This window comes from Cryptomeria japonica, chromosome 8 (genome assembly GCF_030272615.1).
Source record: "Cryptomeria japonica chromosome 8, Sugi_1.0, whole genome shotgun sequence".
Taxonomy (NCBI): Eukaryota; Viridiplantae; Streptophyta; class Pinopsida; order Cupressales; family Cupressaceae; genus Cryptomeria; species Cryptomeria japonica.
In genome coordinates, this window is record NC_081412.1 from 684232718 (window position 1) to 684304806 (window position 72089).

Sequence of the window (72089 nt, forward strand, 5' to 3'; positions counted from 1 at the left end):
CCCACGTAACACTTCCTTCAAAGCTTTCGCTCATCAGGTATTTGTTTATAGTGAGTTAGAATGCCAAGGAATTCTAGCTGTACTCACTTTGGGTCGTTCCCTTCTCACGATTATCACTCGCTTGCTAAAGCAAAGTGGTCGGGAAGGCAGGCCCTCTAAAGGAGACACTCAATCAACACAACACAAGCATGGTATCGAAGATCTGGATTTCTGATCACCCTATGAAGGATGAGAGCATACTCTCCTACTCCAATATCACACTTAACAATCAAAGCAAACAAAGGTTCATTCCAACCTATTTATAAATCACTAAGTGCCTAATTAAAAATCTCAAACACACAATTTGGTTGTTTCTCCAAGGCAACCTGCAAAACCCAAGTTAGAGGTTTGATTTGTTGTCTTTGACCATCGAATCTGCACAAAACATGTTAGTAGTTTGATTTGTAGTCTTTGCCATGCGTATGCCAAGATCCTGCACAAATAATTAGTACCAAAATCCAAAGCATAGAAAACAAAAAGCAAAAACACCAAAAATTATTTGCATGAATGCATGATTAATTTGCCAAGCTAAATTAATCTAGATGAAGGTTGCATGATTTTGTTTTTTTACAAATTTTGACCATTTACAGCAGCATAATTAAAAATGTCATAACTTTCTCAATATTTATCCAAATTACAAACCGTAAAATGATCTGGAAAGATAACAACGTGATCTAATAAACCCAGAAATCGTTTATTTTAATTCTGCACGCATTTTTTTACGTTTTCAATTGATTATGACTATTTTTTTCTTCGAAGAAAAATCTGCAATTTCTCCACAAAAAAAAATCTGCAACTTCACAAAACATTCAAAAAGATATTAGATCCAAGCATGTTCACGTCGGGTTCACCAGTTAATGTAGTGTAAAAATTAGGATTCATCAAAATATAAGATATATCAATCACTAGACATGAATAACTCAATCAAAAGAAGACTCATTGAAATGAACCTAATTCCAAAGCACATTCAATAGAGGCATAAAAACAAAGCATCTAAAAGAAAATATCATGCAAACCATATAACAATGCGGATGCTCCTTCCATGCGGCTCCATTGTTGTTCTTTCCTCTTCAAATAGATTTGTGGATCTCACCTACAAGTGCACATATAATTGAAAGCAAGATTGATGAAAATGCTCAAGAGTACTAGAAGCATAAGTTCATTAGTCTGATAGGAATTAAGGATTTGATTGTAGAAGATCATCCAATTTATAGAGAAATTGGAGAAATGGACAAATTAGCATGAAATTGATATTTTGGCAATTGAGTTCAAAAATGGCACAATTGAGTGGAAAAAGGAAGGTTATGACACCTTCTATGTCATGAATTATGGCATCTTTCCAATGCAATGGTTAGAGGACTAAAAGCTTATGACATCTTGCTATGTCAAGAGTATGACACATGAAGCACAAAAATAGGGAGAACTAGAGACAAGTTAATTAGGTGGAAATTAAAATTAGGAAATTAGAAAATAGGTGGAATTTAAGAATTAGAAATAATGAAAATAGGTGGAAATTAGGAATTAGGAAATAATGAAATTAGAAATTAGGTAAATTAATTAATAATTTGTCATTTATTAATTAATTCACAAAAAGAGGAATAATTAGCCAATTAAATGAATATTTTAATTGTAATGAGAAGACTTAGGATAAATAAATAAATTATTTAACCTAGAGGAAGAAATGACAAATTAGGTTAAATGAATAAATCATAAAACCTTAGAAGAAATGCAAGGATGACAATTAGGTCTTGACAAAGGATAGTTAATATCGATTCGATCATGATTTTGAATTGATAAATGAACAGTGTTGATAAATGATTTGATTGAGATTGGTTGACAAAAATCAATGACAAATTGACCAAATTGACATGATTGAAAAGGACAAGGATCGATGACGAATCGATCGCAATATGACAAGATTGACAAGGACAAAGATCGACCAAAATCATGATTGAAGATTGTTGTCGACAAGACCAAATTCGAAAGCGAGAGAGATGAAGAATGTAGAAGAATGACTCGATGCTCACAAATGATAAAAATCAAGTGCGAATCATAGGAGAAATGTTAATGCGACACAAAAACTTAAAATGAGGCAATGCGCAAATGTTAAAGTATGACTCCGCAAGCGTTGACCATTTTTAGGTGTCTACACATGTATAATTTATATTGTAGATGCAGGGGCAATGTTTGAGGATTTGCACATTGCCATCGGCCCTGTTCATCAAGAGACATAGGTATACATTATAACTTTAAATTAATTGTTTCTTAAATATTTAAGTTCTATATTTAATGGGTTATGTTCCAAGTTATAAATATATGTGTATGTATATCTAACAAAAGTTCAAAATTGCAAGATGCACCACTATCATCCAGGTTGAGCTCCTCGTTACATAGACGTCATAGAATCCTGCATGCACATGGTGGTGATGTTAGAGACTCTTCAGAGGTATGTTTGTCTAAATGACACAAATTAAATATAAAGATAGCATCTCCTAAATGACATAAATGTATGTTTATTGAACTTACTTAAAAAATTTAACGATTTTATATCTATATATTTAAATTTAATGAGCTTATATCCAAGACACAAATATGAACTTAAATCCCCTTAAGACCACGTAAAACACGTTAGGACAACATAATTAGATGAATCCAAATAACATAATTAAATGAAACCATATATGTGTAAATATAAATTAAATGAATACATAGATGAATAAAATGAATCCATGCATGTGTAAAAATATAAAAGAATCCATAACGCAAATATCTCCTTAAATCCCCTTAAGACAACTTAAAACACATTAAGACAACATAATTAGATTGAAATTTAATTAGTTGTTCATTTTAATAAAATCCCCTTAAGCATAAAAATTTAGTCGTTAAAATTTAATTTAGTTGTTCATTTTAGTTAAGTGTTTATGTATGTTTAATGAACTTACATAAAAAATTTAAGGAACTTGTATCTATATATTTAAATTTAATGAACTTATATCCATGACGTAAATATCCCCTTAAGACCACTTAAAACACCTTAGGACAACATAATTAAATGAATCCATACAACATAATTTGTTCGCCATTTGGTGGAATTGATTATGTGTTGCATTGATGTTTTGTCATTGATGTCAACACTAGCTATTTGGATGCTTTACCGGCACCCTTCTGGTCCCGGTAGGTTAGGTGGTTTATGGTTAACTTGAATTTGGTATGATTTTGTAGGCTCCGGAATAATATAGCGATGGAATTGGCCTGTTCATGATACTCATACTCATATTTAATCAGATGGTTTTAGTCTAGAGATTGGATGTTATCCTGCTTGCTTAGAAGATTGGTTTTTGGTTCCCACGAGGGTTTCACGAACAACGATTTTGATGGAGATCTTTGATGAATTGCATAAGTGGTGTTAGTGCATCTTCTTATAGAGTTTTAGGATGTTGTTGGTGATCATGTTCGAGACTTGGCATTTGGAGATTATTGCTGAAGTGTGTGGACCTATACTTGGTACCGGTTATGGACCAAGTTTAATGTAACGCGTGGATAGGAACTTTTGATGTATTTCTGGGATGTCTTATGTGTTAATATTACTTGTTTGGTCTAAGGCTGACATGGTTTGTAATTATGTAATTAGTTTATTGTCTGGTGGCTGACTTGATTGTTTATGGTCGAGGGTTTGTATATATAGATGTAAGATCTCATTGTAGATCATCATGGTTAATGTAAGAGGTCATGGTAAAGGAATGTAATGTGTGAATAATGCAATATCATTCAGGAAGAGGAGTTGGTTGATCATTGGATATCTAATTGGGCTTATGTGAGAGGATTTAGTCCTCTGGTATTGAGCTTAACCAGAACTGTACTTTGGCATAAGAGATGTTGTCTTTAGCAGTTCAACACTTCTTCGGATTGTAGTCTGCATTTGTATGTAATTAGTGAGGCTCATTTTGTGATTAACATTATGCTCTAGGTTGTTGGCCTTCCTGCAAGTGCAGGCCCCTTCATTGTATTTCTCATACTTACTACAAAAGTATTATCTGACTATGGGTAGGCTTCCCACCATGGTTTTTCCCTTTACCGGGTTTTCCATGTACAAATCTTGGTGTTGTGTGGATGACTTTTATTTTGTGATTATTGTCTATACTTAATTGGATTAACTGCTATTATGGTATTATTTTTTTTGGATTCTAGTATTAAAATTTAAATTTCTAATGCTTTCGATAATTTGTGACAACTAATTCACCCCCCCTCCTCTCAGTTGTCTTTCAGTTATCTGAATTGTCTAACAATTGGTATCAATTTTTTGGTCCTCTCTGCAAAAAGATTAACTGCTTGAGGAAGATCCTATGGCAACTAATAGGTCAAGTTCATCCAGTTCTTCTGGAGCTATCTTTCAAAGAGATATTCCCAGCCTTGATGGAACAAATTACACAGTATGGAAGATTCAGATGGAGACTCATTTGAGATGTCTTGGCAATGAGATTTGGGAGATCACATAGAATGGTGTCACACCCTATAATCAAGGATTTGGCAATCCTCCTCCAGCTAACCTAGATAAGGAGCTTGAGAATGATTGTAGAGAAAGAGAGGCCCTCTTGTGTGCACTTTATGATCAGCAAATAATGGGATTAACAAACAAATCATCTGGAAAGGTTATATGGGATAAGTTGGAGACTCTTCATGAAGGTGACCCTACAATGAAGATTACTAAACTGCATGGTTACTGAGTGAGATATGAAAACTTGAAGATGGGAGATGATGAAAGAATTACTACATTCATGGAAAGAGTAAATGATATTGTTGTGGGAATTCAATGTTGTGGTGGAACTCTGAGTGAAGATGAATTTGTTTCTAAAGTCCTGAGAGCCCTACCACCGGCTTACAAAATGAAGGCTAATGCTATTAATGAATTGAGAACACTGGCTAATACATCTATCAACAGAGATACTTTGGTTGGGAAACTATCTGCTTTTGAGCTTGAAGAATTTGGACCTTTTGGACCTATGAAAATTGAACCCGCTTTTCATGCATCTACATCTACAACCGGTAAGCAAGACTGGAAAGCCTTATATGAAAAATAATTAGAAGATATGAAGAGAGGAGATGATGATTTTGAGAAACTTGAAGCACTATTGGCTAGAAGAGTACTGAAAGGAATGGTAGGAAGTAAGTATGAAGGAAAAGCACCTTTTAAATGTTTTACATGTAATAAGATTGGTCATTTTACATCTAGATGTCTTGAAAGGAATTAAAGATTTGAAGAAAGAGTTAAAAGATCATTTAAGCCTAACCCTAGATATCAGAACAAATATAAATACAAGAAAATAAAGACAAATCATGCTACATAGCGGATGAGGAAGGCATTACTTATTTGGATCATTAATCGATAGAAGACTCTACTAGTGGATCCAGCAACAGAAAAGAATGGGTACTCTTAGCTATCAAGAAAGATGATCTGGCATTGGAAGAGAATGTACCTGAAGAGAAGGTACTTGCTACTAAAATTGAGGACAAGGATGAATGGGTAATTGAAAGTGCTTGTTCATATCATATGACTAGAGATAAAGGGAAGTTTCTATCTTTTCAAGGATTTGATGGTGGACTAGTTAGATCTGGAAATGACAAGGCATGCATGATCAAAGGAAAAGGAACTATATCATTGGATGGTAAGAACAATACTTACAATGTTTATTATGTTGAAGGTTTGAAGCACAATCTTTTGAGTGTAGGACAATTGGTAGATAAGGGATTTCAATTACAATTCAAGGATGGAAAATGCAAATTCATTAACAAATCTGGCTTGGAGATTGCAACTAGTACACAAACAAAAGGTAATATATTTAATTTGAAATCTGGTGAGAAGACATGTTTGATTATGCAGATTGATGAGAGTTGGCTATGGCATAAAGGTTGTGTCATGTGAATTTTGATTTCATTGTGAAGATCAGTTCAACTAAGGCAGTTAGGAATATACCTAAGATTATGACGCCCTATAATCTAGTATGTAAAGAATGTCAAATGGGTAAACAAGTCATAACCTCTTTTTGGAGTATACAAGATAAATCAAATGATGTTCTTGATCTTATTCATACTGATTTGTGTGGCCTTGCTGGAGTTAAAAGTTTTCATGGTGATAGATATTTCATGCTAATCATTGATGATTATTCTAGAATGGCGTGGGTTACCTTTTTGAGAGAAAAATATGAAGAATTTTAAAATTTTAAAATCTTTAAGGCTAAAGTGGAAACTAAGAGAGGATTGAAGATTAAATGTTTGAGATCAGATCATGGTGGAGAATTCACATCCGGTGAGTTTAATAACTTTTGTGACAAGCATGGTATAAGAAGACAATTTTTCAGCTCCTCAGCCACCTCAAAAAAATGAAGTTGTGCAAAGGACGAAGAGAACTATCTTGGATGTTGCTAGAACATTGATGATGGAAGCTAATCTACCTCATATCTATTGGAGAGAAGTAGTGAGTATAGTGGTTTATACATTCAACAAAGTACATATCAAAGGAGAAACCGGTAAGACACCTTATGAATTATGGTTTGGCAATACACCTACAGTTAAGTATTTTAGTTTTTTCAGTAATAAATGTTATACCAGGAGAGATGATACCATTGGGAAATTTGATCCTAGATGTGATGAAGCCATATTTCTTGGTTATTCTAATGAAGGAAAAGCATATAGATGTGATAAAAAGAGATTGCAAAGAATTGTGGAGAGTGCTAATGTCAAAGTAGATGATTTGAACAAAAGTCAAATCAGAGTTTATGAGAAGGAACCAGCAGTGGAAATGATTATATCTGAACCGGTAGCACCTTTACCAGAACAAAGAGTTGAACCAGTTACTCTGAAAACATCAGAGAATTATAGAGTAACTGAAGAACAAGGAAGAGGAACAGAGAGTCAGAAGACTCCTAGGTATGTGAGATTAAATCATTTTGAAGATTAGATCATTGGGGATAAGAGAAATGGAGTGATGACAAGAAGAAGAATAGCAACTAATGAGGTATGTTTAATTTCACAAGTTGAACCAATATCGATAATTGAGGCATGTAATGATGAACATTGGGTAAAAGCTATGGAAGAAGAATTAGATTCGATTGAGAAAAATAACACATGGACTTTGGTTCCCCGCCCTAAAAATAAAAATATAATTGGAAGTAAATGGGTTTTCAGGAATAAATTGAATGAGGATGGTCAAGTTATAAGAAATAAGGCTAGATTGGTTTGTAAAGGATATTATAAGAAGGAAGGAATTGATTATGGAGAGACTTTTGTACCTATATCTAGGATTGAAGCTATATGATTATTTGTTGCCTATGGTGCTTACAAAAACTACAAGGTTTATTAGATGGATGTTAAATGTGCATTCTTGAATGGGGATCTCAATGAGGAAGTTTATATTGAGAAACTTGATGGTTTTTCACTATCTGATGATACAGATATGGTTTGCAGATTAAGGAAAGCTTTATATGGATTGAAACAAGCGCCTAGAACTTTGTATGCAAGGTTGGATAAATACCTTTAGAAGCTTGGCTTTACTAAGGGTAGTGCCAACAATAATTTATATTATAAAATCATTGATGATGATATACGGATTGTTGAAATATTTTTTGATGACATTATTTTTGGAGGTGAAGATAAATTATGCATAGATTTTTCTAAGAATATGGAGAAAGAATTTGAGATGTCTATGATTGGTGACATGAAATTTTTCTTAGGTTTGTAGATTACTCAAACTGACAAAGGCATTTTTATCTATCAAAATAAATATGCTAAGGAATTGTTGAAGAAATTTGGTATGGGAGATTCTAAACTAGTAAGTACTCCTATGGTTACAAGTGAGAAATTGACAAAAAAAGATGTTTATGCACTGGTAAATCCTAGAAGATACAAATCTATGATTGGAGGTTTGACTTAGACTAGGCTTGACATTATGGATGTTTTTTATATTGTTTCAAGATTTCAAAGTGATCCTAGAGAAAATCATGAGATGGTAGAGAAAAGGATTTTTAGATACTTGCAAGGTACATCAAAATATGGATTGTGGTATCCTAAGGATGATAAATTCACTTTATGTGCATATACATATGCTTATTGGGCTGGAGATGTTGATGATCGAAAAATTACTTCTAGTGGAGCTTTCTTTCTTGGAAATAAGTTGGTTACATGTATCAACAAGAAATAATCATGTACTTCTCTATCTATTGTTGAAGCTAAGTATGTTGTTGCTGCTACTAACTGTACACAAGTTTTATGGATGAAGCAAACGTTGAAAGATATAAAGGTGGATTATGATGCACGGGTAGTTATTCACTATGATAACTCTGCTGCTATTGATATATCAAAGAATCTAGTATTTCATTCTAAGACAAAGCACATATCTATCAAGTATAACTTTTTGAAGGAGAAGGTGGAAGCAAATGAAGTTAGGCTAGTTTATGTGAACACTAAAGAATAGATTGCAGGTATTTTCACTAAACCTTTATCCAAGGAATCATTTGAGTACCTGAGAGACAAATTGGGAGTTTTTTCCCTTCCGATAGAGACTTGATTGATGTAGTTTGGCATTAGTCTAGCATGCATTGTCTGAGATACTATTCATTTCGACATTGATGTGGGATGCTACTGCCTAGGGGGAGTAGTCAGCTTTGAGATTCAAAGGTTTATATTTTTGCTTTGATATTTCTGACAGTTTTATGGCATTGATGTCAAAGGGGGAGAGATATTGATGTGAAAAAGTTAAAAATAGAAAGTGATAAATGTCAAAGGGGGAGAGATATGAAAAGTAAAAGAGAGATAAATTTAAAGCTATATTGGGTGATTGGTGTAGGAGTACCCTTCCAGACTCTTTCTCTTTCTTTTTCTAGTTGGTTTTATGCTTCTTTAGAAGCCATTGTACATAAAATATTGAGCCATGTGCTCATAGGTCCTAGGTAGGGTCCTAGAGGAGATCTTAGGGGTCATAAGTCAAAATTGTGATTTTCTTGAAAATGGAGGGTATGTGTGTCCTACAGGTGTTTAGGGGTCCTTCATATCATGGTGGTGTCCTTAGGTTGGCCCATTGTGGGTCTAGGAGTCATGAAGAGCAATATTGGGAAAGTTGCTCAAAAGTTGCAAAAGTTGCATGACAACTTTTAAAAGTTGTCGAGCAACTTTTCCACCATGATGTCAAAATCCTTAGGTTGGTGTGGACAACCCTAAATGTGGCACACTAACCAAGGTATGGGTAGTATAAGATGTTACAAACCCTAAGTTAAAGGGTTGGATGTCAGAGATTGTATGGCTCAAGCAAACTGAATTGACTATGACTGTTTTTGAGTTACCAGTTAGTTTGAATGAAGATACCAATCAAACAAATGGATTGATTTGTGAGAAAACCTATGTGAAATGTCTTTTTTGGTGTATATATCTTCATTGTGAGTGATTATATTATCTTTTTGTTTACCGATTGAGTGTGTTTGTAAATAGTTTGTAAATTGCAATCTTACTATCTAGTTTTGGACCGGTTTGAGTAAATGAAGTCTTAACTCCATTCCCCATTGTGGAACCACCATGAAACCATGGGGAATGGATGTGAAGACCCTGTTCTATAGTCCCAAGAAAGCAGGGCCCTTGAAAATGAAAGGAGGCCAAGCAAAGACCCATTCCTAGGCGAGACTGGACAGTGCCCGGTTAGGAATGGTTGTTGGTGTAGAGGTCTTGGAGAGCAAGGTTGATTAGTGGAGAGTGCATCCTTTGGAGGAAGTGTAGAGGAGTGAGTGAAGTATCATTGGTGTGAAGGAGGAGCCTCCAACAATCCAAACAAGGTGTCTAAAACTCAAAACACACTCACTGTGACCCAGGCAGACACTAAAAACCCTCATAAAAACCCTTAAAAACCTTAAAATCCACCAAGGACAGTGTACGGACACTTGGAGGCCTAAAATCTAGAAAATCCTTGAGTCCTTTCCAAATGAATGGTAGTCCTTTTTGGGAGAATAGGTTGTTTGTGAATCATTTGTGAGAGGGAGCCCTAGAAGACCGGTTAGGAGGCCTAATTGGTCCTAATCCTTGTAGCCCTTTTTGAAGGCAAAAACACAAAATTGTGAAATCGGTGAGGGGTTAGAGTCTTGAAACCTCTTGGGGGCTCATGAATGGGTGGATAGATCATGAAATAGACCTGAAACAACCTTGCTAAGACCTTGGAAGGTGTGGAACAAGATTAGCCCTTATTAGCCATAGGAAGGGGTTTGAGTCTCATGAGTAGGCGAGACCTTAGGAGCAGCAAAGCAACCCATTGGTGGGTGGATTGGGCAAGGTCAGGGGATTCCTCAAGCAAAGGAAGTCCTAGAGACCCTATGGTGTGGGGATAACACCAGGTGATCCAAGGAAAGGATCCAAGAGCATAGACTAGGTTAGTCTATCCCAAACCCCATCCCATCAGTGATTGTTGGTTGTCTTCCACAAGGGGAGACTTGCTTGCAATTTCTTGGTACCTAGATGTTTTTCACATCTAGTACTATCATGAATGCCAAAGGGGGAGATTGTTGGCCATTTGGTGGAATTGATTATGTGTTGCATTGATGTTTTGTCATTAATGTCAACACTAGCTGTTTGGATGTTTTACCGGCATCCTTCTGGTCTCGGTAGGTTAAGTTATTTCTAGTTAACTTGGATCTAGTATGATCTGGTAGGCTCTGGTATAATTTTGTGATAGAATTGGCTTGTTCATGATACTCATACTCATATTTGGTCAAATGGTTTTGTTCTGGTGATTGGATGCTATCCTGATTTCTTAGAAGATTGGTTTCTTGTTTAGGCAAGGGTTTCACCGACAAAGTGTTTGATGGAGATCTTTGATGAATTGCATTAATTGTCTTGGTGTAGCTTCTGATGGAGTTTCAGGATGTTGTTGGTGATCATGTTCAAGACTTGGCATTTGGAGATCATTTTTGAAGCGTGTGGACCTATACTTGGTCCCAGTTTATCTAGGTTATTGACCAACTTTAATGTAACGTGTGGATAGGACCTATTGATGTATTTTTGGGATATCTTATGTCTTGATATTACTTTTCTGGTCTAAGGCCAATATGGTTTGTAATTATGTAATTAGTTTATTGTGTGGTGGCCATCTTGATTGTTTATGGTCGAGGGTTTGTATATATAGATGTAAGATTTTATTGTAGATCATCATGGTTAATGTAAGAGGTCATCGTCAAGGAATGTAATGTGCGAATTATGTAATATCATTCAGGCAGAGGAGTTGGTTGATTATTGGAAATTGAATTGGGTTTATGTAAGGGGATTTGGTCCTCCTATATTTAGCTTAACTGGAACTTTACTCTGGCATAGGAGATGCTATCTTTTGAAGTTCAACACTTCTCCAGATTGTAGTCTCGATTTGTATGTAGTCAATGAGGCCCCTTTTGTGATGAGTAGTATTCTCTAGACTGTTGGCCTTCTTGCGAGTGCATACCCCTTCATTGTAATTCACATACTTACTATATAAGTATTATTTGACTGTGGGTAGTCTTCCCATTGTGGTTTTTCCCTATACCGCATTTTCCACGTACAAATCTTTGTGTTTTATGGATGGATTTTATTCTTTGATTATTGCTTATACTTAATTGGATTAACTGCTATTTGAGTATTATTGTTTTGGGTTCCAGTATTAAATTTCAAATTCTAAATGCTTCGGGTAATCTGTGACAACTGATTCAGCCCCCCTCCCTCTCATTTGTCTTCTAGTTATCTAGATTGTCTAACATAATTAAACAAAACCATACATGTGTAAATATAAATTAAATGAATACAGAGATGAATAAAATGAATCCATGCATGTGTTAAAATATAAATGAATCCATGACACAAATATCCCCTTAAGATCCCTTAAGACAACGTATATATATAGATGATCTCTTGGATCATGCATATCTATAAATGAATTGATACTTGTATACATACATTTAAAGATGATTTAATAGGTGATTCACACATTAAAAATTCAAGCTACTTGTGTAACTATAAATACAACATAATTAAGTGAAACTATACATGTGTAAATATAAATTAAATGAATACATAGATGAATAAAATGAATCCATGCATGTGTACAAATATAAATGAATCCATACATGTGTTTAAATGACCCCTTAAGACAACATGTAATAAAATGAATCCATACACATAAATAAAATTAAAAATTAAAATCAATACATACATGTTCAATGCATAGATACAAAATATTTAATTTAAGAATAAATTATGTAAAATCAATGTATAAAACGTAAAATAGATGCATCAGCAAAACTAAATTTCCACAAGTTATCCAAATGTAAACACGTGTCTAAATATGTAAATATATACATGAGTTTAACAAAATAAGACCTATCTAATATAATTTACTTGTTCAAACATGACAAGTGAACTTAAAGCTCCTAGTACATATAATCTGGATCCTCCCTATCTTTTATATCTCTAAAAAAAATTTCATGATATTCAATAGGCAACCTCCACTTTTCGTTTCCACATCCTCTTTTTGACAATGTCTCCAACTACAATCTTGTCCCAGTTACTAAGTGACTATAGTGTAGAACTTTTTGGCCAGGCGTATAATCAATGAATGCTACACCATTTGTATCTATCTTTATTTGTTGATAATAGGTGCCTTCAACAACAACTGAACCAGTGGAATATTGTTGTCCATCATCATCATTGACTAATTTCAATAACTTGCATTTTGGTTGTGTGCATCTTAGTAGATAATAGTCTACACTTTCAATATTGTCAAAATCAACAATCACTACAAAAATATCACCTATGAAAATAGACCATGTGTATATATATTTAAAGCAATATTAGTTCATTATACTTTTTTAAATTAATTTTGAACAATATTAAATTAAATAAGAATTAAAAAATTTATACACGTACATATATAATTTATAAAATATGATTGCACATATCCATTAGCAATATTCTGACAATGAGTATCTGTGTTGTTCACAATGCAATCAACAAAAAAGCATGATTTTCCTCTTGCAAGAATAACACAAGGCTTGCTAAATCCTATAGTCATGACTTGATGAAAACTTCTAATGCCATTAATTGATTGACAATTATAAGGATTTGATCGATCAATATCTGATAATACAAATTATTTAGTCCATTTTAGTTCATTTCACACATATGCATGTGCACACACACACAAACAAATTTTAAAAATAATTCAAGAACACTTGAATGTTTAAGAATATTTATATATACATACATTTAACTTCCCAAAAATAATGCTTGTTGTAAGTTGTATCACAACCAACAAAATGATTTTTGCACCACTCAATAATATCATTAGAATTACATTTAGTGTTACCTGCATAGAAGCTCTCGATTTATAAAAGTGGACAACTCATGTACATAAATATATATATATATATATTTAAATTAATCTATGAAGAGAATTAAAATTGTACACAAATATGAAGAGGATTTACTTGCAAGTTCATGTTGGCGAAGTGCATGCTTCACACATGCTCCTTCTCCATCATGCTCTCATTTTCCATGTCCACTCTCAAAGAAGTTCCACAAAAACATTATGCTACATCGATCATGCTATAGGGATAACCAATTAAAATCTTTTGCATACTTAAATTTCCCTGACATGAATAACATATATATATTTAAACTTTTGATCTGTTATATACAATCAAATCATATATAAGAAAAAACTCAACTTATAATCAATTTAAAATCTAATGTACTTATCGGCACATCCATCTAAGCAAATCCAATGTTATGTACGTTTTATCCCATGATCTTTAATATCTTCAAAAACATTCCAAAATGATGTGCTACATAGCTCCTATCATGACATGTATCAATCACTGATATATAAATGAACCTCCTTGGTGATAATGTGTTCATTTTCAATACCCTCTATGCCATCCACTTGGAATTGTGCATGTCTATTGCAAACTTGTACAAATATTGAAACTTGATCAAAATGATAATATTGACTTTGAATTTCTGTGTGAGGACTAAATTTATAGTTCTTGGAGAATTCTACAATTGAAAGAATACAACCTGGTGGAAAATAATTCTTTTAATCACAAAATTGTTTAGCCTTCCATCTTGCACCATGACAATGTTGGATATGTGGATATATCATATTATGAAATCTATCTATAAATTGAATGTAGGGAAATACACTCTCTTTCAACGTAATGTTTTTGGATTCAGTTCCTAACTTACTTTGGTATGTCTCATATTCAAATCTCTTCCATATAACTAGTGCATGAATATCAATATTCTCAGTTTGCAACACAAACTTACTCAAAAATCCACAATCATTGCATTCACCTTTTATACATTGTATTTTCAAATCATTTGAATCTTCTAATTTATCACATAAAATAGACTTCACAAATTGTGTTGTACTTGTAGGAATGACTAGATTTTGATTAATTGTTGATGCTCTGCAAAAAGGATTAGAAAATCTATTTGATGGCAACACACACAAGAGCACAAGAAACAAACGTTAGTGTTAGCAACAAAAGATTATCCTAAATAGGCATATCAAGAGAGATATTAAGCATGAAATAGAAAGCATATAAACATAGAATGAAATAGCTAATCAAGATGCTCATAGTTGCTCCTCCCTTGTTCCTCTCCTCTCCAAGTCCCAAATGAGTGTAGCTCTCAGCTTTTAGCACTAGCCATGGATGCCATATGGAGATTCAAGATGGTTGAATATGATAAGCAAATGCTATGCAAGAGTAGATAGTGATGCTATGAGAAAGCTCTATGCTAATGCCAGTATAACAACAATACTCTAAATGCTTCCTTTTTTGCTTGAGGAGAAGGGTTCTATTTATAGAAGAAATGGAGAAATGAAGGGTTAAGATTGAGCAATCTTAACAAGGGTTAGGATTGAAAGTTGGGGATCCATGTGCACAATTGGCACCAATAAAATGGTGACAAGTGTCAACATAGGATTGGGTTGAGAGAAGAGGTTGGAGGCATTAAAGGCCTGAGAAGACCTCATGGTTATCTAGAAGGTAAGGGTCAAGTCTAAATTAAGATCACCCATTGGATTAAGAGTTAATCCAAGGATAAACCTTTGTGCAAATGATTAAGAGATAATCATGGTCAAAGCATTAATGGCCTGATGAGACCTTTGGGTTGGGTAGAGGTTGAGTCAAAACAAATGTTTTAACCATGTGGGAGGGTTTGAGGTAACCATTAATGGTTATTGGAGACTTTGGGTATTAAGTGGTTGAAGGTTGAAAGCCTTCAATGGTTATCAAAGACTTTGAGCCATTTAGTGGTTGAAGGTTGAAAGCTTTTAAAGGTTATCCAAGACTTTGAGGGTTAATTTGTTGAACACACAAAGCATTAATTGCTTTTCAAAGACTTTGGAGTCTTTGAGAAGTGACTCCAATTTGCTTAGGAATGTGACAATATTTAGGGGATGGATTAGGCTAATTAGGAAGGGTTTAGAAGAATCTAGAAGGGGTTTAGGCATACAAGTGGATTTTGTAGGAAAATGCAAGTGGGAGAAATTTTGGTATTTTCAATTAAAATAAAATCATTTATTTCAATTAAATGGTGTAAGTTGCATTTGGATAAATATTTAAATAAATATTAATTTATTTAAATGAGAAAAAGAAGATAAAGCATTTAAAATGCTTGAAGACTTTGAGGGAAACCATTAAAGGCTTGAAGACTTTAAGGAAAACCATTAAAGTCTTAAGAAGACTATAGAAGGAAGCCATCAAGTTTGAAGACTTTAAAGCCATCAAGTTTGAATACTTTAAGGGAAACCATTAAAGGTTTCAAGTGGGTGAGGATAAATAGGATTTTAAATAAATAATTTATTTAAAATAGTTGTGCAACTTGCTTTTGTAGGAAAATACAAGTGGGTGGAGGATAAAGGTGATTTAAATAAATTATTTATTTAAAATAATTGTGCAACTTGCATTTGTAGGAAAATGCAAGTGGGTAGAGGATAAAGGTGATTTAAATAAATGTTAATTTATTTAAATGTGAGAGGTGGGATTTTGGGGGTTTTAAATAAATATTAATTTATTTAAATGTGAGAGAAGATTTAATTAAATAAATATGATTTATTTATTTAATTAATGGTCTGAATTTGGTTAAGTGAATTAAATCAAATAAATTGAATAATTTATTTAATTAATAGGAGAAGAGGGTTAAGATGAATTAATTAAATATTAATTTAATTAATTATTAATTGATGGTTAAATAATCAAATAAATACTAAGTATTCATTTAATTAAGTGGACAGATTTATGTGACTACAATTGTTACCATGAACTTCTTATATGATTGCAAGTGTAGATGAAATTCAGCCTAATTTTGACAACAAGAAGTTTCACGTACCTTATTTATGCATACAAAGAAAGAATGCAATATCTCAAACATCCTTTGGCAAATCTTTACATTTAAAATTCATGCTTGAATGCTTCAAACAATTCACTTTGTGTTGTATCTAAGAAATGTTTTGGATGTGTAATCTTTTTACCATCTTCATCTATCATATATATAGTGTCCCTTCTATTGGAATAAACACAAGATTGGTTTGTCCAATAATCAATGACCTGTCTTTTCACATCTTCAGAAATTATGTCTTTTCTAGAAACCCTACATATATTTACCCAATTTTTTTCAATTTTTTCATCCAACATATTTCTCTTCCTAATGTATCTTTGAATAGTTCTTCTAGATACATGCATTAATTGAGAAATTGCATTAACTTGATTTATACGAGTCAATTTCTTACTAGTAATCATAGTCATCAATGCTCTACATGCAACACTTAAATCAACACCTCGACTTGTGTTGTCAATACAATTCAATGTTTCTTGTAAATTTTCAATTATAGTTTCTTTTGCTAATGTATCAGGAGAACTTTTCTTATTATCAACACCCAACAACTCCAAAACAGGTTTCATTTCTCTTTTCCTAAATAACTTAGCAAATAATTGTGCTCTTCCAATAATAGACTTATTTTTAAAATAATCATCCCACAATTTCTTACAATGTAATTTTAATGTGCTTTCAGCTATCATATCTTCAGATGGAATTTTATTGAAAAGACTATCTTCATACATTTCCATCAAATTTTCCATACCAAAAAAAAAAGAATCTCGTACCTGAGTAGATGTTTCTTTAACATCATAATGTTGATCTTGAACATCAATGGGTTGTTGTTGACTACGTTTTGTATGACCTTTCATCTTATAATCCCTTTTACGATCATACAACCTTGATCTAGTCCTCTTATTCCCCATTGCAAAAAATATTCAGATCTTCAAAATTTCATGCTTTGAACCTAAAAACAAAAACATGCATATGTAGCATATATAAGAAAAAAACATATTTGTGCGCACCTTTCAAGTTATTTTAAATTCTAGAAGCTATCTATATACATATATATACTTATCAGAAAAATGTTAGAGTTAAATATATAAATCTAGACTTCAAATCTAAACTATGAAAGTGAAAAAAGTTATATAGTTACTTTTCCTTGTTCTTAACAAACAAAATATAATTAATGAAATGTAAATTTAATTTTGCATTTTTAAACTTTATGCATTGAATAAATGAAAAATGTGTAAATTTTCATCCATTTAGATCATTTGACTTGAATTACACTTTTAAAAATTTAGAAAATAAAAAAATAATGTTCAAGAAATAAGACCTAGTTTCTACCAAACATAAGATAAAGAGTAAGAAATGAAGTTAGTTGGATTCTACATTTGACTATGCTGATGAATACTGAGAGGGGGGGGGTTGTGAATTAGTATACCAAAAATTACATTACTTAAACTCTTAAACAATCTAGCAGTAAACCGTTAAAATAGTTTAACAAACAAACCAGTTAACACACATGCAAACCAAAGAGCAAATAAGGCATTCACCCATAGAAGCAAAATCACCATAACACAAGAGATTTTGACATGGAAACCCAAATGAGAAAAACCATGGTGAGATGAAACTCACAAGTAACTATCTGCTGAATAGTAACCAGACTGGTTAAGGTCATACAATGTTCTTTACCAGAACAGATCCTGTTAGGAATCTCAATCTCTGTTAGGAGATAAGTCTGATTAAAGACTACCTTATGAGAGGATTTCAGATCCATAGATGTGAATGACCTTGTTAGAGGATTTACAAAGGCTAATCTGGGCCTACCCAATTAAGGGTTTCTGACTTGTCAAAGATGTGAGTAATAAACAAGTGAATGATCTAGCAAATGGCACAGTTTTCTTGATTAGACCCATTGTAGCTCATAGCTAATGCTCTTCAACATTACTTCAATCTTTAGTAAATCCACACTCTGTTGCAGTACATAAACTTGATCTTCTCAGTTAAGATCACACATACAAGAGCTTTGACGACCACCAAAACCTAATAGCTACACTCATACATACACATACAAAACCCTAGACATGATGTCCTTAAAAGGAATCTAATTTCATGTCGGTCCAATGGCCAATGGGATTACATTGCAAGTTCCTAGGTTCAATGTATCTAGACACATTTGGTAACACCACACAAAATCACCATCAAAGTGTCAGTGGATGGTAAGTCATCACAAAAATATATCGGTTGGTAACTCATCACAGAGTATTACCAGTTTATACAACTTTTCTGGTTACCAGTTGGTAACTCAGAGTAATACCGGTTTAACAAATTACCGATTGATAAAAATTGAAGACTAGGAAAAAGATAACCGTCTCTTTTGGGTCCTTTGCTCCACTCTGCTTGAGATCCTTAAACAACTTGATCTCTCTATGTCGCTTGGGTCTTTATACCACTCGAGATCGATAAACACTTTCTACATAACATTAATAGTCTAAAGACTACAACATGATACCGGTTTGGAACAATTACTGGTTGAGCATAATTCATACATTCACAAAGTGATCTCATAGAAAGTGTGTGTCCATCAATGAAAATCACAACATAATCATCAAAATGCCAACAATCTCCCCCTTTGGCATTGATGGCAACACTTAGGAAAATTTTTGACATCTAAGTGTTTTACAACAAAATTATGCCATAATCAAAATTAACTCCCCCTAAGCATACACACTATCCCTTTTACAGAAAATACAATGTATACTACTTCCTTACAGAGATAAACATGAAAGTATACATAGCATGCATCAAAATTTAAATACAGAATACTACTCCCCATCAAAATTTTAAAAACAAAATACTACTCCCCCTTTGCCAATAATGACAATGTATAGCTGAATAACCCCTGTTCTATTAGTATTAAAAACTGATTTAAAGAGTTTATGACAATAAAGAGTGAAACTTGTCAAAAACTGATTTAAAGTCCTACATAAATGTCTTCATGGATAAAGACCATGATTTAAGAAATGAGGTAGCAACCTCATTCTCTATTTGCATCTGATAGACCCGCTCTTCCATGGTACCCAAGGTACTCATCTCTTGAGTGACCATTAGGACATCTAGATTTAGATAGCATTTCTGAAGAATTTATAGTCTTGGAAGTAGGACTAGTTGAAGTTCCTGCAAATTACGTGTCTGGTTGCTTATCTCTGCCTCTATTCTTGTAGACTAGAGTTGAAACTGGTGAGTGGTTTGTCCATATGTGGAGAAGGAATCATATGGTGTCTTGAAAGTGCTTATAAATGACTGCATATCCGATTGCAATTTGGCTTTCTGAGCAAGCACATCATCATAGAATAAATGAGGTTGACATATCCTACTTAGCAATAATTTTCCTCTCATCCATTGCATCTCTAATGTCCTTCTATGCCTTCTATAGATCAGACCGGAGCTTTGTTAACTTTTTAACCAAGGAAGTGTCTAGAGCCTTTTGATGCTCCTTCTTGGCATTTGCTTTTGCAATCTCTTCCAGGCTTTGCACCTAGCCTTCTACAACTTTGCATAGGAGCTTCAATTGTGCAAGAGAGGAATCAGTACTGGGGAGGTTCGTACCGGGTATCAAACTAGTAAGAGTGTCCATCGTAGCTTGGATCACATCTTGCTCTTTCTTCCTCCTTATTACTTCCAGGCGTTCTTGGGCAACCTTAATTCTCTACAGCAACTCTAATTCATTTGCAGACTGGAGGTCAATGGGACTGGTAATGTCAACTAGTTTGGCTTGACTACCGGTTGCCTTTAGGGTCTCCATCTAAGTGCTCTATGTCACTCCTTCTTTCTCTATAGCTCTTTTCTTGTCCTCTTCTGCCTTCTTTTTCTCCTCTTCTTTCCGCTTCTCTTCATCTTCATCCTTCTTCTTCTTCTCCTCTTCCTGCTTCCTCTTCTCTTGCTCCCTTCTCTTCTCCTCTTCCTTTTTATTCTCCTCTTCCTTTCTCTTCTCCTCTTCCTTTTTCTTCTCCTCTTCCTTTTTCTTCTCCTTTTCCTGTTCCGCTTCCTTCTTCTTCTTCTCTTCTTCTTGTTTCTTATTCTCTTCTTCTTTTCTCTTTTCTTCCTCTTTTCTCTCCTCTTCCACTTTTTTCTTCTCTTCTTCCTTTTTCTTCTTTTCCATTTCTGCCTATTTTCTATTATCTTCCTCTTGTTTCTCCTTCTCTTTCTCTGCCTATTTTCTCTTGTCTTCCTCCTGTTTCTCCTTCTCTTTCTCTGCCTATTTTCTCTTGTCTTCCTCCTGTTTCTCCTGACCTTCTATTTCTATTGGTGCATTCGGAGTAACATTTTCACCATTCAAGGCATCAACATCAGTCGGGTCCAATTGAGTAGTGACTAGTTCTCCTTGACTATCATATACTTCATCTGGTTGAGTGATTTCCAGTTCTTGCTCAGCCTTTTTATTGGCTTTAGCCACTTGATGCAATCTTAAAGTTTATTGAGCAAGGGAGTGGGTATCTTTGACCACTTCCAAAACTTTTCCTTCCAACAATAGGAGTATTCTTCTTCTCATGAAGAAGAGACCCTTATATCTCTCCACTACTTCAAACAGTTCTATTTTAGGAACATCAATGAAGTATTGTGTGAATACTTCCTCTCTTATTTCATGTTCTTTCTCTATGGCAATGCGCCATTTGTTATCTAAATAATTATATAAAGAATCAGGTGTCTTAGACTTAATTTCTGAAGGCCACCAGTCATTAATACATAAATAATTAATGACTTCCTATTCAACTTCTTCCTTTTCATCATCATTAAAATCATCAAAGCACTCTTTCAAATCACCAAACACTTTTCTTCTAATATTCTTAATTGTTCTCTGACAATGTGTCAAAGGTTTATAAAAGGAAATATCAATATTTATCGGTGCCGATGTTGCCGGTTCATTCTTTGTCTTTTACCTCACTTGCCTAGTCTTCTTAGGTTGTTCTTTAGAGACCATGTCCTCTAAGTCTGGTGTATTTCTTTTTGTCTTCTGCTTCCTCTCAAAGACTTTGGCGGGTGCCACTTCTAGTTTCTTCTTTGCTAGTAACCGCTTGGTCACTTTGGGACTTGTTGTGGTAACCGGTGCCGATGATGAAGGCACTACCTTTCCCTTCTTTACTAAGGGTTCTTCAACCGGTGTAACCCTTTCCAAATAGGTGTCGGTTCTCTTTTCCTTTGGATCAAGGGGTGAAGCAATTAGGGTAGAGGCATACCCATCTAGCATGTCATACATTACCTCATATCCCATCAGTTCCACTTCTTCCTATCTAAGCTCAACCACCTCCATTATGCACTCATCAACTTTGATGGTGAAGCAGATGTCATCTTCATATTTATTGACAATATCACCTGATATTCTCACCCTTTGGTTCATTTTGCATCTAAACTCATCAAAGTATTTGTTCAGCACTTCCGGATAACCGGTTCCTACCGCTTGTAGGCTTTCCTTGATTTGCTTTGTCACTGGTTGGTCAACAGACCATTGAATATCACCTACTCCTAGAAAATAGCCTTGGAAGTAGAAGAACAACCCAACCAATAGTTGTCCAACTTAAATTTCAGGGCATTGTCCTGTTTGATCGACTTGAGGTTCAACAGAAGTTGTCTTTGCATACCAATGCATAGATCAAATGATGCATCTTCCTTGATCATCCTATAGGTGGCATTTACCGCTACAGTAGAGACAGAGTTGATTCTACTAGCATGGAACGTCTGGTATCCTATCACCATACAGGCATATTTGACCAGATCATCCTTGATGGAATTGATAGTCATTCCCCGTGAATCACTCACAAAACTAGTGAGCTTGGTCATTTCCATCTTGTTGATCTTCCTTAGGGTTGGCACTTCACCGATGTTGTAGAAATCGGTGATGGCATGAATTGCTTCTGGTGTAATATGATGCGTCTGCTCTAAGTACATTTTATCACTGTGTACTCTGCTTAGAATAATGTGGATGTGATCATCTAAAAATTCTTCAAGGAAGTAGGTAGCATTGTGAAGTTTCTTCTTTTCCAGAATGCTGAATTCTAGTTTAATCTTTTTGTCCTTCCCATAGAACAAACTCAACTAAGAATGGATCATTTGAGATCCTAAATCTTCAATCTTATAGTCAATGTAATAAAAAATACCTTCCTCCACTATAACACCAATGGGTATTTGAGATAAGGCATTGTATTTTGCCTTCTGCTAAATGAAGTCTATAGAATCAACAGGTGCACTAGAACTAGCATGTGATGTAGAAGCCATGATAAATAGAGAATTTTGAAAAATACCTTTGTAAGTCAAAATTTAGGGCTCGCAATTTAAACTTCGCTACACACTCCTTTGTTTGTTGAAATACCATTTTGTGTTCTACACTTCACCAACAGATGTTTGCTTCTGATTCTTCTTCAGGATTTTGATAAATTCTTTGAATCGCAATCCAAATCACTTTTCTTCACTTTGTGCTTGAAAACTTCTTCACTCGTGAATTGATAAGTGAAAAAAGAATTTAAAAATTCTTTTAAACAAGTTCTTCACCTACCACAATAAATGCTCCACTATTAGGGCATAAACCCTAATTTTCTTTTTACCATTTTTGGTCTTCTGCCAATTGATAGGTATCACTTACCGGTTAAGGTCTTTTACTAGTTTAAATCGAGGGTTCAAGATGTTTCACCGTTTTCTCCCCCTAAGCTATTTTTATGCTTAGTTTGCCAGTTCCACGGCTTCCACACAAGGTGCAAAAACTGGTTCTACTTGAATCACTTCTTCTGGCTTCTTCTTCCAGGTTTTCTTCATATCTACCTAAACAATTTCAACATTAATCTTTCCTTCTGGAGTGACCAGTATATCATCCAATATACTCTTTCTTGTTTTGCAGAATCTTGCTGTATGACCCGGTTTGTTGCAATGATAGCAAACCATTCCAGCTACTCTCCAAGGTCCATTATTCATGTTTCCATTCTTCCTTCTGCATGTTACAATAGTGTGACTATGACCATGACAAATCCAACAATTTTCTCTCCATCTGGTTGCCACTTGATAGCCATTGCTACCTGACTGATGATTATAGGTATTAAACCGGTTTGGATTTCAATTTCTAGAGGGTTCACGAAAAACTCCTTTTAGGATACCTTTTGGTATTGTGCATGATAGACCTGCATTCAAATGCTCTATGCCCAAACTTGTTGCATGCATAACAATTACCATTGAATCTATTGGTTCTAGGCTTATCATTTAGAAAATAAGGAAAATTATTGTAAGCCTTACTTCTACATACATTAGCAGTGTGTCCTTCCTTGAGACAATTAAAGCAAACAGGTTTGAACTTTTTCTTACCTTTATCCTTTGGTGCCGATTGTTTCTTTGATGCTCTACTTTTTGTTGCAGAGGTCTCACCTTCCTCATATTTAGAGAAACCAAGTCCATTGGTATTCTTTACCTGTTTAGCTGATTCAAGCTTTTGTTCTAGCTTGACAGTGCTCTTATTGAATTTGGCAAGTATTTCCTTTGACTCAGTGAGTTCTTTGGAAATAGCAGCATTGGATTCCTTAAAGGTTGCATTCTCAGAAATAGCCATGTTTAGTTCACCTTGGATTCCTTCCTTTTCCATTTTATTTTCAAGAAGATGAGCTGTAAGTGCACTGATTTCTTGCTTCAGCATGGAGATCTCATGATCTTTGTCTTTTACCAGATCTTCAGCTTTCCTTCGCTTCTCAAGCTCTTGACACATTTGGATAGTCAGTCCTTCCAACTCCTTTCTCAGGTTGGAATTGGATTCATTCAACATTTCTACTTCTTGAATTAGGGCTTCCATGTCCACTTCATCAAAAGAATTGATTTCAGTTAACTCCATTAGTTTTTCAACATGCTCTCTTCTTTTTGCCTAAGAGGCCTTATATTTGACCTTAAGTTCATCATAGGCTTGCTCAGTCTGAGTGAGAAGATGATTAAGTTCTCTCACAGTGTATTCCCCCATATCTCTTTCCAAGTGGTTAGACTTATAGAAAGGTTGGCTCTAATACCAATTGATGAATACTAAGAGGGGGTGTGAATTAGTATACCAAAAATTACTATACTTAAACTCTTAAACAGTCTAGTAGTAAATCGGTAAAACAATTTAACAAACAAATCAGTTAACACACATGCAAACCAAATAACAAATAAGGCATTCACCCATAGAAGAACAATCACCATAACACAAGAGATTTTGATGTGGAAACCCAAATGGGAAAAACCACGGTGAGATGAAACTCACAAGTAACTATCTACTGAATAGTAACCAGGCCGGTTAAGGTCAGGCCGGTTAAGGTCATACAATGTTCTTTACTAGAACAAATCTTGTTAGGAATCTCAATCTCTGTTAGGAGATAAGTCTGATTAAAGACTACCTTGTGAGAGGATTTCAGATCCACAGATGTGAACAACCTTGTTAGAGGATTTACAAAGGCTTTTTTGGGCCTACCCGATTAAGGGTTTCTGACTTGTCAAAGATGTGAGTAATCAACAAGTGAATGATCTAGCAAATGGCACAGTCTGCTTGATTAGATCCATTGTAGCTCATAGCTAATGCTCTTCAACATTACTTCAGTCTTCAGTAAATTGACACTCTGTTGCAGTACACAGACTTGATCTTCTCAGTTAAGACCACACATACAAGAGCTTCTACGACCACCAAAACCTAACAGCTACACTCATACATACACATACAAAACCCTAGACATGATGTCCTTAAAAGGAATCTAATTTCATGTCGGTCCAATAGGATAACATTGCAAGCTCCTAGGTTCATTGTATCTAGACACATTTGGTAACATGACACAAAATCACCGTCAAAGTGTTGGTGGATAGTAACTCATCACAAAAATATACTGGTTAGTAACTCATCACAGAGTATTACCAATTTATACAACTTTTCGGTCAACGGTTGGTAACTTGGAGTAATACCAATTTAACAGATTACCGGTTGACAAAAATTGAAGATTGGGAAAAAGATAACTGTCGCTTCTGGCTCCTTTGCTCCGGTATGCTTGAGATCCTTAAACCACTTGATCTCTCTATGCCGCTTGGGTCTTTATACCACTTGAGATTGGTAAACACTTTCTGCATGACATCAATAGTCTAAAGACTACAACATGATGCTGGTTTGGAACAATTACCGATTGAGCATAATTCATACATTCACAAAGTGATCTCATAGCAAGTGTGTGTCCATCAATGACAATCACAACATAATCATCAAAATGCCAACATATGCAACATCTACATATGAACATGATTTAATAACATTAATTGCTTGAAATATAGAGTAGCTAATATATAGATAATTTGAGTGAAGTATTAGATTCAAATTTTTTTTAATTAAGTAATAAATAATGTTGAATATACTCAATTTCCCAATTTCATTAGTGTTTATATATATATATATATATATTACAAATTCACTATTTATTTCTTTTAAGTATGTAAATAAGAATGAATCTACGCATATATATGAACACGTAAATACAAATGGATAAATGCATACATATGTAAATAAAAACATATGGAATCCATGTACATGTAAATTACAGATTCAAGATAAGATACACATGATTGAATCCACAATTAACGTTTCATATAAAAAAATTGAAAAAATAATGTGTAATATAATATACTTGAAAATAAATGATTGAATCCACAATTAATGATTAATAAAATAAAGTTTAATTAAATCTAACAAATATAAATAGTTTTCAAAAAACCTTCAAATATTTGTATATATTTGAACATAATTGAAAAAATAATTGAAAATAACATAATTGAAAATAAATGATTGAAGCATAATTAATGAAAAGTGTTGTAAATTAAGCATGATTGAAAAAAAAAATTTAAAATAACATACTTGGAAAGGGTAGAAGCCTTTGAAAAAAAAAATCAAAATCTTCGCCTCTTTATAATCTTCTTCCTCGATAAAAAATGCCACTTTATTTCAGAAAAAAAATCATTTTATTCAAAAATCACTTTTATTATTTTTGCACTTGATTGAAATTGATTTTTTTATTTGAAAAAATATTATTTTATATGGGATTGAAGCGACCGGTCACTTGTACGACTGGTCACGTCGGCCTCCATAGTTCCAACTGGAAGTGTTCCGACAGAAAATAGTTTTGGCAAGAACACTTTCAGCCGAAACACTTTTAGTCGGAACTATCTATGTGGAATGCCAAGTGGCAACCACATCAACAAAAATGTTGATTTTATGAAACTTATGACTTTTGCAAAAAAATTCAATAGGTAAATTAAATTTATTAAAAAAATAAATAAATACCCTTGTGTAGAGGCCGAATTTACATTTCTACTCATATAATTTTTATAATATTTTGATTATATTTAATATATAAAAAAATTAAAAATACTACAAGTAGGTATTCTTTTGTTCGGTAAGAGACTTCTTTGAAAAACAAGAAAAAAATATCGAATAACTTAAAAAAAATCTGAAAAAAATATGGTTCACTAGAGGAGAGAAAGTCTTCTCCAAAAGGGTATTTTTATATTTTGATTATTATAAATTGAATAGACAAATTATGGTGGAAGACAAAAACTATCAAATTCTGGTATATTTGACTTCCAAATGCTATAACAAAGAAAATACACATCAAAATTTATTTATATTTTTGATACACTGTATATATATGTCAACTATAATAGATATCAAAATCTAAAAAAAAAAAAAGTTGATTTACATTTTCTTTTGTGGTGGGAACTAAACCCCCTATTTTTCAACATTTTTCAGCAATAAAAAATGAACTTTAAAGCTAAAAAATATATATATATTATTGACAAAAAAAATTCAAAAACTATTAGACATAAACTTCACCAAATTTTACACATTTTATCAGTTTACATCATCTTCAAATTCAAAATAAAAATGCCACTTTTATGGCAACGAAATTGAACAGTTATTGTTGTGTTAACCTTTTCTTTTGTAAAAGTGTGACACAAGTTTGTACTTTTACCTAGGCTCAACCCTAAATAGTAAAACCTAATTGCTTATAATTGACAAAGTAAGTACTCTAAATCAATGATGCAAAGTGATCTAAAGCATGTATGTAATGAATCTTATGCAAAGACATGAAAATAACATGAAACCATACCCAACCCCTAAGGGAGGGGTACAAGCCAATCATCAGTAGGTGATCTCTAATTATTCTTAAATGTCATCAAGGCTCCTAATTGATGATGAATGCTTGATGAATATTGTTGAAGACTCCACATAGGCTTCTCTTTCAGTATATAGAAGGCTCCTTGTACTCACTCCAATAGCTTTTTCCTAGATTCGATTAGATAGATTGATCTTAGTTGCCTTGGAATGAAGAAAGAGAGCTCTTTTGTATGAAACCCTATATCTTAATTTTGACTTTAGGTTGACTTAGACATTGAATTTCCTATCAATTTCTTGGGGTTAAGTACTAAAATATCATAGTGTTGGCATTGAGTTGTCATTGATATCAACCAATATTGCAGGCTACCGGTAAAGGTATGTCAACCAATATGAAGAAGGTTAAACCAACATAAGGAAGATTAATACGAAACCGGTATGGTGGAAGACAAGTAAGTTTTGTGACTGTTAGTAACATCACTGGTAAAAGGTGATATGAAGTTGTGTGTTGGCATGATAAGTTGTAACCAGTTTAAAGGTTGGCTGTCTGTTTATGATGAAGAGGTAGAATGCTAAAATGATCACAAACCATCGGAGGTGAAGATGTGCTACTGGTGCAGTGTGAACTACAAGTTAGCAAAAGGAGAAGGTCTTACAGGTAAGGGCTTGTGCTGATATGAGTTTGTTTAATATTCAAGATTAGACCGACCTTTTCTCGGTGAGCTAAGTGTATGATCGATGTGATGCCATGTGGAGCTGAGGTAGCAAGCATGCGGAGGTTGGTAAAGTTTCCATTGACATAGTTGTTGGAACAGTTAATCAACATTAATGAAACAACCACAAATCACAAGACAATAACAAACTGATGCAGCTCGAGGAAGAATGAATGATAGAGAAAGATCAGGGAGTTTTTGGTGCCTTGACCGAAGCAAAGAAATCAGGTTGCAAGAGGACCTTGAGAAGGAAACAGTTGGGGTATAAATGAGTCGACAAATTTCAAGGTCGAAAATCATGGTAGAGATTGCTATCTTTAGCAAATATACATTGGATGATGGAAAACGTGTACAAATGTATCCTCCAATGCAGGTGATTGATCCAAGATGAATCAAATCAGATCGGATGCATATTTGGTCGGGAGAAGGAAACCCTAACTGCCCTTAGTTTGAATTAATTTTTGGTGGGAAAGCTCAAGATTAAATATGATGACTTGAGACTACAATCAATACTACTGAAGAGAAGGTAAGTGTGAAATTGCTAAATTGCTAAGAGCCAGAGAGATAAACACTTGAAGTTTTTATGAGAGAGAATTGTACTAGTAAGGAGAAGCAGGGTAAACTGGTGTAAGGAACAAACTAACAAAGTTAGCATAGGAGGCAGAGGTGAAAATCTGGAGGAAGCAACATCTAAAAAATAGTGATCGCTGTGAGTCTAATTGTGAAGATATTGTGAGAGGATACTTAGCAAAGTTAGAATAAGAAGCAAAGGAAAATTGCAGAGTGTGTGGAAGAAACACAGATCGGTAAGGTTGAAATCGACAGAGCAAAATATTGTAGGGTTGCAAAACATCTTTTGCAATAGGGGTCTAATTTGTATAACTAAGTTTTATATTGTTTTCACTGAGTTGGTGCTTAGTGCAGAGGTTGTAGCTCCTTTAGTTTGTAGCCTATAAATTGTGCAGGGGTTGGTACTCCTTTGAGTCGGTCCTCATGAATCAGGGCTTGGTGTTCCTTGGGTTGGTGCCCTAAAATTGTAATCAGATATTTTACATTGTGAGGCTAGATTGGAACAGAAGATCCCCAACAGCTATTCTCACCAAGGTTTTTCTCACATTGGGTTTTCCTCATAAATCTGGTGTTGTGTGATACATTCTTGTGTATGGGTTATGTTTTATGTTGTAGAAAATCCTTTCACACACTTAGTTTGCACTATTTAAGCTAATGGTTATTACTCAATATGTTTTATATATTACCGATGTATCCCTATTGAAGGAAAAGTGTTTAAATCACTTATTCACCCCCCTCTCAGTGATCCATTGTGTCAAACAATTGGTATCAAATCATAGGTACCTTATTTTGTCAAAGCATTCTCTAGCTTGGGTAGATCCTATCAAGTGTTAACAATGGCAAGAAATGAATACGCCTCCTCAAAAGCCCCTATTTTTCATGGTGTTAACTATGCATTTTGGAGTAGAAGAATGGAAACCTATTTGTCCTCACTAGGTTTTGATGTTTGGATGTCAGTCAAGAATGGGTATACAATTCCAAATGTTCTACCTACTTATCCAAATGCAAAAAGGGAATATGAGAATAATGCCAAAGAAAAAATTCCATTCTTAGTGGTTTGTTTGACAATGAGTTCATCAAAGTCATGCACTGCTCATCAGCCAAAGAAACATGGGATAAGTTGCAGAAAATATTTGAAGGTGATTCTAAAGTCAAGGAGGCCAAGTTACAGACATTGAGAGATCAGTTTTAGATATTGAAGATGAGAGATGAAGAAAATATTGGTGACTATCTCCAAAGGATTGATGAGACTGCAAACACCATTAGAGGGCTTGGAGAAGAAGTGAAAGATGAGGTAGTAGTGAAGAAAGTACTTAGATCTCTTACATCTAAGTATGATACAAAAGTATCTGCCATAGAAGAAACCAAAGATCTGAAAAACCTTCACTATGGATGAGTTATTTAGTTCCTTAACTGCATATGAGATGAGAACTGCAAATACAGAGGTTGTGAAGAAAGAAGTTGCATTCAATTCTTCAAGGAAAGGAAAAGAAGAGTCTATCCCTGATGCAACCAGAGAAGACTAATGAAATTATGGCCAACTTTGAGAGGAGACTGAAAAGAAGTTTTGGGAAGTACAAGGGGAAACTACCTTTGAAATGCTTCAATTATGGAAAGATTGGACATTTTTTTGCCAAATGTCCTTATGGTGCAAATGATCAATCAAGTGGTAGTAGATCTACTAGTACATACAAGAAGATGAGTGCTCACCGATATGGTAAAAGAGGAAATTGGAAATAGAGCAGTCTCTACACTCATGAAAATGATACCTCAGATGATGATAGTGCCTTTGATGATTGCTACAGTGAGGATGAAATCAAAGCAAACCTTTTCATGGTCCAAGATATCTTGATACAAGAAGAAGAAAAAGAAGAGGAAGGAGAAGTAGATCTAGAAGATGAACTCATTAGTTCCTTGGATGAGCTAAAGAAAACAAGAAGAGATTTGAAGAAGGTAAAAAGGGCTACAGTTGAAGAATAAGAGTTGTTGGAGAAATCTCTTTAAGAGTCCAAGAAAGCCATTGTAGATCTAAAACTCCAACTAGAAGAAGCCAAAAGGATCTATGAAGCCACTAGTACCAGTCTGAGTGAAAAGGAAAAGGAGCGTTAGAATCTGGAAGCAGACATATTGAACCTCCAAAAGGAGTTAGAGAAAAGTCAGGAAGAAATAAAAGTGAGAAGCAAATATGAAGGCAACACTAAAGCACTGAACAAGATGTTGAGCAAACATAAGAAATGTAAAGATACCGGTGGCTTAGGTTTTCAAGAAGGTAAAAATTCAAACAAGAAAGACACATCCGGTAAGGAGATACATTTGAAGAAGACATTCATGGTAAGAAACAATATTGACAAGAAGACATATGCAGATACTACCTAAAACTGCCACACAATATGGTGTACTCAATCAATGAACTAGAGACCATACTTATTGTACAGATATGCAGATCCAAGGAGAAATGCAAGTGTTGATCATGAAGGATTTACCAGAGTTAGCAGCATGAAAGGAAGACCCCCAATGAGGCAGTCGTTTGCAGGTTCAAGACAACCTAGCCAATATGTTCCAAATTTCCATGGTTATTGTTACCGGTGTAATAAATTTGGTCATAAAATGGCAGATTGTAGGATGATGAATTTAAATCCTAGTTTTGAGAGTAGAAACTCATTTCCTGCATTACAAAGTACAAATGTCACATGTTATAATTTCAATGAGTTTGGTCACAAGAGTTATGAATGTAGGAGTAATATGAAAATGTCCTACAAGACTGCCTTGAATACATCTTATAGTGCCAATGTGAAATGTTATAAGTATCAAAATTTTGGTCACATAGAAAGGTATTGTAAGATGAGAAGTTAGAAACAAAACTAGAACACAAAGTGACAGAAGAAAGAAAGAAAGAAGAGAAACAGGCTTGAGTAGAAAAGGAGAAAAACAAGACAAAGTCCTGCCTGATTGTGCAGAGTTCTCTACATGTTGAAAGGAGGAATCTATGGGTAGTTGATAGTGGATACTCAAATCACATGACCAGAGTCAAGAAAAAGTTCATCAAGCTTGATGATTGGAATGGTGATTCAATCCGGTTTGGTGACAACTCCTCCATCAAGATCAAAGGTATTGGTACACTAAATATTGATGGCAAGATCAAGGCTCATGATGTGTACTATGTGGAAGGACTAAAGCATAACCTGTTGAGTGTAAGTCAGATGTGGGATAAATGGTACAATTTTACATTTGACTCTATCGCTTGTCAGATAAGAAAGCAGAGTACCGACCAGGTTGTGGCAAAAGGAAAGAGGACAGATGGTAATGTTTACAATCTAAAGGAATGCTATGAGTCCTAATGCATGATGGGACTGGTTGATGAAAGCTAGTTGTGGCACCGGAGATTAGAACATGTGAACTGATGTGTGAAAACAATACCTCAAATCATAAAACTAGCAAGCACATTTTGTGATGAATGTGTCAGAGGAAAGAAATCAAAGGTCAACTTTAAAACAAAGGAATATAATACCTCAAGACCTTTGGAGTTGATACATACAAACTTATGTGGGCCAATAAGGACAAGAGCATTGGTCGGTGAAAGGTATTTCATGTTGCTCATAGATGATTATTCATGAATGACCTAGGTAACCTTCCTGCATGATAAGTCACAAGCATTTGAGAGATTCAAGACCTTTAGGAAGATGGTACAAAATGAAAGTGGGCACTAGTTAAAATATTTAAGATCAAACCAGGGTGGAGAATTTTCTTCCAATGAGTTTTTTGACTACTGTGAAAGACACAGAATTTGAAGATAGTATTTATCTACAAGGAAACCTCATCAAAATGAAGTGGTAGAGAGAAAAAATAGGACAATGAAGGAAATGGCTAGGACAATGTTTAACGAGGCCAACATAACGAATATATACTAGAAGGAAGCAGTTCATACTACAGTCTACACATTAAACCAAATATAGTTAAGAGTGAACAATAGAATGACTCCTTGTGAGTTATGTCATGAAAGGAAACCATCACTCAAGCACTTCGAAGTGTTTGGAAGTGTTTCATCAAAAGAGATGTTGATGGATTAGGAAGTTTTGATTCCTAGTGTGATGAAGGAATCCTCTTGGGATACTCAACTAACAGTAAAGCCTACAAATGCAACAACAAGAGATTGAGAAAGGTGGTTGAGAGTGTAAATGTGAGTATAGATGAAGACTCACTGTAGTCACATAAATCTGTCCAATTTAATTAAATGAATATTTCCTATTTATTTGATTAAAATCCACTAGCCATCAGTTAATTAAATTAATATTTAATTAATTCACTTTCAAACATTCTCCTATTAATTAAATAAATTATTTAATTTATTTTAATTAATTCATTAAACCAAATTCATAGTCAATTAAATGAATAAATCATATTTATTTCATTTAATCCACTTTTTCTCTTTTAAATAAATTAAATAAAACATTCATTTAAATCATAAAACCCCCCCACTTGCATTTTCCTACAAATGCAACTTGCACACATTTATTGAAATAACTTAATTTATTTTAAATAAAAATCCTATTTTCCCTCACCCACCAAATCCACTTGCATTCCTAAAACCCCTTCTAGATTCTTCTAACCCCTTCCTAATTAGCCTAATCCATCCCCTAATTATTGTCACATTCCTAAGCAACTTGAAGTCACTTCTCAAAGACTTCAAAGTCTTTGAAAAGCATTAAATGCTTTGTGTGTTCAACAATTTCACCTCCAAAGTCTTCCAAAACCACTAATGGCTCTTACATGACCATTTATGGCTCTTACATAACCATTTATGGTTATTTCAACTTGCACTCATCTGTCTCCTCAAGCATTTATTGCTTTGACCATGGTTATCCCTTTTGCCTTTGCACAAGAGTTTATCCATTGGATAAAAGTTTTATTCTTTGAATAAAGAATTTATTCATTCAACTAACCTTGACCTTAACTCCCAAGTTAACTCTTAGGTCATGTCAAGCATTTAATGCTTATTCCCTCTCCTCTCAACCTATCTCATATTGACACTTGTCAACCAAGGATTGGGTTGAAAGCCCTCACATGGATCTCAAATCATTCAATCCTGACCCTTGTTGAGATTACTCAATCTCAACCATCCATTGCTCCATTTTACCTATAAATAGAGCTCACATTCCTCATTTTCAAATCCTCAAGCATTTAGCATTCAGAGTCATAATTTTGAAAACTTGTATGCATTTAAGCTATAGTGAATTCTAGAGAGCTTTTAGCATAATAAACTCATATAATTGTTATTTTGGCCTAAAATAAATCATTTTAGCATTATAGCATCTAATATTAGCTTTTATCTACATTTGCATAGTATTTAGAGTAATCATCTACAATCTTGAACCTCCATAAGCATCCATAGTGCAAAAAGCTTCTGAGAGCTACACTAATTTGGAACTTGGAGAGGATAGGAACAAGGGAGAAGGAGCTAAGAATATGTTAAGAGGCATTTGGAGATGCCTTCTTATATTTGTTTCAATTGTTAAATATGTTAGCATGATCTTAGTATCTCTTTTGATATGTCTGCTTAGGTTAATCTTTGGTTGAATAACACTAACAGTAATCCTGTTTCTTGTTGTTTTTGTGTATTACAATACCACAGGTTTTAATCTAACTTGTCAATTTTGTAGAGCATCACTCACATAGAGGAAAATCTGCACCAACACCTTACATTGATGATTCAGATGTTGAATATGAAGAACAATTTGACAATGCACTAGTAGAAGATGCACCAAACAAGATCCCCAACCGGTATGTGGAGAAGAATCATCCAAAAGAACAGATCATAGGAGATAGGAATGAAGGTGTGCAGACCAGAAGGATATTAGCACGGGAAAGTGAGCAGGTAAATTTCTTCCTCATGACTGAAGTAGAGCACAAAACTTTTGATGAAGCTAATAAAAGTGAGAAGTGGGTAGTGTCGTGTGTTTGTGAAGTGTAGACTGTGAACCTACAGCTGCAAAACAAAGACAATCAATAAATCATTACAAGCATGGTTAGTGAATTTAAACAATGAAAGATAAAACCATAGCTAATCAATCTATTGCTTCCTAGTAAATGCGAGTGTGAATTTTGCTCTCTGATCTGGTCATGCAAATTCCAATGACCTGACTACACTTCAATGGAGCATTTAAATGATAATGATGATGCATAAAGATGAGATTAAGCTAGATAATAAGAAAATTAAGCTAGAAATGAGCTAGACTTAAGCTAAAATTGAACATGATAACAATGCTAAGATGATAAACTAAAAGCTATATGCCTATAGTAACAATGCTTGAATGCAAATGAGATGGATGTGGATGCTTTGAACTCCAAAATGGGGTATATTTATAGGATTTTACAAGGCTAGGGGTGATGTGGCATGAATCAATGGTTAAATTGGAGGTGAGTTCAGAAGAGGTTGGACGAAAGGGGACAATTGGTGGTAAGTAGGAAAAGGGGTTGGTTGTAAGGGAACACTTGGTGACAAGTGTCAAGAAGCTTTTCTCATGAGAGGCCAAAGTGTCCATAGAAAGGGGACATGGTGGTTATGATGTGTAAGCTAGGATGGGTTTGTTAGGTCCAATATGTAAAGCTAATGTACTGAGAGGGGAGGGTGAATCAGTACTTCAAAAATTTTCTTCAATAATAACTTTACTATTAAACATAAACTGAATATTGCTGAAACATAATATAAAGCTAAAACATATAAATAACATTCATACTTGTTTCACTCCATAACACATATATTTTGGTTATGCAGAAACTCTTTGTTAGAGAGAAAAACTACAGTGGGGATGGCACCCACAACTTCACTACTACAATAATAAAGGTTGCTCGATTAGAGCTACATATTTAGCTATTTCTAATAGCTTACCCTATTAAGAGTATCAAGATCTTTAGATCTACCTTGCTAAAGGATTTTACAACACTTATATTAAATGTTGTACTTGGTTAAAGGCTTTACAATTTATAGACTTTGTTAGAGTCTTTTACCCTGTTAAAGGTTTCTCTTACAACTCAAAATAATACAATCAAAATCTTTACAAAATATCTGCAACTTCACATCTCAAATGTTATAGCAGATTCTATGTGCTCAATATGAAATTACCTTGCTCATAGCATACCTCGGTAATTGATAAATCAACTCGGTAAACCCTTCTATTTACTTTGTTCCTTAACTGTTCTCTGAAATCTTTCTCGATGACCTCTGAATATCTCTGTCAGTCGTAACAGTCACAACACATTGTGCTTTCTCATGATTTTGCCCTTCAGCTTATCTATCACACATGTCTTGCTTCATACATTTTGATCCTCATTTCATGTTGTATAAATAGATCTCTTATGACGATGATTTGTTCATGCTTCGATCTTACAAACATGATTCATCGAATGAATAACCATACAAATTATTTCATTGGATAGATGTCCTCAAAATCATACAAAATCTTAAGGTGCAATTTCCCATGTGATAATGGTTCCCTGTTCCTCGATCTTGTAACACATTTCCACATATGTGTCCAGGTTCAATAAATCTGGTAACACGTTTCACTCGGTTCATATTAACTCGGTATACTATCTTTGCTGCTCATTAGAAATAGAACATTGCTTGGTAGATAGCTAGGTGTATACTAAACTCTGTGACTTCTTTCCTTCTATAACCGATTGCTTTAGTGCTTACCGATAGAGTATTTTGGTATTATCAACTGACTAGAGTATATAGGATGACTTTGGACATAAAACTAATGACAACTTAGTAAATAGTAATAATCTCCCCTTTTGACATTAGTTTGGTATGCTTGACAAAACTCTTTTCAAAGTCATTACTCAAAAATATATATACTTACAAAATTTGATGAAACTAACAGTATATACAATTGTCAATAAATAGTATACTCAGATATACTCCCCTTATCAATACTGTACTTAACTTTGATTTTTTATGAAGCTTTACTGTTCTGTATTCACTTCTCAGTGTTCACTGATCCCCTTGTCAAAATTACCTATACATCCAGATACTTTTATCTGCTCAGCATACTTCCTCTTGTATACACTATACTCCCCCTTTTTGATAAGCATCAAAACTATTTACCATTCGGTGGAGGCAACTGATCAAAAATAGATTTGTACTTAGTTCGAGCATCGGTGAGAGCATTGGTAAGGGAACTCTTGACACTGTCCATTGGGGAATTCTGAGCTGTAATATTAGCTAATAGTGAAATCAGACCATCTAAAGTGCTTCCCTCTTGTTGAGTGGATAAATAGGTAGCTTGGTTATTCTACTCTTGGACGGAGGACAAGTGTGGAATGAATAAGGTTTGAAGAGTCATGACATCCATTCTTATTTTGTGCTCTTCATTCCGAAGTTCCAACTGTTGAGCCATGAGAGATTGTAACTTGGAATAGAAATTCTAAATAGAATTGGGCTTGGTGGTCAATTTATTTGAGAGATTGGTGATCTCTTTTTCAATAACTTTGGTTTTATTCTTGATATATTTAATGAATAAAGAAAATGTATAGAGCTTTTGAAATAAATAAAGAATATGTTTGAGTTGAGGGGACAACTCAGCAATGAGTCCGGCTAGCTTAACTTTACCGATAGCAATAGCTTTCTGTACCTCTTCAATCATTTTGGTAGTGCACTCTTTGTCCTTCAATTTGCTTAGGTATTCAGATGCGTCTATTCTAGATGCTTTTATTTTAGTGAGGAGTTCATTTAGTTGAATATGGATGGCAACATCTTTTGTCATGGTAGCTTCAAGTAGCATTTCTATTAATAATGCTTTAACATTCTGAAGTACTCTATTTTTCTTTTGTATAGCCATTTGTCTCTCTTGTTCTACTTTGGCTTTGCATAGTTCCTCGAATTCAATGAGTGCTTTCCCTTTCAATTTTCAAATGTCTACATTTGGCAACACAATTGGCTTTGACAGATCTAGCTTGAAACTATTCTTCTTCATTTTCTTCTCTTTAGATGATGAGGCTTTCATCAGTTGAAATAGTATAATGGCTTGGGAGGCTTGTTCACCCTCAGTAGGTTGCTCAGTAGAGGCAACACTTTTGCCAGTTTCTTTAGCCTCAAATGTAGCCTTCGGTGATTCCTTGCTTGGGGTCTCGGTGGCAATAGTTTCAGTGATTGTTGGGGCTTGAGAAGTCTGTTCCCTAGTGGTCTGAGAAGTAGCTTCTCCTTTGGTAGACTATTGACCCTCTTTGCCTTGTTCAGTGTCCTGAGGTGTCTCGGTTGAAAGATACTGAGTTATCAGAGGATAGGACTTGACTTGTTCCAAAACTAATTCACTTGATACCAGTTTGGCATAGGCATTCCCTTCTATCATCTCCTATTCTTGTACCTCGGTGTCCATGATATCCTCATCAAGTTGTATAGTACTAGCAGGATCTTGCTCGGTGATATCAACTATTTCAACTTCACCTTGCTCATCAGCACTCTTGATTCAAAAATTTTCTTGCCATTTTTCTTTTGTCTCTTTCTCTACTTCAAGATAAAGGCCATTCATCAGTTTCAAGGCTCTTTGCTTCACTAGGAAGTTTGTCTAGTAGTTTTTTAGATGTTCACTTATCTCATCTACCGACATGTCTAGAAAGAGATGTACCAGACTTCTTTCTCTCATCTTCTTTTTCGAGTCCATAGCATATTTCCACCTATTATCAATGTGTAAGTACAATGCTTTTGGAAGAGAATTAGTTACTTCCAATGGGACTAATCAAAATTTAAGAAGTGTACATACAACTGACTCTTCTATTTGCCTCTTTTCTTCTTCTGTCTGAGAGTCATATTTGACATACCAGAATGACCCAAATCCACCATATTATTTCAAATTTGCACAAAAATTATCAACACTATGTACATCTTCCTTTTTGCTTTTGACAATCTAAAATTTATTTTTGTCTTGAGATTCGGTGTCACTTGACTCTTTATTCAAAATGAGTCTTCAAGTAGACTTCTTATAAGTTTTTTTTACCTTAGGCATTGCAACATTTTTCTGCTTCTTACTCAGTGACACTACAGATGGTCTAGTATTGGGGTGCTTCACTGGAGGAGTAGGTGATACTTGTGATGTATCTTGTTTCTTCCTTCTCAAAATTTTGCCTTTTGGCAACTTGGTACTCAATGTAATTGCTTCTTCTTGGGCTTTAGATTCCTCCTCAGTGATGACTTGATTGATCTTGACAAGAGTGGAGGAAGAACCTTCTCCAAATTTCTCTGTTAATACTTTGATCATTTTGGTTGCTTTCCTTGTAGCTTTAGTAACTACAATGCTCATCTTAACTTTTTCTTTGACCTCTTCATAGGTACCATACCTAATCTTAGTAGCATGCCTTGGAAGTGCAAGAAGGGCATCTATCTGCTCCTGCGTAATGTCAGAATCAATCTCATAACCCATAGGTGACAAAGATTGAGTTCTTGGTTCTACTACATTGACATAACAGTAGTCAGTGTCCACTTCAAAACATATATCATCCTTGTATTTATCCAATAACTGGGGTGGTATTATGTGCCTGTTATGCATCTTTTCCTGAAATCTGCTAAAATAATCATCCATTATCTCATTGAAGTTATCACCTAGCTATTTGATAAAATCATTTATCTAATGGGTGATTGGTCGGTGTAACTCCCAAACTACATTACCAACTAATGGAAATAATTTCTGAAAATAGAAAAACATGCATACTAAGAGTGACCCAAACTTTAGTGTGTTTGCTGAGTTGTTCTTCTTCAGCTTCCTTATGGTGTTGAGATTTTCAAAAATATTTTTCAACAACACTTCACATAGGTCAATCTTCATACCCTTTTTCACAATTTTGTATGTTAAATCAACAGTTGCACATGGTACATTGTTTTCCCTTGCCGACTAAAAGAAACAATAACCTATGACTCTAATTGCAAACTTCAGTTCTGCATCTGTAACACTATTCAATTTCAGACCTCTGCAATCAAATTCAACTCCGGTTAAAGTGATCAATTCTTTCTGTGAAATCATTTTCTGAGCTCGAGCATGGTCGAATATAGGGTATCTGGTGATCAAGTGGATGATTTCCTTGGTGATTTTGAATGGTTTCTCTTCTAACCACATAAATTCATCATGAACTCTACTCAAAACAAATTTAACCCTTTGGGGTTTGAAGACTCGCGGGTAGGTTAGGGCTTTGGTCAATCCCTTGACTTTGATATGCTCATATTTGCTATCCAGATTTCCATCGGTGCATAATTCATCATACGTGTCCTTGATCTCAATATGACCTAGTTCCTCAACACGACACTTAGTGTAGAATATAACATCCTCAACCAATAGAACCCTATCCGGAATGAGAGATAATGCAGTTTTATCGTCAGGTTTGGATGCTACTTTGGGAGGTAAGGAATATTTCAGTGAGGGCTTCTCAATGGTTTCAACAACAACAGGTTTCTGAATCTTTGGAGCCATTTCAAACTTTCGATAATTACTAACAAAAAAGGCTTAGGGTTTGAAACTTAACCAACAAATGCTTTCCACTTAGTAAATAGAAAGTAGGTATTCTCAACTAATATGATTGGCTGACTTGCTTGAAAAATGCGTTGAGATTGATGAATAAATACCTTGAAATTTGCTTGGGAGGAGTTTGATCACCTTAGAATTGCTTAGCTCTGCTTTCTGAAAACTTGGTAAGTGTAAAATGACCACACAAAGGACTTTAAGTACACATTTTACCTTATCAGGCTTTGTGCAATTAGGTAAGAAAGCATTAAATGCACTTAGTTCCTTTAAACCGATTACCTTCCTTTTTATGCTTTTACTGACTAGACAGGCTTACTGCATTTACTGACTTCTCTGGTACTCCAAAAGACTAGATAAAATTTCAAATTTGCTATTGCATCTAAGCTATGTAGATTTTGGAATTAAGTACATGAAAAATAGGAACTGTTAAGATATAACCTTGAGAGAATGCAGTCCCTTCATACCTTTACCGATTCATTTGAAATAGATGCACCTAACTCGGTAGGTAAGGTGCTTTCTTCATTGGTTGACACATTTTCCTTCTTTTTCCAAATTATCTATAATTTGCTTCTTATTTCCTCAGTATCTCCTTTGGGTTGATCTTTGCAATCTTAGGCCAAGTGTCCAACTTTGTGACAATGAAAACATGCCATACCAGGATTTCTCCATGATCTTCGGTTGTTCATTCCAAACCTTATAAAGTAGTTGACACTTATATGTCCATATCTTCCACAAAATTCACACCTTATCCTTGTATTGTAATCCCATGGTACTGTAGTATACTGTCGGTTGATATCTATGTGAGTTCGGTAACTTCTAGAATTTGCTTGATGTGAAGACCACATATAGTTTTTCTGCTTAAACCAACACTTCTCAGTACTATGACCATATCTATTTTAGTTTTTGCAAAACCCCTTGAATTTTGCCTTCTAATAATTGCTAACAGACTTAGTCCTACATTGATTAGATGTGTGACAATACTTATTGCAATTGTAACAATAACCATTAGACCTAGTGACATTCAGTTGCTTACCTTTTCTGATTTGGCACATGTTGGCAGTATGTCCTTGTTTTCCACAGTAGTTGCAAATAGGCTTCTTTCCTTTGATGTTCTTCTTGTTTCCAAATTGTTTTGATGATTCTCCTCTCTCAGTGATGTGGATTCCTTTCTTGGTAGAGTCTTTTCCTTTGTAACCGAGTCCTGCATCCTTGTTGGGTCTTCTTGTAGTTAGTTTCTCATCCAAAATCTTTGATGCTTCATAACTTTTCTTTAGTGTTTCTTTGGATTTCTTCTCTGTTTCAAGTTCATCGGTCAATCTTGATATTTCAAGTTTCAATGCTTGATTCTCATTTTCTTTTAGATTTGCTTCATGATGTGCATAACCCAATTGATGAGATAGATTTTGTTGAATTCTAGTCATCCTTGTGATTTCATCATTCTTTTGAGACACTAATGCTTCAAGATATTGTTTTTCTCCTTTTGTATCTCTTATGTTATCCTCGGTTGTCCTCAATGCATCAATATTTTCAGTCATCTGTGTACTGAAATGCTCGTGTTCTCCTTTCATTGCTTTTAGTTGATTAGTCAGTGCTTTGTTCTTTTCTTTCAATACTCCAATCACATTTCTTTAGTCTCTTCAGATATACTATTCTTAGATGACGTCTCAATTTGTTCCACCAGCTCTTATGAGTCCTACAAATCATTAGACAATCTTCTTCTGACTTTCAGTGATTTTTGCATTTGTTTCTGCATGTCTGCAATCACTTGATTAGCATGATCCAATTCATTTTGAAGATTCACAATTCTCTGAGATTGCTTGTAGCCTTTCATTGATAAGATCTTTCTCTTTAGGTAGTTAAACCCTTTTCCAAGATTGAAGCTCTGATACCAATTGTTAGGTCCAATATGGAAAGCTAATGTATTGAGAGGGGACGGGTGAATCAGTACTTCAAAACTTTTCTTCAATAATAACTTTACTATTAAACATAAACTGAATATTGCTGAAACATAATATAAAGCTAAAACATATAAATAACATTCATACATGTTTCACTCCATAACACATATATTTTGGTTACGCAGAAACTCTTTGTTAGAGAGAAAAATTGCGATGGGGATGACACCCACAACTTCACTACTGCAATAATAAAGTTTGCTTGGTTAAAGCTACATGTTTAGCTATTTCTGATAGCTTACCCTGTTAGGAGTATCAAGATCTTTAGATCTACCTTGATAAAGGATTTTACAACACTTATATTAAATGTTGTACCTGGTTAAAGGCTTTACAATTTATAGACTTTGTTAGAGTCTTTTACCTTGTTAAAGGTTTCTCTTACAACTCAAAATAATACAATCAAAATCTTTACAAAATATCTGCAACTTCACATCTCAAATGTTATAGCAGATTCTATGTGCTCAATATGAAATTACCTTGCTCATAGCATACCTTGATAATTGATAATTCAACTCGGTAAACCCTTCTATTTACTCTGTTCCTTAACTGTTCTCTGAAATATTTCTCGATGACCTCTAAATATCTCTGTCAGTCGTAACAGTCACAACACATTGTGCTTTCTCATGATTTTGCCCTTCAGCTTATCTATCACACATGTCTTACTTCATACATTTTGATCCTCATTTCATGCTGTATAAATAGATCTCTTATGATGATGATTTGTTCATGCTTCGATCTTACAAACATGATTCATTGAATGAATAACCATACAAATTATTTCATTGGATAGATGTCCTCAAAATCATACAAAATCTTAAGGTGTAATTTCCTATGTGATAATGCTTCCCTGTTCCTCGATCTTGTAACATGTTTCTACATATGTGTCCAAGTTCAATGAATCTGGTAACATGTTTCACTCGGTTCATATTAACCTGGTATACTATCTTTGCATCTCAGTAGACATAGAACGTTACTCGGTAGATAGCTCGGTGTATACTAAACTCTGTGACTTCTTTCCTTCTATAACCGACCGCTTTAGTGCTTACCGACTGAGTATTCGGTAGTATTAACCGACTATAGTATATAGGATGAATTTGGAGATAAAACTAATGACAACTTAGTAAATAGTAATAGGGTTAAGCAAACCCAGGGTTAGATGGAATGAGTTAGGTTTAGGAGTGGTTAGGTTAGGTGGTTAAATGTTAGGAGAATAGGAAAAGGCTAATTAATTTCAACAACTCATGAATTTGATTTGTTTTAATTAATTAGGGGATTTAGAAGAAATTATTTTGATGGGGGGAATTAATTAATTTGAGTTAATTAATTAAAGGGGATTATTGAAATGAACCTGTTAAGTAAATCCTTAGATTTATTATAAGTAGATGAATGGGGGGAATTTAATCAAATTGTTAATGAATTCAATCAAATTGGGAATGAGAATTAATTAAATAATTGCTTATTCAATTAATTATCTTCAGACCATTTTAAGGTGTATACTAATAGATGTCATGGATGAAGAGTTGAGACAAATTGAGAAAAATCAGACTTGGGAACTTGTCCCTAGACCTGCAGATAAGAATGCCATAGGTACCAAATGGGTCTACCAGAATAAGATGAATGAAGAAGGTAAGATAGTCTGACATAAAGAAAGGTTAGTGTGCAAAGGGTATGCACAAATGGAAGGCATTGATTTTGAAGAAACTTTTGTACCGGTTGCTAGGATAGAGGCAATAAGAATGTTCTAGCTTTCTCAGCCTATAAGGAATATAAAGTGTATCAGATGGATGTAAAATCTTCCTTTCTCAATGGTAATGTTGAAGAAGAGGTCTATATAGAACAGCCAGAAGGGTACCTATTGCATGAAGATGAGATTTTTGTATGCTGGTTAAAGAAAGCCTTGTATGGTTTAAAGCAAGCTCCCAAAGCATGGTATTCCCGGTTAGAAAAATACTTGGAGGAGCAAGGATTCTAGAAAGGGAATGTAGACAACAAATTGTATGTCAAGGTAAATGGAGATCACATGATTATAGTTGTTGTATATATGGATGATATTATCTTTGGAGGAGACAAGGACATCATTATGCCAAGAATTTGCATATCAGATGAAGAAGGAATTCAAGATGTCCATGATGGGTGAGTTGTCCTATTTTCTTGGTTTGTAGATCTAACAGTAGGTGAAAGCAATTTTTATCTCACAAACCAAGTATGCAAAAGACATGCTAAAGAAATTTCAAATGGAGGATAGCAAAATTGTAAGTACTCCCATGCTTACTAGTTGTAAGTTGAGAAAAATAGATGAGTCACCAGAAGTTGATCAAACAATATATAGGTCTATGATTGGTAGTCTGTTATATTTAACAACATCTAGACCGTATATTGTACAAGTTGTTTACATGGTATTAAGAATCCAAGTTGCTCCTAAATAGTCTCACCTAAATGTAGTTAGAAGGATTTTCAGGTTTCTGCAAGGAACTATCAGTTATGGTTTGTGGTATCCAAAGAAAGGAGACTTTTCTTTGCAGGCTTATACTAATGCAAATTGGCCAGGAAGTATAGATGACCACAAAAGTACAAGTGGAGGTGCTTTCTACTTAGGAGACCGGTTAGTATCATGGCACAACAAGAAGAAAGATTTAGTGTCATTATCTACTACAGAGGCAGAGTATATAGAAGCTCCTACATGTTGTTCATAGGTTTTATGGATGAAGCAGACATTGAAAGACTTACAGGTGGAGATACCAGAACCTATTCCAATCTGGTGTGATAACTCAAGTGCAATCAACATATCCAATAATCCAATAATGCACTCAATAAAAAAACACGTTATAATCAAGTATGAGTCCTTGAGGGAGAAGATAGCAGACAAGGAGGTCATAGTAGAATATGTTCCAGCTGGTGAGTAGATTACTGACATATTTACGAAGCCACTTCCTTTAGGCCCATTTGAGTACTTGAGACAAAAGATGGGTGTTGTCCAACCATCTGGTAGAAATTAAATGCCTATGAGAATGTATGATTTAGGGGGACTCAACCATTTTTACTCTCTTATGACTCTTGAATCATGAAGCATAGACATAGGGGGAGTATGTGTCCTAACCAGATGAAGACAAGGGAGAGAATATTGGTGTCAGACTAAGGTTCCCTTTCCCATTGTTGTTAAAGGGGCAGAGAAACTATAACTGATCATGTTAACATCAATGCCAAAGGGGGAGATTGTTAGCATTGAGTTGTCATTGATTTCAATTGGTAGTGCAGGCTACCAGTAAAGGTATGCCACCCGATGTGAAGAAGGTTAAACTGGCATAAGGAAGATTAACATGAAACTAGTATGGTGGAAAACAAGTAAGATTTATGACTATTAGTAACATCACTGGTAAAAGGTGATATAAAGTTGTGTGTTGGCATGACAAGTTGTAACCAGTTTGAAGGTTGGTTGCTTGTTTATGATGAAGAGGCAGAATGCTAAAATGATCACAAACCATTGAAGGTGAAGATGTGCTACCGGTGTAGTGTGCATTATGGGTTAGCAAAAGGAGAAGGTCTCACCGGTAAGGGCTTATGCCGGTATGAGTTTGTTGAATGTTCAAGAGTAAACTAACCTTGTGTCATTGAGCTAAGTGTATGACCAATGTGATGCCATGTGGAGCTGAGGTGGCAAGCATGTTGAGGTTGATGAAGTTTCTATAAACATAGTTGTTGCAATAGTTTGTCAACTTTAATGAAACAACCAAAAATCATGGGACAATAATAGACTGATACAACTCATGGAAGAATGAATAACAGAGAAAGATCAAGGAGTTTTTGGTGCCTGGATCGAAGAAAATAAATCAGACTGCAAGTGGACCTCGAGAAGGAAACAACTAGGCTATAAATGAGTCAACAAATTTCAAGGCCGAAAATCATGGTCGAGATTGCTATCTTTACCAAATATACATTGGATGATGGAAAACATGTACATATGTATTCCTCCAATGCAGGTGATCAATCCAAGATGAATTGGATTAGATCAGATGCAAATTTATTTGGGAGAAGGAAACCCTAACTACCCTTAGTTTGAATTGATTTTTGGTGGGAAAGCTCAAGATTAAATATGATGACTTGAGACTATGATCAGTGCTACTGAAGAGTGAAGGTAAGTATGAAATTGCTAAAAAATTTAGAGTCGAAGAGATAAGCACTTGAAGTATTTATGAGAAAGGATTGTACCGGTAAGGAGAAGCAAGGTAAACTGGTGTAAGGAACAAACTGGCAGAGTTAGCATAGGAGGCAGAGGTGAAAATATGGAGGAAGCAACATCTGATAAAGAGTCATTAGTGCGATTTGAATCATGAAGATATTGTGAGAGGAGACTTAGCAAAGTTAGGATTAGTAGCAAAGCAAAATTGCAGAGTGTGTGGAGGAAACATAAACCAGTAAGGTTGAAACTGATAGAGCATAATATTGTAAGGTTGCAAAAATTCTTTTGCAACAAGGATCTAATTTGTATAACTAAGTTTTATATTGTTTTCACTGAGTTGGTGCTCAATGCAAGGGTTATAGCTCCTTTAGGTTGTAGCCTATAAATTGTGTAGGGGTTGGTGCTCCTTTGAGTCGGTGCTCATGAATCAGGGGTTCATGCTCCTTGGGTTTGTGCCATAAAACTATAATTAGATCTTTTACATTGTGAGGCTAGATTGGAGTAGAAGATGTCCAGCAGCTATTCTCACCAAGGTTTTTCCAAAATTGGGTTTTCATCATAAATCTGGTGTTGTGGGATGCATTCTTGTGTATGAGTTATGTTGATGTTGTAGCAAATCCTTTCACACACTTAGTTTGCATTGTTTGAGCTACCATTTATTACTCAGTGTGTTTTATATATTACTAGTGTATCCCTATTGAAGGAAAAGTTTTTCAAATCACTGATTCACCCCCCCTCTCAGTGATCCATTGTGTCAAACAATTGTGCTCCCAAAATTTTGGCAAAAAAGTCAAGGACCATGTGCATTTTCAACATGGTGCGACCAACATTTCACCAAATTTTTAGGTTCATTAGATATGATGATATTACAGCGAATCCCAAAGTTATAGCTTATTTCGAGGTGTTTTGATATGCGAAATCGAGCCTTAAAAGTTGAAATAGGACATAATTAGGGTTTATGATTAAATGATTTATTGGAAGAATAAAATAAAAAGGGGCACACTTAGGGTAAAGTGCCCAATTTTATGTTGTGGGGAGTTATGAAATAGGACTTTATATTAAATTAAATTAATTAATTAAAGGCTTCAAGTGAAATTACAATGCAAGATGCAAACACACTAAGGCGGGTGATAAACTAATTGTGAAATTGTACCACCCTAGCAAGGGTGTACAATTTATGACACTACAAACACACACAAGGTTCTTGCACACAGTATTTTAATTTACAAATCAACTATTCATTAAGGCAGAATCACCAAAATGGTGGTTTGACTAAAGCAAAATCCTACATAGCCACCCAAAACAATGGTTTTTAGCTAAGGTGCAGATTCAAATCCGAGCGTCACTGTAATTTTTAGGATCAACAGAGTGCACAAAAAAAATTTCAAAGGAAAATTTCATGAAAAACCCCTGGGATAGGGGCGTGGTGCCCTAGTCCTATCCAGGACAAGGGTGTGGTGCCCTATTTCTCCCTATTTTTACCAAGGTTTGTCAGAATAATAGGCTTTAGATCTCAGTTTCTAGTTCTAAAGGTATAGTTCTAGATCTGTAGAATTAGGATAGTGGAATAGAACCCTCATCCCAGACATTTCACCTCATATTTCTAACACAAGTGCACCTCTAAATTTAGATCTTAATCTATACTTTTCAGCAGCATATTAGTTATTCTCAATCTTGCATTTTCAGATTAGCATTATTAGTGTATACTTGCATCTTTCCATTCTCTTTTTTGCAGTGAGGGAATAGAACCCCTATAAGATAATCCTTGGATCTCTCTTCCTCACAAGAAGTAGCCAAAGTGCATTACCTCCCTAGGCTCTTTTGTATTATGTGAGTTTGTATGTAAGAGTGGGATTAGGGTTTGCTTGCCTAGTCTTACATTTTCCCCTACACATCTTTGGCGAACCTGACGTTAATCCAATTTAATTTTCATTGCATTGCATTGTTAGATCTAGATTTATTATTTTTTCATTTTCCTTTATAAACATAAAATTCAAAAAAAAAGTGAAAAAATCAAGAAAATGAAAAAAGAGCTTTCCTTTTACTTGTATTGTGTGTTTAAATTTCATTCAATTTTCATTTCAAAATGTGAGATCTTTATTTGCAAGATGTTCATACTTTTGATAATGTATGGAATTATATTTATTATGAGTTTATTAAGGATGAATTAGATGAAGCTCTAGAAGAGTTTTTGAAACCTAAGCCTTCTAAACGCTCGTTTTGCTAAAAACTAATCAACCTTGTTACTATGCCATTTCATTGTGATGAGAAAGATAAGTTGAATGATTCCTCTCATGGATACATTCCTATCAACTCCTCCACTAGATCTAGCAACATGGTTTCTTACAACAATTCCCTTTATGAGGATATGTCTGTTTTTGAATCAAGAGATAAACCTTTCAACCGATATGACCATGCTTTGTTGGATTATGTCCTTGATGACTTCATTTCTTTTCATAAACCATCAAACAAAAACAATACATCTAAAAGGTTAATCAACATGATAAATGCGAAGGAACATAACACGCCTTTTTTTTCCATCCAAGGTGCTTATCCTTCCTCAACTTCATCTCTCCCTAATCAACCTTTATTCACTGTTCAAGGTGGATATAGTCATGATTCATTTAGTACTCCCAACAAACCTATCATTACTGTGCAAGGAAGAAATCCCGTTAAGATTCCTTATAGCTATGATAAAAAATTAACTAAGGAGAATCATCATGTGGTTTCCCATACCTACAACACAAGAAATAATAGGCAACCTAATCCTCCTCCAGTTATTCTTGTATGCGGGAAAAGTGGGTCAATAGAACTCAATATGTGAAAAATGTTTCAAAAGACTTGTCCACACACACACACAGGACTTCTTGGTGCAAGCTATGGAGTAACGAAGTATTACTCAACTTCCCAAGGTGGGTCCCATGGTTCTCTATCTCACAATGTCCCTCAAACCAATGTTTTTGCTCTCAGATCATTGAGCAAAATGGTTTAGGGATGGCAAATGCAAGAACGAGGGATGCTTTGATAGATTTTAGAATGAAATGCATCCTAAGCTATGCATGATCTTAAAATGCAATAAACTAGATTATAAGATGACAAGGTTAGCATGAATACTATCCTAACATGATATATTTAGTCTATGATTGAGCTAAATGATAAAGAAAGTATTCTAAACATGCATATTTAGACTAATTTCTATTTAAAAGAGAGGCTAAAATGATGAGCATAAAAATGATATGAAAGTTTGAATGTATTTAAGCATAAGTGTGATACTACAAATTTGGAGGATGATCAAAATGGAGGAATGAGAGCTCTTATTTATAGCAAAAATAGGGCAATGGATGGTCAGGATTAAAAGAGTTGATCAAGGGTTGAATTTGAAAGTTGGGGATCCATGTTTGCAATTTGCACCAATGAAATGGTGACAAGTGTCAACATAGGGTTAGATTGAGAGAAGGGGTTGGAGGCATTAAATGCCTGAGAAGGCCTCATGGTCATCTAGAGATAAGGGTTAAGCTTAAGTTAGGCTTACCCAATGGATTAAGAGTTAATCCAAGGATAAACCTTTGTGCAAATGATTAAGAGATAACCATGGTCAATGCATTAAAGGTTTGATGAGACCCTTGGGTTGGATGAAGGTTGAGTTAAAATAAATTCTTTAACCATGTAAGAGGGTTTGAGTTAACCATTAATGGTTATGAAGACTTTGGGGATATTAAGTGGTTGAGGATTTGAAGCCTTTAATGGTTATCAAAGACTTTAAGGTTTTGAGAAGTGATCTCCCCTTGCTTAGGGATGTGACAAAGTTTAGAAGATGGGTTAGGCTAATTAGAAGCGATTAGAAGAGTCTAGAATGGATTTAGAAATAGGTTTTAGGATGCAAGTGGGAGATGTAGGAAAATGCAAGTGGGTGGAGGAATAATAGAATTTAATTGAAATAAAGTTAATTTAATTCAATTTGGTTGCAATTTGGGGAAATTAAATAAATTAGATTTATTTAATTTAGGATAACTAATTTAATTAAATTTGAACTTAATTAAAAGTGGATAGGGGGATTTAATTGAATAAAATGATTTATTCATTAAATGGTATAGTGAATTTAATTTAAATAAATAAAGTAATTTATTTAATTTAAATAGAAGAATGTGGGTAATTTAATTAAATTGGATTTAATTAAATAGAGAAATGAACATAAAATATTCATTTAGGAATATGGTCATTTTTATACGTCTACATTTTGCCCCTCTTTGAAGTGACGTGTGTGCACATGTTATTTCGAAGAAAATGATGCGTTATTGTGATTTATGATCTAATGCAATTTTTGTGTCACTCTTATGATTTGCAAATCATGCCCCAGATTTGATTTGATGGTGATGCCCCCTCGGGAGATGAATCAATATTTTGAAAATTTTGATTGGATTTGATGAGTTGTGTGTGATGTGTATGATTTTGTCTATGTGAAATGTGTGTAAATTGATTCATCTCCTGATAATTTTCAAATGTTAGGGTATAGGGGAAACCACGACCACATTACAGGTCCGTTTGGCTAACCCTAATTTTATTTTTCTCCTATAAAAGGGGAAAAGGGCTTTGATTTGATTCATTTGTGCATTGTTGACTTAGGAGAAAGAGAATTTGGTCTAAAGTAAAAATGCCTATTCCATATCATAGACACCGTTTTGAGCGCGTTCGAAGGTACTGGAGACTTGTAGCGTATGGATCACTAGTAAGTCAACTCGTTTTACCCTTTTTTGATTTTTGATTTGGTCATTTTTGGTCCTTTTTTTATTTTTAAAATTCGATTTTAGCGTTTTAGCGTGTCCAAGTCATAGACTAGCACATACAAAATTTTAAGTAGCACATCAAGTTTATTTGTAGGGCTTCATCCGAAAAAAAAAAGGGTAGCGCATAGGAAATATAGGTTAGCGCAGGGGGTTAAAATAGCGCATGCCATGCATAGGGTAGCGCGTCAGGTCAGCAGGTTAGCGCGTAGGGTAGACCTCGCGCATAGGGGCCGCAGGGGTTCGCATGGGTAAGAGGTTTTAGCGCATAGGGCCTCACAGGTAGCGCCAGAGAGTTGTAGGTTAGCACGTGGATAGGTTCTAGTGCATAGGGTAGGTTAGGTGGCGCATGGGGGGAAAAGATTAGCGCGTAGAGTTAGTCTAGCGCATAAGGTGAATATATTAGTGCATAGGAAAAATAGCCTAGCGCGTGGGGGGATTTTAGCATAGCGGGTGTCTGTTTTAGCGCATCTGGAAAAAAATTTTAAGATGAGGTGATTTGTGAATTTTTTGTGTCGTGCTATCATGATTTTATGGGTTTGTCGAATATGAGTGTCAATATAACTTGTTTTGATTTGCGATATTTCAAGTTATGTATAGATATCAATGTGGTGTTTTGATCAAAATATGATTTATTTGCGTACTCTGTTTCAAGTTCAATGTGTGAAACCTGATTTGTGTTACAAGCTGATATGGGTTGGAAACTTGAATTGTTTTACAAGCTGATATGGGTGGAAAATTTGAGTTGTTTTACAAGTTTATGTGATTGTGGAGACTTGAGTTGTGTTACAAGTTTTGATATGGTTTTTGAGAACTTGAGTTGTTTTACAAGTTGATATGAAATCATAGGATTTTGAACTTGATGTAGATGAGCAAATTGTTTCATGTTGTTGATGTGAGTTTGATTTTGATATCTTTGTTTGGATGTGGAAACTGATATCGAATTTGTTTTGCTTGTTGACAGGAGCGATTGGGTGTGGTTTAGTCGTGGGAGAGATTTTTGAGACCGTGGACATTGATACCGCGGTTGTCGTAGGCCGATCTCGATATCATTGAGAGATGCGGTTTGACTTCCCTTTTGGATATGCCTCGGTTCACTGTGAATTGGGGGCTATTAACAACACTTGCAGAGAGGTGGCACAGTGACACGAACACCTTTCATTTTGCCACTGGAGAGATGATAGTCACCCCAGAGGACTGTTACAGGATCCTGCGCATTCCTATAGTAGGTGCACTACTACCGTATGAGCAGTCGGAGGAGGGTGGTACAGAGGCACTATGCTACATTTTCCATGATGATACAGTCTGCGGCTATGAGATCCCATGGCAGGAGTTTTTAGACCTAGATTATGCACCATTACCATCAGTACTAGCAGGGTTCATTGGTAGATTCCTTTGTCTTGATCGCAAGTCAAAGGGATTTTCTGTGGGATGGGAGCTGGTTTAAGAGGAGATGGTCACACAAGGATAGAGGTTTTCATGAGGATCAACTATGCTAGCCCATCTATATAGGGGTCTTCATGAGGTGGTATACCTTGGTTATGGTAGTTTGTCAACTGGCGTGACATTGTTATAGGTATGGTCTTGGGAGCACATTCTAGCTGCGAGGCCATTAGCAGATAGAGATAGGCTCGTTGGAGCAGCATATGCTTATGGATACAAGGGTCTAGCTGTCCAGCGCAAGCTGGGCAAACTAGAGCATTGGAGGAGAGTGCTAGATGATATTGATACGATCACATGGCGACTGTATACAGGTTGTGAGGTGTGGGCAGAGGACGGGCTGGAGATGCCCTTTGTATTTATGACTAGATACTTGATCGAGAGGACCCCTTTTGTTATAGAGAGGTTTGTGGTGACCCAAGTTTTGAGACAGTTTGGGCGCCAGCAGGGTATTCCTCACGGAGCTTGTCTATATGCACGACAGAGGCAGGATGTAGCTGATTGGGTCCTGACCATTGATAGCGCAGTGGCAGTGGAGGAGTTTGTCGGGTTGGTAGGGCAGATAGGGGATTATGCCCCAGAGATTCTGGATGTGGGCATGACTGATGAGTTCACTAGATTATTTGCTGCATGGGCGGTGGCTAGGATATCGGATCCAAAGGAGATGAGGCCAGCCTTTGATGATGATGAGGAGGAGGGAGATGAGGGAGACGATGGAGATGATGGAGACGATGGAGGAGGAGGACAAGGGAGAGGAGCCAGAGGGAGGCAAGGAGATAGAGGGAGGAGAGGGGATAGAGGTGTGGAGAGAGCGATGAGACAGGCGGCGATAGACAGGGGGAGAGGTGGATTGGCTATTAAGCCCGGTGGAGAGGGGAGAGCAGGGGAGGTATTAGCTGTAGTGGGTGGCACGAATGAGGCTATGTGACCAGCACAAAGGAGGAGGATGGATGTACTCCCACCTCCAGCACCGAGGATAGGCAAAGTGGGAGGGGTTGCCCCAGCACAGGTACCGCTATGGGTCCGGGTCCCTAGTCACATTGAGGATGCTCAGATTCGGACCCTACAAGTGACTGTACAGCAGCTGTAGGCACAAGTGTTGACATATCAGTGGCAGATTGCGTAGTTGACTACTGAGCGAGATACGGAGATAGAGTGGAAGGGGCGAGCGGAGGAGCTGGTATCTAGTATGCAAAGAGTAGTGGTGAGTGGTTTGATGAGAGACACCCTAAGAGAGCTGGCATTGAGAGCCCAGAAGGCGAAGTACTACTAGAAGCACTATGAGGTGGTGGTACCCAGGGATCGTCAAGTACAAAGCTTTGCACAGTCAAGATCTAGTCGATCTTGAGATACTGGGTTGCGGTCTGAGAGCCAAGGTGTCATAGGGCCACCGAGACAGGACCCTCCTGGAGATCCAGGGGCGGGGACATCTGGAGCTAGACCATCTCCGTTAGGGGATAGTCATACTTGAGAGACATGGTCTGTGTTGTATTTTTTATCATTGTATTCTATGTATTGGACACAGTGTTGATACATTTTGTGCATTTTGATCATTTTTGAGAAATATATATATACGGCACCATTTTATTTGATCATGTGGTGTGTTTATATGGATGCATGTTATGTGGGATATTTCTTTACTTTATGATGATGCAATGCTTAAATGTATGATGCAGGATGTATGCTTTTCTATGCTATGAGATTTATTTTGAAAATGAGATGCATGATTTGATATGCTGTGAGATGTATCGTGAAAATGAGATGTATGATAATGATATGCAATTATGTTAAAATGATATGCAATTAATTGTAAAATGATATGTAGCTAATTGTAAAATGATATGCAACTAATTGTAAAATGATATGCAACTATGTTTTTGGAGCATCCTCATTCTACATTTGCCATCCGATATAGCCATATGTTATTTGCTTTCTTTGTAGGTATCATCATTGAGCATTGCTTTGTTTTATGATATGTTGAAAATTTATACAAGCATAATGGTATAATTGAACCATAATGACTTGAGAAAAATTTACATGATGTTTGATTTTGCAAGATAGCACAAGCGTCAAGGTATAATTAAACCAGGACGACCTGAGTGCGGATTGCGTAAATAGACAAGATTAAATCATTTGTATGTGTGAAGTGGAATCATGCCTTCAGTGATATTCAATGTATCACGTCTTGAGGTAAGTTTGCACATAGTAGAAGTGATCGCCTCCTAGACAGAAGACAAAGAAAATATTGGAAGTTCCCCATGATCTCTAGCTTTAAAGCATTTAGTGAGAAAAGGAAAAGAATCCAATAATTTAAGAAGTTCAAAATGCAAAAATAGTCAAGATTTTTTTATGCGATAATGCAACATTTACTACTTCAGAAAATCATCCATCTTTGGTATTTCTATGAATTGTTTTTTTTTTTTTTTTTTTTTGATGAAGCGTAGTGTTGGTTGTTGGATGTCATGCTTTTGAGTTTTTGCAATAGTTGTGATGTCTTGAAATGTTCACAATTTTTGAACAATTTAATGCCCCTAGCTGAGTGCACCTCTTGATATGTATAGTGATTTCCAAGCCATGGTGGAATGTGGTAAGAGGATATGTATGGATATCCCAAGATAGTGACTATGCTAAGTATGTCCTGGATGGATATGTACTAAGTGTCGGGCGATGGACGATAATGTTTTTATGGATACAGATAAAATGGTATATACAGATAGATAGAGGAGTCATTTTTTCACAAGAGCGCCTGTTTACCAGGTTTTCACCATTTGTTTTTATTGTACTTTGTTTTTGCTTTTTTTCTGGATTTTTGATTTTTTTGATTGTTTTTGGCTTTTTCCGTGCACTAGGCTACTTAAGTATAGTACTTCTTCAGATGGATGTTGTTAGTTGGTTCGTCGAGCACATCTCCTTCTGAAGTTGTTAGCTAATAGGCACCTGATCCATAGACTGATATGATGACATAGGGACCCAACCAGTTAGGTTCAAATTTCCCTTTCTTTTCCCGATCTTGCTGATTTCTTGGATTTTCTTTGAGGACTAGGTCACCAACTTTGAAGTTTCTGGGAATGACCTTGTGATTGTAGCTTCTGCACATGCGTTGCTGATATGCTTTGAGATGAGTGTAAGCATGTTGGTGTCTTTCATCTAATAGTTTGAGTTCTTGTAGTTGGTTAACTCGACATTCTTCATCTGGGATTAAACCTTTCAAAGAGACTCTAAGAGATGGGATTTCTACCTCTAGGGGTAAAATGGCCTCTGATCCATATACCAATGAGTATGGTGTTGCTCCTATAGGTGTGCGGATGCTGGTTCTGTATGCCCAAAGTGCTGGATTGAGTTGTACGTGCCAATCTTTGCCTGCATCATTCACTATTTTCTTTAGGATTTTCAAGATTGTCTTGTTGGATGCTTCTGCTTGACCATTGCCTTGTGGGTAGTATGGTGTAGAAAATCGATGTTGGATTTTGAACTTTTCACATAGTTCTTGTACATCTTGGTTTTTGAAAGGTTGTCCATTATCTGTGATGATCGAACTTGGAATACCATATCTGCAAATCAGATAATTTAGGATAAAAGAGGCAATTTGTTTCCCAGTCACTGTGGTCATGGGAACTACTTCGATCCATTTGGTAAAGTATTCTATTGCAGTTATAATGAACTTGTGTCCATTTGAAGATGAAGGATGAATTTTGCCAACTAAGTCTAGTCCCCACTGATAAAAGGGCTAGGATGTTGTAAATGGCTGCAGTTCCTGTGCTGGTGCATGTATCAGATTACCATGGATCTGGCATTTAGGACATTTCTTGGCGAAGTGGTATGAATCTTTCTCCATTGTAGGCCAGTAGTATCCCATTCGTAGAAGCTTTTTGGCAAGAGTAGTACCACTTGAATGTGTGCCACAAATACCTTCGTGAAGTTCGTGTAAAGTAGAATCAGAATCATTATGATCAAGGCAATGAAGAAGAGTACCATCTAGACCTTGACGATACAAAGTATCAGCAGTAAGGGTGTAACGGGCAGCTTGTCAGATAAAGTTACATTTTTGGTTACGGGATTGGTCAATTGGTAAGATATGGTGCTTAATGTAGTCGTATATTGGTCCATATAACGGAGAATCTGAACCAGTCAAGGCATAGATAACATGGGATTCAAAGTGATCATAGGCGGGGGAGAATAGTTGCTCTACCAGGAACTCATAACAACTCTGTTGCTCTGAAATTTGTAGTAATGAAGCAATTGTAGCCATTGCATCGACTACTTTGTTGTTCAATCTTGGTATCTGTTCGAAGGTGATGTGCACAAAATACTATTTGAAGTCATCCACCATTCGCTTGTAGGGTAGTAGCTTATCATCCTTTGTCTGATAGTTGTTGTTGATTTGATTGGTGACTAGTTGTGAGTCTCCATAGACTTTTAACTCTGTGATTTTCCATTCTACAGCCATTTTGATGCCTATAACCAATTCCTCATATTCAGCCACATTATTTGTGCATGGAAACATAAGCCTATATGATCTTGGCATAGTGTGTCCTTTAGGAGTGATGAATACAATGTCACCACCTGAACCATGTTGTGTGTAGGATCCATCAAAGTATAGGGTCCATTGTTTGGTAGAAAGAGACAGAACATCCCTGTCTAGAAATTCAGTCTCCATGGTTTGTTTTCCTGGTAGCGGTGCTTCAGCCAATTGATCTGCAATTGCTTATCCTTTGATGGCTCATCTTTCTATGTATTGGATGTCAAATTCACTGAGAATCATGACCCATTTAGCCAATCGGCCTGTAAGAGCTGCCTTGCTGAGTAGATATTTGAGAGGATCAATCTTTGCGACTAGCTTAATGGTGTGTGCTAGCATATAATGTCGAAACTTTTGAGATGCAAAGACCTCTATTAGGCAAGCTTTTTCAATGAATGTATAGTTGAGTTCATAGCCATTCAATGTCCTACTAATGTAATATATGGCTCATTTCTTTCCTTGTTGATCTTCTTGTGCCAATAATGCCCCCAACGATATATCTATTGTTGAGATATGTAGTATAAGAGGCTTTCCTGCGACTGGTGGTACTAGAACTGGTGGATTCATCAGGTACTATTTGATTTGGTAAATAGATTCTGCACACTTGGTCTCCCATCTGAATGGTACATTTTTGTGTAGCAAATGGTTAAATGGTAGACTTTTATCTGCTAGTTGAGCGATGAATCTCCTGATTGATTGAAGTCATCCTTGTAGAGATCTGAGTTGACTGATATTCTTTGGTGGTGGCATGTCCATAATGGCTTGTACCTTTGCTAAATCTACTTCAATACCTTTAGCTGAGACTATATAGCCTAGTAACTTGCCTGATGTAACCCTGAAGACACACTTCTTAGGGTTGAGCCTAACTTGGAATTTCTCCAATCGATCAAAGATCTTTGTTAGGATGTCGAGATGTTCTGCTCTGGTGAAGGATTTAGCTAGTAAATCATCCACATGGTCTTCCATAAATGTGTGCATCATGTCATGGAATATTGTTGTCATTGCTCTTTGATAAGTGACCCCTGCATTCTTTAAGCCAAAAGGCATAACATTCCAACAGTACGTTCCCCAAGGACAGGTGAACATGGTTTTATCTTGATCTTTGGGAGCTATTTTGATTTGATTATAGCCTGAGAAACCGTTCATTAGTGAGAGCATTGCATGGCCTGCTGTGAGATCTACAATTATGTCGATACTGGGCAGAGGAAAGTTGTCTTTCGGACAAGCTTTGTTGACGTCTCTGAAGTCAGTGCATATTCTGATACTATCGTCTGGTTTTGATACTGGAACGATGTTGGAAATCCATTCTGCATAGTCAATGGGTCAGATGAATCTGACATCTAATAGTTTCTTTAGTTTGGTTTTTACCATGAGTGCCACTTGTGGGTTCATCTTCCGTAGCTTTTTCTTGACTAGTTTAACTCCTGTAGAAATGGACAAGTGATGCATGATTAAGTGTGGATCCACTTCGAGCATATCAACATATGACCAAGCAAAGTTAATTTGTTGTTCTTTAAAGAAAATGATGAATGTCGATCTTTCTTCCTCTGTCAGAGATTTTGCAAGGTGTATGTTTCTGGCTGCTTCTGTGGTACCAATATTGATTGATTGAGTGGGCTCAATTAATATGGGTGATCGCTCATGAAAGTGTTTAGGAAGAGTGTCAAGTCTCCCATCATTAGGTGCCTTAAAAAGGTTTTCACCCTCAGATGTGTCCTTTATTTTTACTTTTTTGTGATCCAGAGCTGCCATTGACTGGTTTTCAGCATCAGATCATTTATTTGGTTTATTTTTGCGACTAAGAGACTTGGCACTCCTTGATTGACAGACATCATTATTTTGTTCACTGGTAGAGCCTGTTTCTGGATTTACGGTACATAGATAATGGATAATAGATTCATCATCTAAGAAAATTGGTATATCATGGGTTTCAGGTTCATCCCAGTTGATGAGGTCGGGAAAGACAAGTAGTAAAGAATCGTTGGGTGGATCAAGCTCTGCTACTGTAAGTGTTAGGACAGAGTTTTCATCATGATTGTTTTTGGTTTTAAAGAAGTCCAGGATTTCGTCGAGGTCTTCGATGGTATTATCTTCCGCATAGACTTGTTCATAATGTTTCTGTTCGCTTTCCTTAGTATCATAGATATTTTTTGGTCCAAATTCAAGAGGTCTATCTTCTGCGTTATGTTCTTCTTGAGAAAAGGATATAGAATCAGTATCATTAGGGATATCTATAGTAGCATTGGAGCAGGTACCCCATTCATATTCATTGGAATCTATCTTCTAGGCCTCATCCCAGATTCTATCAGTGCTGTAAACAGGTATGTTGTATGGTGAAAACAAATCTTTGATGATGGACACCATTTTGATAGTTTTTGTTGATTCTGTGTTAGATCCGTCTTCTACTTTCTGGATTTGTTCATAGGCTGTGCTTCCTCAGGGAGGAATAATGGTATCTGGAGATGACTTGATTTGTTCTTGAGGCATTGGTGTTTGAATATGAGCTACTACTCCAGATATGGCCTTCTTATGACTTAGAAGCTTTCCCTAATGTAACTTTTGATCTTGACATTCCCATGCCCTGTGGATTGTTTCTACTGATTCAAAGAGTGCTTCCTGTCAGGATTCTTCTTTGTACTTCTTCTTTACTTTCCATTGAGGTTTGGCAGTCATGCTGGGCAACTTTTTCAATAGGAAAGTGAGCTTAGAACCCAATCCTGCTTTGTTTCTACTAGGTTGTGAAGGAAGATCTATAGGTTTAGTGACTTCTTCTTTGCATTTCCCAATAGGTCCTTTACCATCATATCCCATTTGCTGCATGATTAAGTATCCTATTCCATACAGATGTGTTGGTAGAACAATGTCCAGAGTGGCTGCTCTATTATCTTCTTCCTCATCTTTGTATAACCAGCTAAGAACATCCTTGTCTTCTGATTCATGTGCTAGAGTACCCAATTGGATGAAGGTACCATCAAATTTGGTGATGGGCTGAGTGGCTAGATGTGTTGATGTAGTAGGCAATCCATGAGATCTAGGTGATGTTGGTAATTTGGCCAAACATAAAGGCTCCAAAGAGTATTCTCCCATACCTTGGTCTTTGATTTGCATTTTTTGCTTGAAGTCTCCAAATAAGGAGTTGGGCTTTGCTGTTTGTAGATCTAATGTCAAAGATCATTGTTTTTCTCTATTCTGAGGAACCAAACTGTCTTGGGCTGCCCCCATTGTGTTGCAATGTTGAAATGGATTGTGATCAGCTAATATGGAGATTTCTTGTCCATCATAAAGAAATTTGACACACTGGTGATACGTAGAAGGTACTGCTTGCATTTCATGTATCCAGGGTTGCCCTAACAAAATATTGTAGGTGAGATCTATGTCTAAGACATGACATATAGTATCTTTTTGCACTGGTCCCACTTGAATAGGTAATATCACAATTCCTTGAGAGGACCTTTCTTCATCATCATATGCTTTTATGGTAATCTTCTTGCAGGGATCAATAGACTCTTCTGAGAAGGCTAATGCATGGATAAGCTTTAAAGTACATATATTAAGTTCGGCTCCTCCATCTATTAAGACTCTTTTTACTCGGTGTTTGCAGACAATGACTTCAATATGGAGAGGAGTATTATGCAGATGACTCAAGGAAGTATTGTCATGCTCTGAGAAGGTGAGGTAATGAGGTCCTATCATATGGGCGACCATGGCTTGAAATCTATCTGTATCTAGATTTTGAGGTACATTGGTTTCCAATAGCGCTTGTTCCAATATGTCTTTGTGCTTTGGTGATAGTTTCAACAATTCTAGTATAGATATCTGAGCTGGAGTTTTGCGTAGTTGGCTAACCAAGTCATATTGGATTTTTGGTGTAGTAGTTGTAGGTGCAGTATGTCCTTTCAAGACATATTTCCGAGTTCAGGTTGTTTCATTGACAGATTCATGATCATGCCAATCTCGAATGGTGATGACATTTACTTGATGATCTTCAGCTGATATGTGGTTGATGGTGTTGTTGTAGATATGATTGATACGAGCTCCGCATGTATCATCCGAGGTTGAGGCACCATCTTTGTTGTAATTTGGGAGAGGATTTTTAAAGGCTCTGTGATCACCATTTGTTTTGAGACAATCTACCGTTAAGTCACCTTGATCAATCATGTCCTGTACCATGTGTTTCAATCTCATGCAACCATTCATTCTATGACCTTTGTTATGATGGAAATCACAATAGTGTGAATCATTCCACCAAGGTGGTTTGATTTGGGGTTCATAGTTGCTAATTGGAGGCAAAGAAAGAATCTTGTTTGCCAAAAGTTCTCTAAATGTTGATTCTAATGATTGCCCTAGTGGTGTGAAGAAACGCTTTTGGAAATTATTCATGTTGTTGCGTGAATTGTTGTTAGGTCCTGGATTCATGTTTTTGCTTTGAGTATCATTGGTGTTGTTTGTGTTGAGTTGTCCTTGATTGGTATTTGGTGCATATGTGTTAGCATTTGGATTAGCATTTTTAGGATTTTTCACATTTTGAGGATTTTCGGATAATGCAAGCACTGGTTGCTTAGATTTGGGATCATATGATTCATTGTTGCCTTCATTTTTGTTTTGAGTCCAAAATCGAGATTTGTCAAGGTTGGTGTTGTTCTGATTATTGTAGTTTGATGAGTTTGTTCCTTCCTTGTAGAATTTGAGTGTTCCCTTTTTGACACATGCTTCCTCTACTTGAATGCCATTTTCAATCAATTTAGCGAATGATGGTATGCATTGAAGTTTTAGTCTGTAACTCATTTCACCATTCAAGTTATCGATGAAGATTTCCATTTTCTCCTTTTCGGGAATATCTCGAGGATATCGTGATACCATATGTCGCCAGCATTGAAGGAACATCATGAATGTTTCATTGTTCTTTTGTTTGGTGTTACAAACATCTAGCATGGTTATGGCGTGTTGAATTTTATAGGAATATTGGGTTCTGAATTTGTTAACTAATTCATCAAATGATCTGACAGGTGGTGTAATTTTGGATAGCCATTCCATTGTTTGTCCTCTCATGCTTCTTGGGAATAACCTCATCAGATAGGTGTCATCATGAGCAAATTCAAGGCTCATTGTGCAAAATTCTCGAACATGATCCCGGGGATCACTTTTCCCATCATATTTATCAAATTTGGGAACATCTGAGTTTGGAGGAAAAGGCACCATGTTCAATCTTCTATCAAATGGATAAGGACAGATTTCATTTAAAGAGTACCGCACTATTGTCCCTTGTTGCATATCTTGTTTTTGTCTTTGTAGCATTTGCATTTGTTGAGTAAGAGCAACCAAAGGCACATTATCTTGCCGAGGGAAAAGTTCTTCCCTTGTATTTGTTCTCAGCTGAAAAGGTGTGGTAAATGGTATATTTTTCTCTGGAGTTTCTAGCTCAGGTATATGCATTTCTGGTATACGTTGTTCTAGAATATGTTGCTGAGGTATGTGAGTTTCTTCTTCTCTTTGTTGTTCTTGATATGCATATTGTCGAGATCCGGTTTGAAAGATGTTTGTGTCTAAATCTCTGGGAAGTTTAATGCCTTTACTTGTGAGCATGAGTAGATACTTTTCTTTGTCATTTTCTATAAGCCTTTCTACAAGCTTTTGGAATGAAGGGTTTTCCTGACATTCCTGAAGAAGTGCTTCAGAAATTTCAGTCTCTTCCAAGTGTGAAACTTCAAAAGGATTTGACAACCTTTGATTCATACTAGACTCGGCGTGCGTCTCGCTTTATTGGTTTCTTTGAGAGCGAGTAACAGGCATTTTAGTATAAACTTTCAGTGACAAAGGGGACAAAATCCACTTCGATGTGTTGTTCGGGGGTGGGTGGTTTTAGTCGAGATGTGTTATAAGTGATACACTTGTCGGGCAAGAATGCTAGATTGATTTTTCCTCCGCGGTTTATGATTTGATTAAAAATAGACTTTTGACAGTAGGCTCTTGTCTTCAAGGGTTCTTTGTCAAATTCGTTGGATTTGTTTTGGATATACCATTTGACGTGATGAAGGAATACTCGATGAGATTTGAAGAGTTGACGATTGATGTATAAAAACTTATTTCTCTTGATGAATTTGGAAAAACTAGGTTGTTGTTTCTTCAACGTGATGTTACGATAAAGGTTCTTTCTTCTCAGAATATGGGGATTAGTCATGCATGAGTGATCAATGGTTTCCTTTGATTTGTTTGGATTCAATTGATCTTGTTTGAAAATTTTCAAATCTTACTCTATCAAAGTGAAGGTTTAGATGCCCCTTCACGACAAAGCATGTCAAATGATATGGATTAAAGCCTCTCGATATGGAAACTTGATTTGACAATTTAAAAATTTTAAACAAGTGTTTTGAGATAAAAATCCGTAAGATGGTAAAGGAATCTGTTGATACTGATGATAAGGTTTCCGGATTATGATAAGAGAGACATGTTTTATCGCGCGATTCTTTTAGGATTTTGACAACATTTGTTTTGACACAAATTTAGCTCAAGAAATAGTCTTAACGGTTTGTTTTCGCTACTCTGTTTTGATGAAAATTGTTGTTGGTAATGAGAGGCCTTTGAAAATGTTTTCAAAATTTTTTAAATTCCTCACAGTCTTGCTCTCTATTTTTATGTTTTAGATCATGCACTAAAACAGAGACTACATGCGCTACCAAAATTACTCCACGCGCTAAAATAATGACCGCACACGCTAGGCTGCCCCCAGACACGCGCTAAAATTTTGACTATTCCAAAATTGTTTTCTATCTGTTTGAAAAAGCTATGTGCTAGCTTGGGCCTGTAACACACTAATTGTTTAACTTTATGCATTAATTTTTGGTTTCCACGCACTAGACTATTTTTGTGATGCGTTAAAAGATGTGACACTATTTTGATTCTAAGCTAAAACACTACTGTTTGGTCTCGACACGCTAACTTGATGTTTAGATGCTCTAATAGAAGTACCTCACGCACTAAGAAGTTGCTCTTATGCATTAAACTGCCCTGATTTTTCCTACGGTTGATTTTTTTTTTTTTTTTTGCAAATTTTGAAATTTTGTTGTGAAATTTTCAAGTTTGATGGATGATTTTCTGAAGTAGTAAATGCAAGCATGGCATAAAAAGTACAACCATTTTTCCTAATCTAACAAAAAGTGTATGTTCTACGAGGATGTGTTCAAATCCCCAATATTTTAATAGGTTTGGATACAAATAATACACTTCAGAAAGACTCTTTAGTCAAGGGTCATAAATAACATCATAGCCCACTAGTCTCGATACTCTGTCAGCTCAAACAGTCGTGTCAACCCCTAGAGGGTGCCCGTTTTTTTGCCTTTTTCCAGAAATTAACTCAAAGTGAATCGCTTCATAGTTGAGTAGTTATCTTGGGAGATATATGGTGAGTAATCTTGGGGGCGGATTCTTCCCCACCCTTGCACTATGATGTTATAAATGTCTGGTTACTAACTCGGTTCCAAGCTTCTATTTCTATGGTTCGTAATCAGGCTTCCCAACCTTTAGAACAAAGGCTTTACGTATCTCAAGGATACTGGGGGAAGGCTAATCGCTGTGCACAACCATTGAAAAGGACTTTCATCACTTTCCACTTTTGATTATAGTGGGTTGGAATTCTTGGTGTCAAAGTCATTCCCCACTTAGGTTGTTCCCTTCACACCGGCCATAAATGACTTTAAGAGTTGATTCCAACTCCTCGGGAAGGTAGGCCTGCTAAAGGATGTAAATGCTTGAAATACAAAAAGCTGTAAGAGTGGTCTGAATTTTTTATCACCCAGTTAAGGGGAGAGCATATTTCTTCCACTTTCGAGACAAAGCAATCAAGTTGTTCTTTTTAGCCTTCAAGACAATGATTTTCTAACTTCTATTTGGAGATGTTGCTCCAACAAGCATGATGTTCTTTTTAACCTTTCATAGCAAAGTGTATATTTCCAAAACCTTTGAAAAATAAATCTAATCAACAAAGTAAATCGTGATGTTTGGTCGGCAAAATGAAAATCGATAGGGGAAAACTTTCCCTCTTTGCTTTGCACAAAATGAAAATGAGGTTCTTTTACTTTGCAAAAATGAAGTGAATCCTTTTAGACACCAAAGGAAAGTGAGGTTCATTTTAAGCTTTTGCAAAAGGTAAATTTGCTTGTTCTTTTTTAGAGCTTCCAAATGAAGTGTTTTTCCTAACTTGTAGGAATGAAAGGTTTGCTTTGTTGTTCTTTTTAACATGCAATAAAGAAAGATGAATTCTTTTTACTAACTTTGAAATAAAGCAAAGAAAACTAGACTGGTCCCCTTTGTTCCTGCATAAAATGTTAGAACCTGCACATAGTCAATTAGCAGAAAAAAATCAAATCATCATGGTGGGCTTCACAAGCCTATTTTTTATCTTTTGGTTACAAATTATATTCTATCTGCGATGCGCTATAGAATAGACTGTACGCGCTACAATATACCCTCGATGCGCTAAAAGAAAGTCTCAACGCGCTACATTGTTTTCTGGATGCGCTACTCTGTTCGCCGAAAGCACTGCTCTAGTTTTCTCCCACGCTGAGACCTACAGGCAACTGGTGATTTGATGCAATAATGTATAGACTTCACGCGCTAGATGATGGACTCCACGAGCTGAACAGTGGACCGGATGCGCTATGCTGTTTACTGGATGCGCTAAACAGTGAACTGAACACACTAATTCATTTTTCCCATGTGCCTGCAAAAGTAGTTAATTTCAAAAACTGATTTGATATATGGGGTCGGGCCCCACAGTGGGCACTAGAAATGTATGTGGGAAAAGTGGGTCAATAGAACTCAATATATGAAAAATGTTCCAAAAGACTTGTCCACACACACACACAAGACTTCTTGATGCAAGCTATAGAGTAACGAAGTATTACTTAGCTTTCCAAGGTGGGTCCCATAGTTCTCTATCTCACAATGTCCCTCAAATCAATGTTTTTGCTCTCAGATCATTGAGCAAAATGGTTTAGGGATGGCAAATGCAAGAATGAGGGATGCTTTGATAGATTTTAGAATGAAATGAATCCTAAGCTATGCATGATCTTAAAATGCAATAAACTAGATTATAAGATGACAAGGTTAGCATGAATACTATCCTAACATGATATATTTAGTCTATGATTGAGCTAAATGATAAAGAAAGTATTCTAAACATGCATATTTAGACTAATTTCTATTTAAAAGAGAGGCTAAAATGATGAGCATAAAAATGATATGAAAGTTTGAATGTATTTAAGCATAAGTGTGATACTACAAATTTGGAGGATGATCAAAATGGAGGAATGAGAGCTTTTATTTATAGCAAAAATAGGGCAATGGATGGTCAGGATTAAAAGAGTTGATCAAGGGTTGAATTTGAAAGTTGGGGATCCATGTTTGCAATTTGCACCAATGAAATGGTGACAAGTGTCAACATAGGGTTGGATTGAGAGAAGGGGTTGGAGGCATTAAATGCCTAAGAAGGCCTCATGGCCATCTAGAGATAAGGGTTAAGCTTAAGTTAGGCTTACCCAATGGATTAAGAGTTAATCCAGGGATAAACCTTTGTGCAAATGATTAAGAGATAATCATGGTCAAAGCATTAAAGGCTTGATGAGACCCTTGGGTTGGATGAAGGTTGAGTTAAAATAAATTCTTTAACCATGTAAGAGGGTTTGAGTTAACCATTAATGGTTATGAAGACTTTGGGGATATTAAGTGGTTGAGGATTTGAAGCCTTTAATGGTTATCAAAGACTTTAAGGTTTTGAGAAGTGATCTCCCCTTGCTTAGGGATGTGACAAAGTTTAGAAGATGGGTTAGGCTAATTAGAAGCGATTAGAAGAGTCTAGAATGGATTTAGAAATAGGTTTTAGGATGCAAGTGGGAGATGTAGGAAAATGCAAGTGGGTGGAGGAATAATAGAATTTAATTGAAATAAAGTTAATTTAATTCAATTTGGTTGCAATTTGGGGAAATTAAATAAATTAGATTTATTTAATTTAGGATAACTAATTTAATTAAATTTGAATTTAATTAAAAGTGGATAGGGGGATTTAATTGAATAAAATGATTTATTCATTAAATGGTATAGTGAATTTAATTTAAATAAATTGAGTAATTTATTTAATTTAAATAGGAGAATGTGGGTAATTTAATTAAATTGGATTTAATTAAATAGAGAAATGAACATAAAATATTCATTTAGGAATATGGTCATTTTTATACGTCTACAATTCCAACTTCTCTTCTTGATCCTCATCCTATTCTTCCTCAAGCACCTTGTATCTCACAAACTCTTGTCAAGGAATATGATCTCATTGAACAACTTAAAGCTACTCCTGCCAAGATATCCCTTTGGGATTTGATTCAAACTTCCTCAACCCATCATGGAATGTTACAAGATGCCTTGAAAACTTTGAATGTCCCATCTACAGTAACATCCAATAACATGGCCTACTTAATTAATTTGATCATATCCCTTAAATCTCAAATTATGTTTGCACAAGATGAGTTACCTTCTAGTGAGATCCAACGTCAATATGATCCTTTAATGATTGTGGTTATCATAAATGATAGTACAATAAGGTGGACATTAGTGGACAATGGCTCCGACCTTAATGTTTGTAACATTAACTTGTTGCATAAGATTAGCATTGATACATCTCTTATTAAACCCAATTCTCTTACTATCTAAGGCTTCGATAATGTTGGTAAATCTCACAAGGTATCATCACCTTGCCTATTAAGGTAGGTTTTGTTACTCTGCCCACACCTATTCATGTCATGTTTGGAGATTTGACATATAACTTATTATTAGGGAGACCTTGGATTCATAGCATGCAAGTTATCCCCTCCACATTGCATAGGCAAGTTAAATTCACTTACAACAATAAAAAATATACCTTGCTAGGTGATACAAATCTCCAAACTTGTTTGCAAACATCAAAATCCAAATCTTCTTCAATCGATTATTCCCCAACAATCTTAGATGATTCTTCCAAAGCCTCTACTCCCACTAGTGTGTCTGTTTCTTCAAATTCATCTCCTACCAATAATTCCTCAAGTGAACCTAAAGTTCTTGAGGAAGAACCTTCCCAACCTGATTCTACCACTGAGGATGCCTTCTCTCCTGAAAATATTCTTGTAGAAGATGATTGGGGATCCCTTGACTTTACTCCTACTTTTATAGGAGAATATAGAATTCCCCCTAGAGAACCCAAGGTTGAAAAGAACAAAAAAGAAGAAGAGCCTAAAAAGCAATCGACTTTATTTGGGCCATTGAGTAATAAATTTGCAGCGGCCTCTCAGACTTCATCTCCCTTGACTTTTGATCTAGAGGATTTTGATCCTTCACTTTATGTAAATCCTCCTTCCCTTTCAAAAATGGCTAACCTCTATGGTCCTAGTTTTCACATCTTAGCGAGGTGTGGATATAATGGTAATGGATGTGGTGCTCAAGAACAAGGGATAAGGGTTCCCTTGGAAAATAAATTTTGTGATATGACATTTGGGCTTTACTTTGATCCTTTTGTGCATACCAAAGCTTCCAAGAGACCATCTATTAGGGTTAATATCATCTCTACCTCTCTCTCAATAAAATATCCAGAGTATATTGATTGTGATTATTCTAGTATCTTTTCTTTGAATGTTTTTCCTACTGATTATTCCTTAGCTGTGTTCTAAGGAGTTTACGACAACCTTCCTCGTTATCACCAAAATCGTGGCTTTCCCTATTGTTTAAATGCAAAATCCTACTTTGGGAAAGAAAAAAATAATGATGAGATAGTTAAAGAATTTCCTCTGTTGTAAGATACTCCTCAACAAAGTAATCTCCTCATAAGTGACACCATTGATATAAGGATGGATCCTTATGTTTAAGATAAAGCCATTAAGATAGGGAAATGTCTTGATGAAGAAGAACAAAAATAATATTTTGAGTTGTTACATGAATATCCTGAAATCTTTGCTTGGATATATTCTGACATACCTGGTATTGATCCTAAGATTGTCACTCATAACATTGTCTTAGCTCCTGATGCTAAACCTATGAAGGAAAAGATTCGAAAGATGGATACTAAAGTAGTGTTTCTTATTAAGGCTGAGATTGAAAAGTTATTGGATTCCAAATTCATCTATCCTATTGATTATTCCCCATGGATTTCAAAAATTGTGCAGTTGCTAAGCCTGATAACAAGATTAGGATGTGTATGGATTTTCAAGATCTTAATAAATCCCCTTTGAAGGATTATTTTGCTCTTTCAAATATCGATATGATAGTGGATTCTATAGCAAGTCATGCTTTATTATCCTTCACGAATGGTTTCTCAGGATATAATCAAAACTTCATTAATCCTCAAGATCAATTCAAAATTGCTTTCAAAACCCCTTGGGGCACATTTTGTTGGATTATGATGCCTTTTGGATTGAAAAATGCAGGCGCTATCTATTGGTGTGCTATGACCCTTATCTTCCATGATTACATGCATAATATCTTAGAAGATTACATTGATGAGATCTTAGCTAAATCCATTCTTTGTGGAGATCATGTTAAGATCCTTTGGAAAGTCTTTGAAAGAATTTGTAACTACAACATGCACTTAAATCCCCAAAAGTGTGTTTTCGGTGTGGATAATGATAAATTATTAGGATTCATAGTTTCACATCGTGGAACTGAGGTGGATACAAAAAAGATAGATGTCATTCTTAATATGCCACCTTCTAAAAATTTTTCCCAACTAAAAATTTTACAAGGAAAGAACCAAGCTATTCATAGGTTTTTTTCTCAACTTGCGGATCGTACCTTTCCCTTTTCTCAATTGCTTAAAAATAATGTCACCTTTCAATGGAATGAGGATTGTCGTCAAGAATTTGAAGACGTAAAAACATATTTGGCTAATCCTCCTATTCTTCAGTCCGTTGACCCTTCTAAACCCTTTTTGCTCTTGCAACCTTATTGGCACTACACGATAAGGATGGTAGAGAATGTCTGGTTTATTATATAAGTCATACTCTGCTTGATTACCAGGTTCGATATTCTGTGATAGAAAGGCAGTGCCTTGCTTTAGTCTTCGCAACCCAAAAATTAAGGCATTACCTCTTGAATGTTGAGGTCCATATTATCATTAAATTTGATCCTCTAAAACAAATTTTCTATAAAACTAATCTTTCAAGACACTTAGCAAAGTGGGTTATGATGTTGACTGAGTTTGACCTTAAGTTTGTCTCGTAGAAGATAATAAAAGGTCAAGCGTTGACCAATCAATTAGTTGAGGCTCCTTCACCTTTCTCCCTACCTAAACCAGAGTCTTTTCCTGATGAATACATTTTCTCTGCTGAGATTGATGAGGTTTACGAATTATATTTCGATGGCTCTAGGTGTCGTAAAGGATCAGGGGCATGGGTGATCTTAATCTCTCCTAAAAATAAACCTATCCTTTATCATATCATCTCATTTTTTTTGTGTACCAATAACATTGTTGAATACGAGGCTATTATAGCTAGAATTAAATAAGCCTTAGCTCTAAATGTGAAACATCTACATATCTATGGAGATTCTCAATTAATCATAAGGCAAGTGATAGGAATTTATCAAGATAAGCAAGATAAATTATCACAATATAGATATTTAGCTATATCCTTGTTACAAAAGTTTAATTCTTATATCATGGAGCATGTTCCTCAAAAGGATAATTGACATTCTCATGCAATGGCATGTATAGCCTCTCTTGTGTCTTTAGAGGACTCCTTGGTAGATCTTAAATTCATTATTCACAACCTCACTACCCCGGCTATTGCTGATAATCCTAGTGATGTGGCATACTATTATATAATAGATTCTAATGAATGGTACTCGCATATCACGAGATATTTGAATGATGGTACATTTCCTAACTCTACAAATAAGAATACTAGGGATAGGATTCATAAGTTTGCCACTAGATACATCATTCTTCCTAATGTTCTTTATAGGAGGGGTTATAATGGTCTTCTCCTTTGACATCTTAACAAAGCTGAAATCCCTGTTTCCCTTTTAAGAAGCAGATGTAGGTGCTTGTGGGGGGGATTTTGGAGGTAGATCCTTAGTTTAGAGATTTCTCCCAATGGGATACTATTGGCAAGCCATGGAAAAGGATTCCTTTGTTTTTGTTAATAAATTTCATCAATGTCAACAAAATAGAAGTTTGATCCATGCTCCCACCCAAGAACTTCGATCTCAAGTGGCGTCTTGGCCCTTTTCCACATGATGTTTGGATCTCATTGGTAAAATATCTCCTCCTTCATCTCAAGGACATACTTTCATTATTACTACAACTAATTATTTTACTAAGTGGGTAGAAGCAGTTCCTCTTTGATCCACTACCGTTGAAGTGATTTGTCAATTCATCTTAGAAAACCTAATTTACCGATTTTGAATACCTTCCATTTTGGTTTCAAATAATGGAATGTCATTTAAAAAAAAGATGTGAATAATTTTCTTGAGAAATATTATATGCAACATAAATTTTCTACACCATATTATCCTTAGTGGAATGGTCAAGATGAGTCTTCAAATGGGATAATTGAGAAAATTCTTTGTAAGATTGTGAGTAAGCATGGTAGCGATTGGCATACTCAATTAATTTATGCTCTTTGGGCTTACCAAATGAGTGTACGCATTTCTACAAGATGTACTCCTTATAATCTTATTTATGGTGTTGATGTCATTATGCCTTTAGAGTTGGAAATTTCATCTTTAAGAGTTTCTCTTAAGGGTATAATGGATGATGATTCCTATAGAGAACAAAGGCTTCAAAAAATTGAGATTCTCGATGAACGTCACATAAATTCTCTTGAGCATTTTCAAGCCTATCATAAAACCCTA